This window comes from Anomaloglossus baeobatrachus, chromosome 4, assembly GCF_048569485.1.
Source record: "Anomaloglossus baeobatrachus isolate aAnoBae1 chromosome 4, aAnoBae1.hap1, whole genome shotgun sequence".
NCBI classification, from domain to species: Eukaryota; Metazoa; Chordata; class Amphibia; order Anura; family Aromobatidae; genus Anomaloglossus; species Anomaloglossus baeobatrachus.
The window spans coordinates 447,087,036-447,159,124 of record NC_134356.1 but is presented as its reverse complement, the minus strand read 5'-3'; the positions used below and the strand labels follow the sequence as shown (position 1 = coordinate 447,159,124).

The following is a 72,089-nucleotide window of genomic DNA, read 5'->3' as shown; positions in this document are numbered from 1 at the left end:
GCGCCACTTTTTTCGGACAAACTTCCGATTTTTTTTTAACCCCTTATATAAAAGTAAACCTATACATGTTTGGTGTCTACGAACTCGCACTGACCTGAGGCATCACACTCACACATCACTTTTACCATACAGTGAACACAGTGAATAAAATATATCTCAAAAACCATAGTGCTATCGCACTTTTTTTGCAATTTTTCTGCATTTGGAATTTTTTTGCCGTTTTCCTGTACATTATATGGTAAAACTGATGGTTTCATTTAAAAGTACAGCTAGTTCCGCAAAAAATGAGCCCTCACATTACCATATTGACTGAAAAATAAAAAAGTTACGTCTCTCAGAAAAAGAATGGCAAAAAAAAAATGGAAAGCGAAAAATCGGCCGGTCGTGAAGGGGTTAAGAAGACTGGACGTGGGACTGCAGAAAAGAAACGTGACTGTCATTCTGTGTACTATTACACTGGACTGGGTGGAACTGGGGCTCGCTGGCCCAGTTAGATCAAACGCAACCCAGAGGGAAGTTGAACTGTGTCTTTTAATGCAGAGTAAAACTGTAATGTGCTGGAAGATATGTGACCGCTATCTGGAACTTAGAATTGTGAACGAGAATGAACCGTACAGTAAAGAGTTGTGGTTTAAAGGGAACTGTTGGTCTCCTTGTGAGCGTGAGTCGTGATCTGGTCCTGGTCAACCAACACCAGCAGCAGTATGTGGCCCACATGGGTTCCCAGCCCACGAGGACCAGATATTTCATGTAGCGTGCCGGGGCATCCGGAGTCAATCCTCTGGCCATGACTACCGCCCTGCGCACCTCTACACACTGACACAATGGAGAAGATGGAGAAATTTTGTCCTCCATATTCCCCTCACAGTGTGCTCCGATCTCTCATCCGAGAGAATGGGATCACCATAAGATCATACTCTGATTAGCATAATCAACCCAATTCTCTCAGATGAAAGAATCTATGGTTGTTTGACCCCGGGCCTTAGTTTTTAGGTCCTGAATCCCTGCCCAGTTAGTAAGGGAGTTTTCCAAGATACATGTAGAGTTTTGGAAAATCCCTTCACTGTTCAGGATGTCTGATAAATACAAATTGTTTACATATACTTCAGTCTTACAAGAGTTTTGATTCCTGTTAGATGCCCGGACAGTGACACCACGTAACTACAGCAGCCAGCCATGGTCCGGCCCTGTGCATGCAATATTAATGGGCCTGTATATGATTGGAGCCATCATGTAACTACCTGTTACGTCACCGCTGGAGTCTGCTCCAGCGACTTCTGCTCCGATCACCAGGCGACGCCGTGTTCCTGCCGTGGATGGTGCTGGTGATGGGAGAGGAGTCGATGCCAGCGGTGAGTGCAGGCTCCGATCATCCACTGGGCTGGGTTAGCTTGGGATCTGCAGTACCGCTGGCTGACTGTGGTTGGCATGTGTCTTCCAGCTGAAGTTGCCAGCGTTCAGCTACAGCCAATGGGAAGACACCATACCCTTCTTATTCCCCCTCCTGTCACATGACCACTGCCAGAGATAGTTTTGATTTTTCCTGGCTCCTGTTACGTCCTATTCTGTTGGTGATTCCTGTGTGTTGACTTCTGCGTGTTTTCTGACTACTCTCCTGCCTACTGTTTCTGTACCTCACTGCCCGATCCGGATTTGACCTCTGCTACGTTTGCTGACTACGTCATTGCCTGCCGATTCTGTCCCTGTTCCGCAATTCCTGGTTTGACCCTGCCTGACTACTACTCTCATCGGACTGCAGCCTTCCACAGGTAGTGATTTCCAGTTCCCTGTGTAATTCCAAATCCCTGTAGAGGGGTTAAAGGGTTTCAGGGTTCTGGGGGTGCTGCTTGGTGAGTGGCTTCCCTCTAGCCTCCCCATTACAGCCCATCTGAGTCTGTGGATCCAGGCAGGCGTTACACTACCCTATGGCTGGCCACGTTTACTGTAACGGATAAAAATATGGCCAAATCTATATTCATAAATTAAGATCTTCTATGTATTTTTAATGTATGGCTGCTAAAACAGATTTTTGCAGAATATGAAACCGCTGACACTACATTTTTACAAAAAAATGAAGTTACAGATTCAGATATAAAGTCGATTTGGTTGTACAAAATGAGAACAATATTTCTATTGTTTTCACAAATCAAAAAAGTCCGTGGAACCTCTGTTAGGAGTCTCAACAGAGAAACCAGCCAGATATCCCTCCAGGAAGGACCCAGCCAAGGGATGGCTCTTTTTAGGAGACCACCATAACCACCATATTAAGTGGCCCTTTTAGTCAATATCCAACGTTTTGACAAGTTTAAAGATATGACAAGGGAAATACCAAGGCCAGGTATCCATCCACAGACAGCTGTTTTGGGGGTATTGCCCCTCATCAGTGTGGAGTAGGATTCTGGCCAGGTGGGAGCAATGCCTAGTAGACCAACAAGACAAAACAATCACTGATCTCGGGGAGACCAGCCAGAGAAAACACTGCCGGCAGCCAGCGAGGGCGATCAAGACCGTGAAATCCTAGGTACATTGCCCCCTGGGAAATATGCAAATCAAAAAAGTCCGTGGAGCCTCTGTTAGGAGTTAGCCTACTCCACACTGATGAGGGGCAATACCCCGAAACAGCTGTCTGTGGATGGATACCTGGCCTTGGTATTTCCCTTGTCATATCTTTAAACTTGTCAAAAAGTTGGATATTGACTAAAAGGGCCACTTAATATGGTGGTTATGGTGGTCTCCTAAAAAGAGCCACCCCTTGGCTGGGTCCTCCCCGGAGGGATATCTGGCTGGTTTCGGTGTTGAGACTCCTAACAGAGGCTCCACGGACTTTTTTGATTTGCATATTTCCCAGGGGGCAATGTACCTAGGATTTCACTGTCTTGAGTGCCCTCGCTGGCTGCCGGCAGTGTTTTCTCTGGCTGGTCTCCCCGAGATCAGTGATTTGTTTTGTCTTATTGTTTTCACAAAACATATCCATATCCATGGACAGGTTGTGTGTGGGAGCACAGCTCAGACCCTTTCACTACAAAGGAGCTGAGCTGTAATACCACATACAGCCTGCGGACAGGTGTGGCGCTGTTCCTGGAGGAAAGAAGCCTTCTTAGGTTATTTATCCTCATTTGTTCCACAGGTTCTTTGTTGCCATAGAGAAATAATCTAAATTACCATCCACATATCATTTGATGCTGTTTGAAAATGTATTTTGTTAAACATATTCTCAAAGTCAGTTTCTACAATTGTGCAAGTCTCCTGGGAAATGTTTGGCTTCTCTTTTCTTCACGCAGCTGGTTTTCAGAACTCGTGATCATAAATAAAGATCTGATCTTCTTTTCATGCCCACAGAAGACTTCCTGCACAATTCTAGCACTGATTGCAGCCTGAACAGACTGATAATACCGCACAATACTTTGTCCTACTTGCACAGTCCCCCATATTGTATAATGTGATCTAAGCCCATGACTGCTGTCTGCGCATGGGAACATTTATCTGTTGGTGTAGTTATATAGATCGTCCTCCAGCAGACTGTTCAGCTCGGGGAATTGTCTAGACTGGATAAAACTCTCGGTGTATGATATGTTAGGTCATTTCAGAGTTTCAGCATCTGCTCGTAAACCGGAACGTTCCCATTCATTGACGGTAAACGGTAAAAAGTCCTATGGAGTCAATACTAACATTGCTGCTTTTAAAGGGAACCTGTCATCAGAAATTTGGCTTTCAACCTAAATGTTTCCCCCTCTGCAGCTCGTGGGCTGCATTCTAGTAAGGTTTCTATACTTTTTGTGCCCCCTTTTAAACCAACATAAATACTTTAGAAAACTGTACCTTTCGGTTTGAAAATCTTGTTAATTATCCATGGGGGCGGGCCATGTGGCGTCCGTTGCTGTATCTTACGCCGTCCCCCATGCTCCAAATCATCCCTCAGGACGCCGCCCACTGCGCCCGAGGTCCCGCGCACGCCGGGACACCTAGTGACGTGGTCGCAGGCACAAGAGTATGGGCGGCGCTGTGATTGCATCGCAAGTGCCCGCCCATACTCTCATGCCCGCCCTTTCCCCACTGCCTCCAGCGTTCTGCGCCGGCCCAACGTCACCTCCTTCCCATCGTACCCTGCAGCAGGAAATAGATGGGAGGAGCGGAGCAGGCCACTACAGGAGAAGCGGAGGATCTGAGCGACATACAGAGGGGAGAGCGCGCCCACGAGAGTATGGGCGGGCACTTGCGATGCAATCACAGCGCCGCCCATACTCTCGTGCCTGCGACCACGTCACTAGGTGTCCTGGAGTGCACGGGACCTCGGGCGCAGTGGGCGGCGTCCTGAGGGATGATTTGGAGCATGGGGGACGGCTGGCTGCTTGCACTCTGGACAGCATAGGAGTTAACTCTATCACCGGCAAGAAACCAAGGGGAAATGCAGGTATATATACACACAGGCAGTGGGGATGAGGATTTCCAGCTGAACTGCCAAGATATCCACTGGGTCCAAAAGGGAAAGAGTTAACCTTAACAGGGAAGATACATAGAATTCCATTCATACTAAGGAAGGAATAATGGAATATCAAGCAGCAGTTTGTGCAGCCAAATGCATCGACCTTCTCCAGCTGGACACCACAGGGCTGTCTGTTAACTGTGCCACACCTGTAACACATATGGATGCTAGGCAAGAAAAAAAAATTCTGCACAAGCATAGCACTCTCATGACATATGGAATAGCAAACAAATTTCATCCATCCCACTTTTCTGGATGAGAATGGGACCGTATTTTTTTTTTTTGCTATCTCTCTGATGGATTTTTTTTTTATTTAGCCCAATGATGGTCTGTTTCTCCTTCATTGAGAGCTCCTTTGACTGCATGTTGTGGATTCACAACAACGTCCAAATGCAAATGTCACACCTGGAATCGGTTCCAGACCTTTTGACTGTTTAATTGATGATGAAATAATGAGGGAATAGCACATGCAGCCCATTAAGGAACTTTTGAGATAATTGTCCTGTTACTTTTGGTCCCTTGAAAAAGAGGAAGCTAAATGTGAAATAGCTGTAATTCTTAAACCCTTTCTCGGGATGTAAATGCCCTCAAATTAAAGCTGAGAATATGCAATTAAAAATGCATATTGATTATATAACTGTATAATGAATATGTTTTGTTAAACAGGTAAAATGCCAAAATGTGCGTGACTGTCCAAATATTTCTGGACCTAAAGGCCACTTTACACACAGAGATAAAGCTTTGGCAGATCTGTGGTTGCAGTGAAATCATGGACATATTGTTCCATTTGTACAGCCACAAACCTGGCACTGATTGTCCACAATTTCACTGCAACCACAGATCTGCCGCAGATTTATCTGTGTGTAAAGTGGCCTTAACTGTATATCAGAAAGTCACTACTAATGTGGGTTATCTGCAAAGAAAAATAATCTCCCTAATTGCCTTTGGTTCACTGATCATCATCAATAGAAACCCTTAATTATAGATGTGAACACAAGGTCTCAGAGGGGCTCAGCCATTATGTGTATGCTGTATACATTTGGTGGCTGCTGCTGAAAACGCATATTACCCCGAATATTAGTTCTGGTGACTCTGTGATTCTTAAAAAGTCAGAGATTTTTCTCCATTGTGCAGTGTCTTTAGAAAATGAGTGGACTTGAGATACGTGAAATATCAATAGATCGGTCTGTAGCGATTGGACTGAACTCTTTGGTTTTGATATTTGGAGAGCTTTTTTCCTCAGTAATTTTTTATCTGTGGAAGAGAAAAGAGCACATAGGGTCTTACCCGGTATGGGATTAGAAATAAAGTGCCAAGAAACACAGGATATTTTTCCTTTTGTTTTTTTGCCCTGATGAAGAAGACGGATATGTCTTTGAAACGTGTTGACCTGCAGAAATAATGAAAAAGGAATTTATTATACCTCCTTGGATTCCTGTGGCTTCTAGTGCAGTATTAAACCCGTATTTCTCTTTTTTACGCTTATTGTTGCATTTCCGCAGTAATTGTAAGCCACAACCAGGAGAGGAACAATTACAGGAATAGTCGAAGGCCAAGGCCACACAGGGTTATGTGCGATCCTCATGTGACACTCGGCTCACGCTGACAGCACAGCTGCAGAGGGGAGGACCGGCGCTGAGGAGGGGAGGACCGGCGCTGAGGAGGGGAGGACCGGCGCTGGGGAGGGAGGGATTTATCTCCCTATCGCCTCCGTTGCCGGCTATTGCGATTCTCGCACTGCTCTTGCATTACACCGGTGTAATGTGAAAGCAATACAATGTTTTTCTCACCCCATAGACTTGCATGGGTGCTAGTGGAACAGGATTGCATTCAACCTGCAGTATGCTGCGACTGTTTTCTCTGTCCGATTAGGGCTGAGAAAATAATTGCTCATGGGAGCGGGCACATAGGGTAATATTGGTCCGAGTGGAATGCAATTTTTTTTTTTTTTTAAATCGCATTCGGCTCGCACATTTTTTCTCGCTGTGTGTCCTAGGCCTAATAGAAACACAGGCACCACTTCTGTATTTATCACTCACTCTTGGTTTTGGCTACAAATTTTGAGGTAAAAAAAACCTCACCAAGTACTCAACGTGTGAACATGGCCTCAATTAGATTTGTTATATGGCGATTGGATTGGATCTCAATCTATCTGTGAAGAACTACTGCATAGGCCATAGAAGTATAAGTCTATGGCTATACTACAACCTTGCCCACCACAGCTGTCATGCAAACAAGGTTGGCTTGGTTCAGCTGCTACATCGGAGCACTATAGAAGTGAATGGCGTCTGATCGCGACACCTACACTGCCACGACTGTGGCAACCAAGTCGCAAAAGAATCAGATTCTGTTGTTTATTTTTGCAAATTGCTTTTCGCGTTACTGTAGGAGTCGCAATGTGACCCTATTCACCTCTATGGCTCTGTGATATAGAAGTGGCACCGAGCACATTTTGGTCAGATTCCTCTCGTGGCCAAAGTCGTTGTGTAGCCCTGGCCTACATTCCAGGAAGATGCATTAGTACTTCCCAGGTAGACTGAGGTAAGGATCACCAAACGTCACTTCTCACTTAGGTCCCCATGTCGAATTCCATCACGCTCCTCATCTTTTTTTCTGACACCTGAGCTGCATTCAATGACGTTAGATCATTGGCCAATTGGTTTGCGATCACTTGTTTTGGCTTTCCATGAATGCGGACAGCTTATATGCAGACAACACAGCCTCCATAGTGAGGTAATGGATTACGGCATCCTTGTGTACAGTAATTTACATACACGTCTTGGTTTTTTTGCTTCTCCCCTTCCAGTTTCTCTATGACTTGTACTATGTCCCTTACCAGTAATATGTAACAGCGGAAAATCAAGTGACATTGGGGATTATCTAAGCTGGCATACAATGAGGAGTAGTGAAAGTCTCCAGATCTGTCTTCAGCTTTAAGAAGACTGGTGTTGGAATTCAGCTATATTAACAGAAAATGGAACTCCTTCAAGAAATGTGTATGCCTTATGAGGAACAGAAACTGCACCAGATGGAGCTTGTTAAAGAGGGTGTGCTATGAAAACAAGATATCATCTGTCCACAGAATAGATGATCATGGGATCCGAATGCTGGCACCTTCGCTGATGAGCAGAATGGGCAATTTTTACCCCTGATTAGCACTTCATCCCTTTTAGAATGGAGCAGCAGTGCGCATGACCGACCACCGCTTAGTTCATTGCCTGTGGGGCTGCAGCGCCATAGAGCATGAATAGAGGAGCAGTAACGCATGTGCCATGTGCCTTCAATTTCTCTAGTTTTACCAATTGGTTAATTAAGTTCCTAATTTGTTTTCACCAGACAAGATTATAATGGAGACAGTTTGGCTGAATGAATAGCATAGTATTCTGCACTATAATTTTTTTTTTTGTTACTAAAATTGACGAAACTTGCAACGGGTCTTCGAAAAGGAAGGTCAGACACACATTTGAACCTACATTAACTGAGCACACACAGGTTTTACTTTAATTTTCATTGGGTATCCAAAACTCGAGCAGCCTTTTGATTTTAATTTACAAAGATATACGGTAATCTAATATATAAAGCTGAGTGTATATGTGTGTGTGTATGTATGTATGTCCGCTAAAGGAATCCGCAACGTTGCATTTACAATCACGAAATTTTGCACAGACGCCTCATGTGACCCAGGGAGCGTCGTAGACTATGTTTTGACAGAAAAATTTAACCCTGTGCTTTACAGTTAGTCTCTAAAATCCTGCCGCCATTAAACTGAATGGAGGTGGGAGCTATAGGTTATTAATAGCTACTGTCAGTGGTTTCAATAGAAACAAAATAAACTGTTAGTTGAAGCTTATGCGTGAGGTTATATGATGTCAGTGGAGAGATGGATAGAGAGACAGAAAAAGACAGACAGACGGAGATACAGACGGAGATACAGACGGAGATACAGACGGAGATACAGACGGAGATACAGACGGAGATACAGACGGAGATACAGACGGAGATACAGACGGAGATACAGACGGAGATACAGACGGAGATACAGACGGAGATACAGACAGAGACAGATGGGGAAACAGACAGACAGATAGACAGACGGGGAAAGAGACAGCCCTGGAAAGAGACAGACCTGGAAAGAGACAGACCAAGACAGACGGAAAAGAGACAGACGGGGAAAGAGACAGACAGACACAGAGATGGAGACCGATAGACTGATACAAATACAGACAGAGATAGAAATAGTCAGACATAGACATAGACAGACAAGGAAAGAGAGAGACAGACAGACAGCGACACACAGACAGAGACTGGGAGAGAGACAGTTACTATCCCAGGCAACGCATGGGTACTACAGCTAGTTATATAATATAGGGGGCTACAAAGTGCTTAAAACACTGCTCTGAAGTCTGCATCTTCTCCATTGTGTCAGTGCGCAGAAATCGGAGTACACTCGGATGTTATCCAAGTGCAGCCCAGTGATTTCCAAGTAGTCCTCCAAGGCACTTCTGAAGCCAGCAAAGTCTATTAGATTTTATATTTGCTGTACCCATGGTACGTTTTTTTTTTCCATGCGGTTTTATTGCAGATTTTGATGCAAAAAAAAAAATCTGTATGTTAGTTATTGATCAGGTTTAGCAACGTTTTTTCATCCACTGACTTCAATTCATTGACTTTCTTGTTGGCCCAAAAAAACTGCACCAAAACCGCATCCCATTTTGACGTGTTTTTTTTGTCACAGCGTGCAGATCTGGTGCAGAAAACGTCTGCACCACATCTGCAGCGTGTGCACATAGCCTAATGGTAATCTCCTGCTAGTTAAACAGTGATTTTATAAAAACTACACAAAGCAGCCCTGTAAGTGACACATCACTGGAATCAGGATCTTTGCCCCTACGTTATGCTGCTCTCCGATTACTTGGCAAAAACCTGGTGACAGAGTCCCTTTAAAGGGATTTTCCTGCCAACAAAATTAATTTTAAAGCTAATTTTAATCAATAGATCTTGGCATATTAAACCACAATTGAATGTGTTATAAAAATCTTTTTGTGCTGAGATACGTATATGGGCCCCTGTTACAGTAAGTACTATGTGATGACTGTGTCTGACCATACCAGGACATAGTCTGATCATACCACCTTTCCTGGGCCGGGTGGACGCAAAAGAGTATACAGACATTACTGCATGGGATCATAGCTATTTTTTTTTTTGTGAGGTAAAACATTTCCCTGCCTGTTTTTAAAAAAATGTTTTACCTCCAAGAAAGTATTATTTATGATCCCATTCTGTAATGTCTTTATACTTTTTTGCATCCTCCCCTGCCTAGGAGATGTGGTATGATGAAACCATGTTCCTGTACGGTCAGACACGGCCATTACACAGTACACAGCAGGGGCACATATATAAGATTATCTCCGCACAGGAACGTTTTGTTTTAAACACATCCGATTTTGGAAATTATTATTATTTCAAGATCTATTGATTTTAAATAAACTTTGTGGGGAAAACCCCTTTGAGTTTTCACTGTCTGGGAGACCACATATTTAATTTAGTCACTCCGACAATCCCGCAGGACCAGCACGTTTAATAACAGTCTGTGATCATCTGTATTTGCCAGTGCAAACTTGGTACAGCCACTCATTTAGGCTCCAGATGGGACAATCCCTTTAATTAATGACACAAAGAGAAAGGGCATTTAACGACAGGGTAGATTAGTGCCATTATCAATCACTGTAAGGCCCAGTTAACATCCCGTTTGTCATGTAGACTTGGCTAGTACCAAAGGGAAAGCTGTAGGCATAGGTACTAGATGTATCCGTGCTGCTAGTCTCCATCGGGCTGATAGACCTTGGTATAGTGCCTAAGAGGGTAAAGAATGTGTGGTGCAGTAAACCATCTTCTGGTTTGTTTTTATTCTTCATTATCCCCCATGAGAGTTATATTCTGTATAGTGGGATACTTATAGGGGCTTTTACCTGCATATGTGTCAAATGACGGAGCAATACTTTGATGTGGTATATTTGAAGGTGACCTAAGAGGACATAGCTTAATAATTCACAACACTAGAATTTATTTGTGGTATATACAAAAATTGTTTTTGATAGTGATAAGACTTGTCACTGGGGACGTTTCTACCCATCCGGGTCTTTTTCAAAAAGTCGCTTTGGGAAAGGTTCCAGGATCAAGGAGGTGTTGGTCTGCTGACGCCTTCTATGGCACCTACTTAAAAAAGACCAGGATGGGTCGAACCGTCCCCAGTGACAAGTCGCTTATCACTATCAAAAAATTTTTTTGTATATACCACAAATAAATTCTACTATTGCATGAACTTTTAGAGAGTGCAGTGAATTATTAACCTGTGATTTTTGGGCTACCCCATTTCACGTGCACCTCGACTTTTTCGAGTGCAGAACCATACATAAGAGGACATGGCAGACCTGTCCATAACTTGTGAATCTCCGAACCAGTCTACGTCTATGCCTTTAAGTTTATAGACTGAAAATATACTACGTGTCAGTGTAATTGCTGTTGTGACTGTTGCAGATGGCTGACTATACTGCCGGGGCCATGCATACTGTGTGATTACCATTTCCTATGAATTTAGATGGGAGCTGTCACTTTGCTGATCTGTGAATGGTAGGGATAACATTGCCACTTTCCTTCAGCGCCCCTTGCTACAAACTAATATTTTTCTGATTCAGCGGTGCGTAGACATTTTTCATTTCTTCCAGCTTATGCGACTCTTTCATATTCTTATGTTCTCCTGGCTGCAAAGGTGAACTACATTGCACTAATGGATTCTTCCCTTGTGCTGGGAAGTATGGTCATTATTGATATTACAATTCCATGGTCTGGCAGAAGAAGAAGAAAAGAATATTCTGTGGATTAGACATAATAAATCTGCATGTTATGAGTGGTGTTTTTTTTTCCGGCAGATGCCTCCGATGATATGTGGTGTTTCTGGATTTTCGGGTTTGATTCACACCCCTAATTTATTTTTACTGGATACATTTTGTTGTTCCTGAGATTGCAGAAGCTTCCAGGACTTGGGTATGATGTTGTTTTTGTATATTTTAACTATTCCTCCTAAATTTAAGATGGCACTTGTTTCCCATGGGCCCTTAAATCATAAGCCCTTGTCAGTAGGTTCCTTATTCTTGAATTCTTAATTAGTTTGTTACTATGTAATGTCTGATTTTGTCTGCAAATGTGCCCTCTGCAAAGTAAAGCACTGTGGAACATGCTGACGCTATATACAGTATATCACAAAAGTAAGTACGCCCCTCACATTTCTGTAAATATTTTATTATATCTTTTCATGGGACAATGAAGATATGCTACTTTGATACAATGTAAAGCAGTCAGTGTACGGCTTGTATAACAGTGTAAATTTCATGTGCCCTCTAAATAACGCAACACAGCCAATAATGTCAAAACCAGTGGCAACAAAAGAGAGTACACCCCTAATTGAAAATTGGCCAAATTGTGCCCAATTAGCTATTTTTCCTCTTCGGTGTCATGTGACTCAGTGTTACAAGATGTGAATGGGGAGCATGGGTGTTAAATTTAGTGTTATCGCTTATACTGGTCACTGGAAGTTCAACATAGCACTTAATGACAAAGAATTCTCTGAAGATCTGAAAAAAAGAATTGTTGCTCTACATAAAGATGGCCTAGGCTATAAGAAGATTGTCAACATCCTGAAACTGAGCTGCAGCACAATGGCCAAGACCATATACCGGTTTAACAAGACAGGTTCCACTCAGAACAGGCCTTACCATGGTCAACCGAAGTAGCTGAGTGCACTTTATGCATCATATCCAGAAGTTATCTTTTCAAAACAGATGTGTGAGTGCTCTCAGCATTGCTGCAGAGGCTACGGAGGTGAGGGCCAGCCTGTCAGTGCTTAGACCATACGCCTCACACTGCATTAAATGGTCTGCTTAGCTGTCGTCTCAGAAGGAAACCTCTTCTAATGCACAAGAAAGCCCACAAACATTTTGCTAAAGACAAGCAGATTAAGGACATGGATTACTGGACCCATGTCCTATGGTCTGGTGAGACCAAGATACACTTCTTTGGTTCAGATGGTGTCAAGTGTGTGTGGCATCAACCAGGTGAGAAGTACACTTGTGTAGGTAAGATTCAAGTGTGTCTTACCTACAGTCAAGCATGATAGTAGGAATGTCATGGTTTGGTGCTGCACGAGCGCTGCCAGTTGTGGAAAGCTACAGTTCATTGAGGGAACCTTGAATGCCAACATGTACTCTGACATACTGAAGCAGAGGATGGTCACCTCTCTTTGGAAACTAGACCACATGGCAGTATTCCATCATGATAACGACCCCCAAATGCACCTCCAAGATGACTACTGTGTTTCTGAAGGTCTGAGGATAAAGGTGATCGAATGGTTGAGCATGTCTCCAGATGTAAAACCCTATTGAGCATCTGTGGGGCATCCTCAAACAGAAGGTGGAGGAGCAAAAGGTCTCTTACATCCATCAACTCCGTCATGGAGGAGGGAAGAGGATTTCAGTAGCAATCTGTGAAGCTCTAATGAACTCCATATCCAAGGAAGTTAAGGTAGTGCTTGAAAATAATGGTGGCCACACAAAATATTGACACTTTGTGACAAATTGGTACTCACTTTTCTTGCCAGTTTGTTGAATTATTTAGATGGCACACCAAATTTACATTGTTATACAAGCTGTACACGGACTACATTACATTGTATCAAAGTGTCATATCTTCACTGTTGTCCTATGAAAAGATGTAATCAAATATTTACAAAAATGTGAGGGGTGTACTCACTTGTGATTTTTCTGTACATAAAGATTAACTGACCTACAATATTTTACTTTTTTGTGTTAAATGCATGAAATAGGCAGTTTCTTGTGGTGGTTTGTCCACTGATTGCAAACCTGCTCTCAGAAAGTTTCTATCGAACAGGGATTTTGGGTAAAGCGTTAAAATTTTTGGAACATTTTATTTCTAATAGAAATTACTTAATATAAAGTTACATTTTTTAAATTATTTTAAAAAAGGGTTGTTTGATTTTCTTGAATAGCTGCAGATGTATCACTTTTTGTCCCCAGCAATAGTCTGTGAGCATTTTACTGCTCCTGTCACGCTGTACAAAGGGCTAGTAAGACGTAGTACAGCGTATTCCCCACTAGGTGGCAGCAGTGAAGTACAGTGAAGGAAAGTCAAAGTAACACTGTAACAGAAAGGTAGCTGGAGTACAGCAGAGTAACTTCAGCAAGCAGTTCACAGGCGAACCACCAGGGGGCAATAGAGTAGTCAAGAAGTCAGGGTCAAGCCAGGAAAGTCAAGTCACTGCAAAGGGAGGATCAAGATCAGGTCAGAAAACAGAACCGAGTCGGAAGTCGGGAGATCAGGTATGGAGAGGGAAACACAAAGGGCGCAATGAACAGAAGACAAGACCACAGGGTGAGGAGACACAAACATGAGAACGCGGATGAACCAGGATGGGTAAACAACTGACAGGAGAGGGAAGTCCGGGACTGGGACAGACTGATGAATGGAGAGGGTACAGGTCAGGGCACTATAACAAGGAGTCAGACCAAACTCAAATCTCACCAGAGCCAGTCACAGGTTGCACAGCAAAACTATAAACAGCACTGGAATGCTGGTGCAGTGACCAAGTATAGTGTCTCCTAAAACCAGTACGAGGCTGATGGGAGTTAACCCCTGACATGACCAGGACGGGTCTGGGAAACTCTGGAGTGGAGAACACCGGTCCTGGATCATGACAGCTCCATTTCCCTTTATAACAGCATCCAAGTAGTGCAATGACCTGATGAAACCACTCCCTATGTTGGTCACTGACATCTGGGAGGTAAACGGGGGTGGGGGGAATCTCATTGGGAGTCCAGGAAATGTATATTGAGAGACATATTGTATCCCAATTCTTTGTAGCATTGTAATAACTCGGTTACAAGATGTGTATAGTTTGGTGCTTTATGGCTGCCAAGAAAGTTCACCACTACATTTTTGAACGACTCCCAAGCCGCTGCCTCAGTCTCGCTTAGTTTTGTGTCAAATCAATGTCTTTAATAATTTCCCTTATTTGTAGCCCCACAAAAATTCTTCCTTGATTTTGCCCTCACTGATTTGTGTAAACGTTTTTCTTAGGTGCAAAGCCTTCGCCATCACGATCCATCGCTTTGACAAAGTTTTCCAGTTTTATGTGGAGTGGTAGAAGAAAAACATGTTTTGGAGCTACCAGAGGCTGATGCAGGACATTTGTTTTCTTCCAGGAGTGAAACTGTTTCTTTGTTACCTTCAGATCACCACAAATATTCCACTCGTAGTTTTCGTAACAGATTTTTTTGACAGCAGAAGGCGGATATTTTCATGTTTCTTTCAGACTTGCTGCATAAGCAAGAGAAACATTGCCATTCATTGCCATTAAGCAGAAGTACCACTTTTAAACTGTTTTTTGAAAAGCCTCCAATTTTTAGTTCTGTGCTCTTCTCCCATTGGATCTAGCAGAGTTTGCATCTTTACAGTAAACCAGCTCCCCTTCCATTGAAAATAAGTGTTCAAGTTCCTGCTGCCTATGGCAAAAAAAGGCATGTTCTGGTCCTTGCTCCAGCAAGTGCCAGCCTTAGAGCCTCAAAGCCAAAAGCTCCACCTGACGTTTTGATAGTTCGTGATCTGAACCTAAATTCTTTAGATAAATCTGGTTTAGGTTGAGGCTCCCCGACTCATGGCCTAGAAAATCAGGATCTTCTCGATCACCTTCTTCAACCAAATCAGTATCTGAATCTTCTTCCAGATCCAAGGACCAGGGTGTTGGTGGAGTGGGGAATGGCAGCTCTGAGCTAGGTGAGACTGGCCTAATAGCTGAAGGACTGTTTGGATGTTTCACTGAATTTCTTGTTTTACTTGTAATTCCAGCAATTATTGTCATACAGAAATAGCAATGTGTAGAATGGTCTCTTGTCTCCCTCCATACCATTAGAACAGCCAATACCATGTGCCGTGGTTTGCCAATGAGCCAAATTGTGAAAAGTGTAACACAAGTTGTGGAACAAATATGGGGCCCAAAGTTTTGTCTTGATCTCCAATTTTGCACTGAAAATACAGGATATACATTTTCTTCACAAATGGCGTTATGCTTCTTCTCTGTGATTTTTAGTCACTTCGCCACAAATATAGCAAAATTTGTTGAGTTATTATTATTATTATTATTTATTATTATAGCGCCATTTATTCCATGGCGCTTTACAAGTGAAAGAGGGTATACGTACAACAATCATTAACAGTACAAGACAGACTGGTATAGGAGGAGAGAGGACCCTGCCCGCGAGGGCTCACAGTCTACAGGGAATGGGTGATGGTACAATAGGTGAGGACAGAGCTGGTTGCGCAGTGGTCTACTGGGCTGAGGGCTATTGTAGGTTGTAGGCTTGTTGGAAGAGGTGGGTCTTGAGGTTCCTCTTGAAGCTTTCCACGGTAGTGGAGAGTCTGATGTGCTGAGGTAGAGCGTTCCAGAGTATGGGGGATGCACGGGAGAAATCTTGTACACGATTGTGGGAAGAGGAAATAAGAGAGGAGCAGAGAAGGAGATCTTGTGAGGATCTAAGGTTGCGTGCAGGTAGGTACTGGGAGACTAGGTCACAGATGTAGGGAGGAGACAGGTTGTGCATGGCTTTGTATGTCATGGTTAATGTTTTGAACTGGAGTCGTTGGGCGATGGGAAGCCAGTGAAGGGATTGGCAGAGTGGCGAGGCTGGGGAGTAGCGAGGGGAGAGGTGGATTAAGCGGGCTGCAGAGTTTAGGATAGATTGGAGGGGTGCAAGAGTGTTGGAAGGGAGGCCAGAGAGCAGGAGGTTGCAGTAGTCGAGGCGGGAGATGATGAGGGCATGTACTAATGTTTTTGAGGATTCTTGGTTAAGAAATGCACGGATCCGGGAGATATTTTTGAGTTGTAATCGGCATGAGTTGAAGAGGGCTTGGATGTGTGGCTTGAAGGATAGAGCAGAGTCGAGGGTTACTCCAAGGCAACGAGCTTGTGAGACTGGGGTGAGTGAGCAACCATCAAGTTTGATGGAAAGGCTTGTTGGAGGAGGTGAGTGAGGAGGAGGAAAGACAATAAACTCTGTTTTGTCCATGTTAAGTTTTAGGAATCGTGCAGAGAAGAAGGATGAAATAGCAGACAAACATTGTGGTATTTTGGTTAGTAGAGAGGTAATGTCAGGTCCAGAGAGGTAGATCTGTGTGTCATCGGCATAGAGATGATACTGGAAGCCGTGGGACTCTATGAGCTGTCCCAAGCCGAGTTGGTTACACAACTGCTCGACATGTTTAACAGAATGTCCTACAGCACAAGAACAAGAGAATTAAAACTACATTCATTATAATAACAGTTTAAAGTAAAAGAAAACTTGGCGATAAAAGACAACTGATATTCACAAGGACAAAGGACCAAAAAGCGCACAAATCCCTAAGATTATTCAGCCTTGGAAAAAAAACAGAGCTCTGTTTGTTACGAAAGTATGAAAACAAACCGACTACATAAGAACAGTGCAAAGTCATAACATCCCAGCACCTAAAAAGCCAAAGTAATTTATAAAGAGGCAATGTAGGCTAAATTTATTGGGAAAATTGGTCCAGATACTAAAATTCTGATTGCAGATTTGGCATCGGCAGACAAAAATGCTTTAAGAACAATCAACAGTACTCATTTAACAAAATCTTTGTTGATCAGTGTTATCATTAATATTACTACTGTTATATTAATGTCGATTTCACACATTCTCCTTTATGGGCCCAATACGAACCCAAACGCAAAAGCCTCATATATGGCATTGTGATATACAGTGGAACCTTGGATTAAGAGTAACTTGGTTTGAGAGCGTTTTGCAAGACAAGCAAAGCTTTTTACAAATGTGTAACTTGGTTTAAGAGCAATGATTTGCAATAAGAGCAAATCCTCACCGTGCACAATTCCAGTTCTGTCTTTTCACCGCGCTCTGACCCGCTCTGGAGGTAACTTTCTGTACATATGTACTGTATACAGTATACCATTGTACAGTATATACTATATAGCATGTCTATCAATTTGCATTTATGGATACAGTATTGTACTTTCTGCTAACCAGTACAGCCCATTGCTTGTACTGTATCTGCCGCACACCAGCAATTCTATTGTAAGCTAAAGTGCAGTTTAATTTGCTTTTCTACTGTACGGTATTTGTATCATTGTACTTTAATATAATATGAATACAGGACATTATTTTGTATTACTATAATAAGTTTGTATAAATACAGTAAATATTTTTGGGTTGTGGAACGATTTGTCTGCTTTTCGATTATTTCCTATGTGAAAATTCGCTTTGATATCTGAGTAACTTGGTTTAAGAGCAGACTCCCGGAACCAATTTTGCTTGTAATCCAAGGTTCCACTGTATAGTAGACCTGTTAACAGTCCACACACCACCGTCTGTATTTGGACCATAGTTGTCAGACAAGTAAAACCGATCGTTTACACAGGATGATGACCTGTTGAAAATTATTTTATTATGCCGATTAAACTATGATTTCACCCGACGAACAAGCATATTGCTCATCCGTTGGGTGGTCGATAACCTGTTTAGACTTGAGGACAATGTACACTGCACATTAAGTATTCTGTACTGAGAAAATATACAGTCTAGTATTTTAACTAAATTCTGAAAATGATGCAATTTCTATTGCACCCAATATCATTGTATAAGGTGGGAAGGAAAACCTGATATGAGGTGTTGAATTGTGATCTAGGCAGTGTTCAGTCAAACAAGATTGAGATTTGGCCATCAAAACTGCCAAAAATGGGAGTGATTGCAATAACTGACTGAATCTGCCACTAAAGACAAAGTAAAACTGCTCGTCAGCGTTAGTAACCAAAAACAAACAGCCCCACATACAGTCATGTCTGAAAGTATTGGCACCCTTCAAATTAATCCAGAAAGTGAAGTATTTCTCCCAGAAAATTATTTCAGTTACATATTTTTGTTATAGATTATTTTTTCTTTTGTGTGTATTGGAAGAACACAACAAAAACAGAGAAAAAAATGCAAATTAGACATAATTTCAGAAATAAAGGGTGGTACAAAATTGTTGGCATCCTCAACTTAATATTTGGTTGCACACCATTTGGAAAAAAATAACTGCAATCAATCGCTTCCTATAACCATCAACATGCTTCTTACACCTCTCACCTGGAACTTTGGAGCACTCTTCTTTTTCAAACTGTCCCAGGCCTCTCATGTTTTAAGATCTCTCCACAGATCTTCAATGGGATTTAGATCCAGACCCATTACTGACCACTTCAGAACTCTCCAGCTCATTATTTCCATCCATTTCTGGAGACTTCTAGAAGTATGTTTGTTGTTAATATCCAGCTGGAAGACCATGACCTAGGACGCAGACCAAGCTTTCTGACACTGGGCACTACATTTCAACCCAAAATTCTTTGGTAATCTTCGGATATCATGAATGATGCCTTGTACACAGTCAAGGCACCCAATGCCAGAGACTGCAAAACAACCCAAAAACATCTTTGAACCTCCACCATATTTGACTATAGGTCAAGTGTTCTATTCTTTGTAGGCATCATTTCATTTTTGGTACACAGTAGAATTATGTTCTTTACCAAAAAGCTCTATATTGGTCTCATTTGTCCACAAGACGCTTCCCCAGAGAGATTTTGGCTTACATACATTTTGGCAAACTGCAGTCTAGCTTTTTTATGTCTGTGTCAGCAGTGTGGTCTTACTGAGCCCCCTGCCATGGTGTTTCATTCCAATCAAATGTTGACGGATAGTTCACGCTAAAACTGATGCACCCTCAGCCTGCAGAACAGCTTGAATTTCTTTGGAACTTGATTGGGGCTGCTTATCCACCATCCGGACTGTCCTGCATTTTAACCTTTCCTCAATTCTTCTCCACCGTCCATATCCAGTTGATTAGCTACAGTGCCATGGGTTGTAAACTTCTTAATTATGTTGTGCACCATGGACAAAGGAACATCAAGATCTCTGGAGCTAGACTTGTAACCTTGAGATTGTTGATATTTTTCAACTATTTGGGTTCTTAAGTCCTCAGACAACTCTCTTATCCTCTTACTGCTCTCCATGCTTAGTGTGGCACACAGACACACAATGCAAAGATTGAATAAACTTCTCCCTTTGTTATCTGGTTTTAGGTATGATTTTCTTTTTGTCGGGAAGTGTTACTTTCGACAGGTGAGCTTGAATGAGCATTATATGCTTGAAACAATGTTGCTTACCCTCAATTTGGAAAGGTGTCAAATTTTGTTCAACCCATTTTGGGGGGTTTGTTTGATATTATCAAATTTGCATTTTTTTCCTCCTTGTTTTTTTTTTTTTGTTTGTTTTTTTTATTTATTATTTTTCCAATACAGAAAAAGAAAGTAAACGCGTGCATAACAAAACATGTGTAATTGTAACATTTTCTGGCAGGAATACTTAAAAAAAAAAATGTCAAGGGTGCCAACACTTTCAGCCATGTCGGTATCTCAGCTTCCTGGAGCACTATGGCTGATATTCGGGGCGAGTTTAAACAATATTGGAGGGAATTATTCTACCACTTGACTATTTCTTATAAATACCCTCATAACAGTATCTCATGTGTGAGAACGTTGTGTCTGGATGATATCGTTCCATCTCCCTGGGCTCTTGACGGCACTACTGCGGTAGGGATGAGGGTTGATGTCACACATCTGTAGTCTGGCTTGATAATTGACAATTTAGTACAAAACGTTTATAAATTCAGCATGTCCTGCGGTATTTTATAGATTAGTCTCGCCATCATCTGTGTGATAGCTCTGTAGTGCTCTTTACCACTTCATGCATTGGAGCAGCCCCACATTTCTATTGATTGATACATGAGCTCCTTTTTCGTCCCCATTGCTTTTACAGCTTAGTCTACATTCACATTTCCATCAAGTTATTTTATTTGTCTGTTCCGTTTTTAGGAATAAGAAGCGGATTTGTTTCCAACATTGCTTCTGCCCGTCTTAGGCCATTTGCGCACTAGAAAATCGAATTTTCTTAAGAAAATTCCGGATCTCTGCAAGAATCCCGCACCTGCGGCAATAATCCGCACGCAAATTCCGCGTGCAGTTTTACCACGGAATTTCTGCATTTTTTTCCGCAAGTTGGTCCCTGCAGGTTTTTACCAATAATTAATGGTAAAACCGCAGGGACCTGCAGAAAAGAAGTGACATGCTCTTTAATTCCGCAGCGGAGATTCCGCGGGTAAATCCGTAGGTATAAAAAAACGCAGTGTGCGCACAGCATTTTTTTTATACCCAAAGGTTTTGCTGGAGAATGACTGCAGAAATGTTAGACACAGCACAGCACAGCAAATCCACGGTAAATCTGCAGTGTGCGCACATAGCCTTAGAGATGCAAATGGAAGCATAGGAATCCCATTGATTATTATAGGGGCCATCTGGGCTCTTTTATGTGTCCGTTTTTAAAGAAGAAACGAGGGCATCCTGCAGAACATTTTCTTTGGTTATTAAAGCTGAGACATAACAAAACCCAGACGGTCCCCATAATAATCAATGAGGCCCCTCCGCCTCCATCTGCATCAGCTAGGCAGCGCATCCATTTTTGACATTAATTCAGTTCTGTTTTTGGGAACAGTGAAGCGTCTGAGCAGAAATGTGAGCGTAGCCTAAGAGATGATCATGAATGTTCAGCATAGAAACTATCTGTTCCCACTCCAACATTATTTTTAGGGATCTCGTATCTCCCATTAATTAATGTCCTGCTATTTTGTATGTGACATTGTAATGTTTCACCAGGTTCTTCAATAAAGCCTTTGTCGCCAGATCCGGGGTATGCGCTCGCAGGTGTCTTCATCAGCCATGCTGCTGCCCCACTTTTGGAATGTGACTGTAGGAACCAGATGGTCACAGAGAGGCACTGATTCTGTGTAGAGGGACCCTGTCTGTGCATGTAGGCTTCTAAATGAAATGCAAGTGGTGACAGGGACGGAGAAAAGTGCAGCAATGTGTATTCCCCTCTGTATCCACGCTGCTTCTTTACCTGTGGTCACCCTGTCATTTTCTCTGTAGACCCATGATTAAGTGAAGAATGAAAGCTTGTGAGATAATGAGTGCGGTGTGACATTTGTGGGTTGTGTCGCCCCCCATTTGGATCAGTGCCAACAATTATTGAACATGTGTCTGAGCCCAGCTTTTATTTTACAGAAACTTTCCCAGGCATAATAATATCTGTATGTGAAGCTGGCCATAACCTTCGGTCATCTGTTAATGAAAAACCCAGCACTCGCTCAGTGATCTTTTGGGTTTTTCATTAACATATACACTTGGATGATTTTGTGTGCTTGTTTCAACGGGGAGTGGAGGTGATTCTAGTGCCAGTCAAAAGGCTGACTCCTGCTGACCCTTCCCACCCATTTATTATATGACAAGCAGCTCACTTGTTGTATGGCCAATTCTCCCAGTGTCACAGATGTGTCACCAATGCCCGGGGTCTTTGTCCCCATCTGGACATGAGGCTTAAGAGTGCTTTACACGCTGCAACATCGCTAACGATATATCGTCAGGGTCACGGTGTTTGTGACGCACATCCGGCGTCGTTAGCGACATTGCAGCATGTAACACCTCTGAGTGACCTAAAACGATCGCAAAAGAGGTAAAAATCGTTGGTATTGGAGAGGCCGCTCCAACACCAAAAATCGTTGACAGGTGAGTAGCTATGTTGTTCGACGTTCCTGCGGCAGCACACATCAATATGTGTGACACCGCAGGAACGAGGAACCTCACTTTACCTGCGTCCCACCGGCATTGATGAAGGAAGGAAGGAGGTGGGCGGGATGTTTCGTCCCGCTCATCTCCACCCCTCCGCTTCTATTGGGCGGCCACTTAGTGGCGTCGCTATGACGCCGAACGAACCGCCCCCCTAGAAAGGAGGTGGTTTGCCGGTCACAGCGACGTCGCTAGGCAGGTAAGTATGTGTGACGGGTCCGGGCGATGTTGTGCGCCACGGGTACCGATTTGCCCGTGACGCACAACCGACAGGGGCGGGTATGCACGCTAGCGATATCGCAGCGTGTAAAGTACCCTTTAGTGTCACAGGTGACAGACAATCATGTGGTGTCTGGCAATAGAAGGTCACAGCATTTGGCTGCGCAAAATGCTCCCTGACTTTCTATTGTTCCTGCTGTTAGTATTTATTGGTATAGGTAGCTTCCCTGCTGGATTCATCTCTCCCCTTTTGTACCCAGCAGGAGCTCGCCTTTCACCCAGCCGCTGATCATCAGTACTCTCTTGGTGCTTAAATACTCCCGTCTTCCTTGGACTGTGGCTGGTGATATTATTCAGTTCATTCTAGGTCTAGTTGCAAGCAGGTGGCTTGCTCTCATCTGTAGTATCGTTGCTGAAGCTTTGCTGAACTTCTGCCTATGTCATCTGTGGATAAGTAGTTCATGCTTGTTCCCCCTTATGTCCTCCTTGTGTCTTCCTTTAGTGTTTAGTGGGATTGACGAAGAGCTCATCCCACTTGTTCCCTATTTAGGGTCCAGCACTAGGGATACCTAGGATCAGGTATCCAGCTCGGCGTATTATGTGCAGAACCTATTTAGGGTGGTGAGGGACCCCAGGGACCAGTGGTAGGTTTGGTCAGGGGGTCACAATCTCCCCCTTCCCTAGACACAGGGTTTCCCTTCCCTTTTGCTGTTTGCTTGGTACGTCCCCATAATTAACGTTACACCCAGCCATATTAACGCACTGCCAGAGGTTTCTGAAGCTAGTTGGTGGCGGTGTACTGAATGCTCGGAGTTGTATCATCAAGATTATTACATTGTCCAAATCCAGTCTTGGGTCATATGAATGTGATAGTGATTGGCCTTTTGCTTAAGATGCACACCAAATTTGAACTCTCTTACAGATGAGAGCCGTCATGTATTTTACCTGAATGGCAGCTATATAGTACTACATTTCCCATTATGTCCCAGTTTCTGTTGAAGCAGAAATGTCTGGCATCCACCAGTAAAACCAGGTGTCAGGAGCCAGACCTGTGATGATCCGCTATGTCTAATCAGAGACAACACTTTTAATGGTTAAAGGGAATCTGTCAGCATTTTTTTGCTATGTAAGCCGAGGACAGCATGCTGCAAGAGTTAAAAATACAGAAAGCAACCGTGCATCTCTGATCAGTATGAGTGCTATTGTTTACATAAACGAAAGGGTTTATTACCCTGTGATTATCATTACAGGACTAGACAGGCAGGTGCAGATATGTCCGACACGCCCCCTGCTGTGATTGACACCTCACTGTCAATGCACAATCTCTATTGAGAGCCTGGTGTGGGTGGGGTCAGCTATCTCAGCTCTTCTCTGTTCCTGACTCTAAATTCTGATTGTTTCAGAAGGCTTCAGCCAGTAATCTATGTGATACACCTTTTGGATTCAGAATCTCCTTGCCTATGTTAAGTTGCTGTCAGATGAGGTGGCAAAAACCTGCTGCCAGATTCCTTTTAAATACCTATTGTAGGCCTCACTCTATTTCTAGTCTGATTTGAGGCCTTTACCTGGAACTTGTCATACTTGCTCTGCGCACCAGTAATTTGTTGCATAGTGTATACATCGATCAGCCATAACATTGAGCGTAGTGTCACACAAGATGGTGCGTGCACTTGCAGCGTGCTACCAAGTTGCATTCGGGATGCAGCTGCATCATGATGGTCACCGTAGCTATCAATTGTATTATAAGGCAATTATGACTTCACTATACTTATTGTTTACACTGATAACCAATCTGAGAGGTACTGTGACTGTAATTATCCAGCCGCAGGAAAAAATGTGCAAGAATATGAAGAGCTGAGTAACTGACAATGGCCAAACTGTGTTGGTTAAACTGAGTCAGTGTCACAAAAATGGTGGCGTTCTAGGATGTTCCTGGTATGGTCAGTATATCCCACAAGTAGTCCAAGTAGGGACATCAGGATCCTCAAGGCTATGTCCATTTAAAGGGGCTGTCTATGACTTATACATTGACAAACCTGTCCTTGGGGCACCCCAACAGAGCAGCTGTTTGCAATTCCTGCTGCACCAACTGTACAGAACTGGAGCAGCACAGCTACATATACAGTTTAGTGTTCAGTAGTGCCTAGGCTGAGACTAGATCCTATTCACTGTACAAAGCAGAAGTAGCACAATTTTGTAATTTGTGTACTCCCTGCCAAAGCAGGAGCGGCACTCGGCTGATTAATGAGGCTGTCGTATCTGACCCCCACTGATCTGATGTTGATAACCTAAGTCATGGATGACCCCATTGATACACATAGGCTAGATTGGTCCATCAGAAAAAGTACTAAACTTTATGGCTTGATAGGAATATGGTAGAATATTCAGATTCATCTATTTGGCTATAATTCTGGCATAAAACTGTTGTAAATGTTGCAATTTTTTTCGCTACTTAGTTGTGCGCAAATTTTGTGACGTTTGGCATTTTTACTCCAGTAACTGCAAACTCCGACAATTTTTTTTTAAAAGGAGGCAGAGCTTATCCATGAACGGGCATGGCCGAGGGTGGCTGACAAATTCATCTTAATTTTCACCATAAAAATAGAAGTCTTGATGATCAGAGCCACAGTGCATTGTTGGGTGCTCTGGAGAGGTGTGCGTGGCTTCATACTGGTGAGAGGGCTCATACTGACCCCATCTTAAAGTGCAAATAAGAAGACAGCGTCATGTGCTAGGTGCTGCCGGAAAACATGGGCTCCTGGCATTCACGTTACGGTATCTCCTAATGGCACAATAATGCACTCTGCCACACTGCACACATTCTTCAGGAATGTTTAGAGGAACATGATATAGTTCAAGGTACTCCATTGGCCTCCAAATTCTCCAAATCTCAGTCCTATTGGGCATCCAAGAGACGTGGTAGAAAAACAGGTCCAAAATATGAAAGCCCCAACTTACAGGTACTATAGGGTATCCACCAGATTTTTTTTTATCTAATCAGAGAGCAGAATAAATGAGGGGCAGGGACCCGCATTACAGGGATGTCTCACTTATTGGGCTGCTTGGTGTAGTTTTGATAAAATCACTGTCTTCTTAGCAGGAGATTATCACTAGAGGAGTAGAAAACCCGCTGCCAAGTAGTCCAATAAGGCCACACCATTGATTGGCTTTTTTCTTCTTACACACAGTGTATACTGGTAGCTGTCAATCCGTTGTGTCGGTAGGGTTACGCAGAACACACACACACATACATACATACATACATACATACATACATACATACATACATACACATATATATACATGCGCGTTTGTCTCTTTGACTATTTTATTGACAGCTATCAGTGTTATGGCTGCCACTGAGGTTGTCACTCAGCTTTCCCAGACTCCTGACTGGTCAGTGTAATGGAGAAATGAATAGCGGGGACATTTCAGTACTTTCCATTTTACGATCACATTTGCTCATCTCCTTCCAGTTTATATATAATAATTGTCCCTAGTAAATACAGACGGACCTGTAAATCTAGATTTCTTTGTTTTTCTTTATGTAGCCAAGGAAGTAGTAATTTCCTGGACCATTTTCCTATTTCGCCCCTTTATGGGTGTTTAGTTTCTTAATTTGGCTGCTAGATCACAATTAACTAAGATGAGGGTTTGCAATTTTGCCTTCAAGCTCTGGTATTATTTATAAGTTACTTGTTCCTTCAAATGGCACCATGTAATGGTATAATGTATCCTTCAATGAGCCATCCATTAGCTGGGGAAGAAAATCCGCCTGTAATGGGATGGGGATTCCTCCGGGATGCCTTGATCTCTTGGAATATTATCCACCCCTGGGAATCCATCTTTATGGAGTACACACAAATACATTTAGGGTACTGGCCGGTGGAATTACATCGCTTTGTATTCTTGTTCTATTGTAATGTGGAGATTTCCTTTATCTGATTTTATAGTATTGTAGAAATGTCAATGCTGTACATAGACTGTGATCATAAATAGGCAGCAGTAACTTGCCCCATGGACGGCCACATGAAGTCTTACAGAATAGTAATCGCATGATGGGATTGTTCAGTTGTGAGATTTTGTAGGACCTGATTGTGCTCTTGGATGACAATGGTTCTGACACCAATTTGTACATGACCCCTGCTATAAGCAATGGATTGTCCTAATGATATTTTGTTGTAAACCAGTGATATCAAGCCATGGTGTGTGTTTTAAATTGGTCAGAATATGTTTTAAATGGTGCTATGTGCATCACTAACAGGATTTTAAAGGGAACCTGTCACCAGATTTGGGGCCTATAAGCTGCGGCCACCACCAGTGGGCTCTTATATAGAGCATTCTAACATGCTGTATATAAGAGCCCAGGCCGCTGTGTAGAACATAAAAAACACTTTATAATACTCACCTAAACGGTCAGTGTAAAGCAGATTGGTCAGATGGGCGTCTCCATTCTCCGGGTGCGGCACCTCCTCTTTCGGCCATTTTTGTCCTTCTTCTTCTGAAGCTAGTGTGGATGACGTGTCCTACGTCATCCACAATAACCGGCACTGAGGTTCCGCTCATGCGCACTACAATACTTTGATCTGCCCTGCTTAGAGCAGGTCAAAGTGCCCCTGCACAGGACCCCAGTGTTGGCTTGTGTGGATGATGTAGGATACATCATGCACCCCGGCTTCAGAAGAAGAAGGGCAAAGATGGCCAAAAGAGGAGACGGCGGTACCGGAGAACGGAGACGCCCATCCGACCCATCTGCTTCACACCGACCGTTTAGGTAAGTGTTATAAAGTGTTGTTTATGTTCTACACAGCGGCCTGTGCTCTTATATCCAGCATGTTAGAATGCTGTATATAAGAGCCCACTGGAGGTGGCCGCAGCTTATAGGCCAAAAAACTGGTGACAGGTTCCCTTTAAAATACCAAAAATAAAAAACAACCATGTAGTCATCTTAAAAAAAAGACTTTATATGGTTAAGTGAATATATTTCATACCTTAGCTTTCAGTCATAGGGGTTGTGCTATTGATGTCTTCCGTCACTGGCAATCAACATCAGTCATGCTATTTTTTTAATTAACTCATGCCCACCACATTAGAAATGTTTGCCATGACAGCTCCAACGCCACGGCAATCTCCCCTGTAATCCCACTCTGGTGCACTAAATGTCTGCTGCCTGGGCATGCGCACTCAATCCGAGTGTACATCCCCAGATTCATTATGTGATGTGCGCATGCTCCGAGCTGCTGACATCACTTTGGGAGTACGCACTTAGCGCGTCCCTATTACCGACATCCCTAGGTATGCGCAGAGTGACAACTGCAAGTACAAAAACGCGCACTGTCGCGCAGAGCGAGGAGAGAAGACAGAGATGCCTGTAATAGGGACGCGGTAAGTGTGCACACTCCCAAAGTGACGTCAGCAGCCTGGTGCATGCACACATTACATAATGAATGTGGGGACGTACACCCAGATTTAGTGGGCATTGGATGGGATTATAGGGGAGATTGTCGGGGCACTCACGGCAATCATTTCTAATGTGGGGGGCGTGAGTTAATTAATTAAAAAAAATAGCATGACTGATGTTGATTGACAATGACTGAAGACATCAATACCACAACCCCTATGACTGAAAGCTAAGGTATGAAATGCATTCACCTAACAATTTTTTTTTTTTTTTTTTTTTTAAGATGACTACATGGTTGTTGTTTTTGTTTTGTTTTTTTTTTTTTTTTTAAAACCTTGTTAATGATGTACATTGCACCATTTATAACACTTTCTGGCCCGTTTAATATCGAAAAATGACATGACAGGTTCCCTTTAAGGATTTATATTGCTGATTTAAATAAAATCTTTGTCTAATTGACAACACCATGAATCATGTCTGGTCTTTGATACATCAGACCCTGTTCACACTATGGCCCTCCAGCTGACATATATGCCAGCAAAAGTTGTGAAGAGTGCAACGTATCTCAGTGCAAAGTTATATATTACCTATGGGCCCCATAGTATAGATTTTTATTGTGTAACATTTTAGTACTCTTTTTAATTGTGTTCGGGGTTGATGGAGGATAAAAGGACTCACTATTGTTGTTGGCCTGGTTAATAGAGCCCTGAGGATATGCTTAGAGTATACAGTGTGAGGTTTTGCATTTTTTTTATTTCATTCTTTGTTATATACGCCAAGGTCACATCAAATAATGGGCCAGAGAACTAATGTGATGAATAGAAAAAAAATCCCGAATTCAGTATTTTGGTTATGGTTTTGGTTATATATCGTGAGGAAAATAAATATTTAATACACTACCAATTTTCCCACCTACAAAGAATGGAGAGTTCTGTAATTTTTATCGTAGGTACACTTCAACTGTGACAGGAAGAATCCCCAACAAAAAAATCCAGAAAATCACATTGTATCATTTGTAAATAATTAATTTGCATGAAATAAGTATTTTATATAATACAAAAACAGAACTTAATATTTGGTACAGAAACCTTTGTTTCTATTACAGAGGTCAGACGTTTCCTGTAGTTATTGACCAGGTTTGCACACACTGCAGCAGGGATTTTGGCCCACTCCTCCATATAGATCATCTCCAGATCTTTCAGCTTTCAGGACTGTCACTGGGCAACATTGAGTTTCGTCTCCCACCAAAGATTTTCTATTGGGTTCAGGTCTGGAGACTGGCTAGGCCACTCCAGGACCTTGAAATGCTTCTTATGGAGCCACTCCTTAGTTGACCTGGTTGTGTGTCTCGGGTCATTGTCATGCTGGAAGACCCAGCCACTACCTATCTTCAATGCTCTTACTGAGGGAAGGATATTGTTGGCCAATATCTCATGTCACGTGACCTCATCTATCCTCCCTTCAATATGGCGCAATCATCCTGTCCCCTTTGCAGAAATGCACCACCACAAGAATGAGGTTTCCAACCCCATGCTTCACAGTTGGGACACTGTTCTTGGTGTTATACTCATCCTTCTTCTTCCTCCAAACACGGCGAGTGGTGTTGATACCAAAATGTTCTATTTTGGTCTCATCTGACCACATGCCTCCTCTGGATTATCCAGATGGTCATTGTCGAACTTAAGATGGGCCTGGACATGTGCAGGCATTAGCAGGGGGACCTTGTGTGCCCTGCAGGATTTTAATCCATGAAGGCATAGTGTGTTACGGCCATCTTTGAGACTGTGGTCCTACCTTTCTTCATGTCATTGACCAGGTACTCCCCTGTAGTTCTGGGCGGATTCTTGACCTTTCTCAGAATCATACTTACCCCATGAGGCGATATATTGCATGGAGCCCCAGACCGAGTAAGCTTGAGAGTCATCTTGTGTTTCCTCCTTTTTTAATAATTGCACCATTATTTATTGCCTTATCACCAAGTTGCTTGCCTATTGTCCTGTAGCTAGAGTTGATCAAATCCACCAAAATCTGGGACTGCCGGATCCCTTTCGGATTGAAAATGAAATCCGGATCCGCTCCGGATTCCGGTGCCCATATAAGTCAATGAGGACCAGAATCCGGAGATTAAAAACGTTTGTGAAGGGGATGGGGGGGGAGCAGTGCGCACGGTGTACTCACCCGAGGCTGTATCATGGCGGCACACTCCTTCCGGGTCACGCTTTTCCCTTCCGTAGCCGACAATTCAATATTCATTGTTTTGCCCGCCCACCGGCGTGTGTAATTGGTTGCAGCTAGACGCGCCCCCACCCTGAGTGGCAGCATGTCAGCTGAGTGGCAGCATGTCAGCTGAGTGGCAGCATGTCAGCTGAGTGCAACCAATCACAGGCGGCAGGACGGCCGGTGGGCGGGGAAAACACGGAAAGCTGTGTATATAGATGCACAGTACAGGAAGTGAATACGTGACCCGGAAGCAGTGTTCCGCCATGACACCGAGTCTCGGTAAGTATGAAACGCTATTTTATTTCTGTTTTTCTTTTATTTTTCAATTTTTTTCCACAGTGCCGGATCCGGTCCCGGCACTCGGAAATCTTTGAAACTGTGCGGATCCGAACTTTTACAGTTCAGATCCCCTCAGCCCTACCTGTAGCCCATCCCAGCTTGTGCAGGTCTACAATTTTGTCCCTGGTGTCCTTAAACAGCTTTTTGGTCTTGACACTGGTGTAGAGGTTGGAGTGTGATTTTTGTGGACAGGTGTCTGTTATACAGGTAACGAGTTCAAACAGGTGTAATTAATACAGGTAATGAGTGCGGAGTTGGAGGGCTCCTTAACCCCTTAACGACCGCGGGCCGTAAAATTACGTCCTAAATGACATAATCTTACTGCCCGCGGTCCTCCGGCGGCAGCATGCCGCGATCGGCACACATCTCAGCTGATTTTCACAGCTGAGATGTGTGCCTGCTAGGCACGAGCAGAATCGTTATCTGCTCGTGCCGATTAACCCCTTATATGGCGCTGTCAATACATGACAGCGCCATTATAAGCGCAATCGCGGTAAAGTTTTTACTTACCGCCGAAACCGGAAGTCACGTGACGCGATCACGTGACTCCCGATAGTTGTCATGGTAGTACAGGGTCATGTGATGACTCCTGTACTACACATGAATTGGTTTCACTTTCGCTGTGCCCGGGGCACAGCAAAAGAGAAAGACAGCGTATCTGCTGTTTACAGCCTTCCAGCTGTGATCAGCAGATACTGCAGAGCGATCGGATTGCTGATCGCAATAGCCCCCTAGGGGGACTAGTAAAATAAAAAAAAAAAGTAAAAAAATAAGTTTTAAAAAATTAAAAAAAAACAAAAAAACCTAAAAGTTCAAATCACCCCCCATTCGCCCCATTGAAAATTAAAGGGTTAAAAAAATAAAAAATATACACACATTTGGTATCGCCGCGTTCAGAAACGCCCGATCTATCAAAATATAAAATCAATTAATCTGATCAGTAAACGGCGTAGCGGCAAAAAAATTCCAAACGCCAAAACGACGTTTTTTTGTCGCCACAACTTTTGCGCAAAATGCAATAAGAGGCGATCAAAACGTAGCATCTGCGCAAAAATGGTACCGTTAAAAACGTCAGCTCGAGACGCAAAAAATAAGCCGTCATTGAGCCTAAGATCCCGAAAAATGAGAACGCTACGGGTCACGGAATATGGCGTAAAACGTGCGCCACTTTTTTCGGACAAACTTCCGATTTTTTTTTAACCCCTTATATAAAAGTAAACCTATACATGTTTGGTGTCTACGAACTCGCACTGACCTGAGGCATCACACCCACACATCAGTTTTACCATATAGTGAACACAGTGAATAAAATATCTCAAAAACCATAGTGCTATCGCACTTTTTTTGCAATTTTTCAGCATTTGGAATTTTTTTGCCATTTTCTAGTACACAATATGGTAAAACTGATGGTTTCATTTAAAAGTACAGCTCGTTCCGCAAAAAATGAGCCCTCACATGACCATATTGACTGAAAAATAAAAAAGTTACGTCTCTCAGAAAAAGAATGGCGAAAAAAAAAAACGGAAAGCGAAAAATCGGCCGGTCGTGAAAGGGTTAAGGAAAACGAACAGGTCTGTGAGCAAGAATTCTTGCTGGTTTGTAGGTGATAAAATACTTATTTCATGCAATAGAATGCAAATTAATTATTGAAGAATTATACAATTTGTTTTTTTCTGAAATTTTTTTTTAAAATTCTGTCTAACAGTTGAAGTGTATCTACGATAAAAATTACAGTCCCCCCCCCATTCTTTGTAGGAAAACCTGCAAAATCAGTAATATATAAATACTTGCTTTCCCTACTGTATTTATGTGTATATGCAGTGTGTTTGTGTGTATGTATGTATATGTGTATGTATGTGTGTGTGTGTATATGTGTATATGTATATATATATATATATATATATATATATATATATATAAAATGTATGTATGTGGTTATCTCATATATCCATGTTATTTATTTATTTTTTTTTTTTTTTATTTTTTTTTTGTTCTAGAATATTGCATGTGCCGTTGTTACACTTCCAGATGTGGTATTTGGCTTTGTGCTTCGTTTTTCCATTGCCTGCCTCCTTTGCGGCCTGTACGTTTCGGCCCATTGCATAATACGTGGCTACTGTGTGTCAGTGTGTGCGGTGCATGTGAGCATCAGATGAGAACCGTGTGTATTTGTACATGCGGGGGAAGCGTATTTATGAGAGGGTGAAAAAAAAAAAGCGATGTGTGCCTTCCTCCTTCAGGAAATGATTTGCTTGCTGCTCTTAACATTCCCTGCAGGGGGAGAAGCAGATAGACAGAGGAGAAGGAGGCAGACACACTGGCTGGGAGACAGGCCAGCAGCAAGCATACACAGATCAGGCATTTCTACACAGCGGATAGCCTTCACACACATCACAGCCTGTGACACACAGGACGCTGGCACTGTTCTTCTACATGTCATGTCCATGGGCATGGCGCCCCAGGCTGTCACACTGCACGGCTATCCTCTGGTACACTGAGCTCCATTGCCGTCAGCAGCCACAGATTGCTGTGACACAAAGACACACATAGCTTTCTGTCATACAAAGGCTGTCCTGTCACAGACATATTCAGATGATCAGCGCAGTGTGACCGTCTTTCTCTGCAGGGACAGATCAGCTAAACGCCTGTTCTGGTGAGTGCTGGCATTGCTTTGGCTTGATATGAATCTGTGGGATTGACATGTAGGGACAGAGCATGTAATATGGGCGAGCTATATGTAATCGTCTGCGTTTTTACTGTATGTGATCTTTTATTGTACTCCGCGTGCTTGTGGCATGGAACCAGTCTCTCCAGAATGGTAACCTGCTCTCCTGCATCGGTGGACAGTGGGGGCAGAAGCTGGAGGTCCGCAGCAGGATCAGTGCCATTCACATATGTAATTTTCATCTCTTCTGTATTCTCGAAGCATGACCATGACTGGCAATCGCACGGTTAAAGAAGAGCTGCCCTCTTTGTGTGGTTAGGGTAGATTTTTCCATTGATGCTCTTTGGGGCTTTTGACTGGGTGGCGAGCCTCCTCCCCCATATTGTCCTGTAAATAGCACATACTTTCCCTGCTCCCAGACTGACCCCCCCAGACATACCGAGCATTCCTGTAACTCTTCCCAGGCCCGGGAGGCAGGGAAGCTGGACCTATAGGCACATATATACATAGTCTGTGCTGTCACATTTCTATACCGCCTACGTACTGTCACATGCACATGCTGGGCTCTGTCAATCTCCGAGCCACTTGCTGTAGGAAAAGGCCGACAATGGAGGAAGAGTAGAACTTTCTGGCATACGCAGGGTATATGTGTATTATCAATGTGCCAGGTGGCTATGGGCTTGATACATGTTGGATGGTAGCGACACACACACATCTATGTGTATACATATGTACCTCCATTTCCAAGTCCTGTCAAGGAAGGGTTAACAGAGTGATGGTCTGCAGAGCTCTGACAGGGAGTTATCCCCTCACACCCATGTGTGATTCAGAGGCAGGAGGTTGAGGTGGTGTTGGAGAAGGAGAGGGGGGGGTCATTCCCAGTATCCGACTCTTAATGTCTTCCTTCCTTACCAAACGGAAACCAGTATTGGAGAACAGCTGATGCGGCAAAGCCTGGAAATGTAGAGGGGTCAGTGGAATATTGGAAACTTCTGCCAGGATGGAAACAAACTCCGAGTATCCTAGCTGAAAGCTTCTGGAGATGGTCCTGGAATGTGAAGAGCAGAATAGCTGGTGGTAGGGTCAGGACGAAAATAGTTGTATGTCCAGAAGGTCAGAGAAGAAAATGTTTTTAATAACTTTTGAAAAAATTAAGTTTTGAAAACTACTTAAGATCATCATTCCAACCATGAGAAGAAAGCTTGTAGGCAGACGGGAGATCTTTATGGGTCACATATCGTGCTTGGACAAATAAAGCAGCAGAGCAGTCGTGGTTTCTGAGAGGTGGGAGCAAGGACTACCGGGGCACAGCAGTTAGAAGATGAGTTGGCAAAGGAGGACCGTTTTCGTGTTGTATATTTTGGATCTCCATTTACTTGACAGCTACTGAGGGGGAGACTGGTGATGCGCTGTTCTATATATTTAGACATTTTCTGTGAAACAATTCGGTTGGCAGAGCTTTTTTTGAGTGGGAGTTTGGCACAGCCAATGTACAGGGTACAGTCACTACGGCGTATGGTGGAGGCAGTGTCTTTATTGCATTGCTTTAGTATATTACTGTTAATGCAGCTTTGTATTAATAAGCTTGTATTTGTCATTGTGTTATGAGCGTTACTTATAGCCGATGATTGGTACTGTGGAGCATTTGTTCTGATTGTGTACGATACCTACTGAGCTTTTCAGAAACTCAGGAGCGCTGTAAAAGAAATATACTAGTGTCGTGGAGAAAAAATCCTTACCACATCATTGATTTATCCAGATGTATTGATGTACGGTAGTAAAAAGGCCGGCAGCACAAAGAAAGCTAGGGCTATGTTCACATTGCATTAGTGGTTGCTGTTTAACATACCAGCCAGGAACAGCTCCCGATACATACATTAAATGCAGGTTACAATGGATGTTCAACAGTGGCATCCATCAGCAATAGACTAATATGGGATCTGAATAACAGACACACTGTGAGCCTCTCATGATGTATCCGTTAACTGGAGCCATTGCAGTCTATGGGTAACGGATACTATTGTTAGACATCCATCACCCTTAGGCCATAATAACACCCTTTTAATGGATTTGTCTTGAAAGCTAATGATGTGTCCATTAAACAGATGCCTGTGATTGATGCCATACAGTGGTATCTATCACCCATAGGCTCATAGATGTTTTTGGGGTTTTTTTTGCAAAATCCTATTTCCCATAGTTTGCTATGTTACTCCATACTTTTTTTCTTCTTTTTTTGTGGTTTTTCAAAATACTGAGCTATATCGTATATTCAGTACTCAGCAGAAATCAGTACACTCTGCAAAGTAAGATTTAAATCAATATCTCACTGGACATAAGAACAATTTCCAAAATTTTGTCAACTTTTTTTTTGTCATCATGAAAGTAAGCTGAAAAAGGTTATCAAATAGTTGGACAACCCCTTCTCATTTTCCATGTTTGGCCCCGTTAAGATAAACTTCTACTCTCCTCCTGTGTCATCGTTGTTTCAGCGGTGTTGGTACTCGCGTTCCCGGGGCTTTTGTGAAGACGTGACGCAAGCCCTGTACCCAATCAGCGTGACTTCTCTCCCCCCACCTCCAGACAAATGATTATTCAACAGGAAGTGAGTGAATGCGGGGATAGAGAGGTCGCGCTGATTGGGCACGGTCTCGTGTCTGGTCATAACCTCACAAGAGCTCCTGTAACGCGAACCCGAGCACCGCTGTAACGGCAATGGCACGGGAGGCAAGTATAAGATTTTTATTTTTTTTTTTTATTTTAATGGGGCTAAATATCGAAAATGAGGAGTTATCCAACTAATAGACAAGCCCTTTAGCCTTACTTTCATGATATGACAAAAAAGTTCTATGAAGCTCTGTCTTGTCAAAATTTTGGAGTATAAGCTTTTTTTTATTTTAATGGGGCCAAACATGGGAATGAGAAAGGGTTGTGCAAGTAGTGAGCAACCCCTTTAATAATTAGGACACTTTCTTTACCGTCTTCAGTTTTACTCAGATTAGTTGATTAAATAATGAATACACCTATATCAAAATCTACTACATCTAGTATTTTGTATGACCTCTATGACTTGTCTTATGGGCATGGATTGAACAAGTTGGCAGCATATTGCAACATTTATCTTTTTCCATTCTTCTAAAAATAACTTCTTTTAGGGCCTGGATGCTGGATGGAGAACGGTGCTTAACTAGTGTCTTTAGAATTCCCCATAGCCTCCGTCTGAGGACTGAAACGTTCTCATTGTGCAGGCTATATATAGTGGGGATATGCAGTGTGAACCCTGCCTAATTCATCTTCAGCAATGCTGGCAGCACTTATATGTCTGTTTTGAAAAAAACAACCTCTGGACATGACGCTGAGCACATGCACTCAACTTTTTTGCTGGGTCATGGTGAAGCCATCTTTCAATGGAACCGGTCTTGTTAAACCACTGTATAGTCTTGGCCACCGTGCTGCAGCTCAGTTTCAGGGAGTTGTTAGTTTTCTTATAGCCTAGTCCAGCTTTATCTAGAGCAACAATTCTTTTTTTCAGATCCTCAGAGAATTCTTTGCCATGTTGAACTTCCAGTGACCAGTATAAGGCCCCCTTCACACATCCGAGATAAAAACGCACATTTTTCAAGGTCCGTGTTAAAGGTGCATATGGCCATCCGTGTCCTGTGATTTTGGCACACGTGTGTTCTTCATGTGCTAGGAGGACTGGAGATCAGGAACTGTTGAATGACCTGGCGCTGCTTTCTCCGGCTTTAATAGTGATGTACATAGAAGTATAATGTAAATTGCTTCTTATAACCTGCTTATTTTGCATACGTTATGCTCATTTTTATTTTTTATTTTTTTTAGGTACATGAATTAGTGATGCTGCCTGTTACATTAACGAATCCCATGAAATTCTAAGTGAAGTTCCACTTTTTGCCCTGGTGCCATGCTCTGCAGTACCTGCAATCATGTCGGCTTGTGGCTCATTTACAGAGCATGTTTGGAAACCGGGGGAGTGCAAGAACTGCTTTCAACCAAAAGGGCAGCATCAATTATCAGCTCTTGGCAGAGGCAACCCTTGTCAACCACCACCTCCTCCACCACCACCACCTCCTTACCGAGCAAATCATGCCAAAGTAATTTCCAATCAACGACCACGTGTGACCACTGGGTTCAGACCACCTGTAGCCAAAAAACCTACCATTGCTGTGAAACCTACCATGATGGCTATAGATGGTGCAGTATGTCATCCTATTCAGAGTCATTCTAGGTCACCACTGCCCACACAAAACACACGAACACAAGCCCAGAATGTTGTATCTAATGATGATCGAGCAAATAACAACACAGGGGCAGAACAAATGGTCACAAATAACAACCATGTGAGTAGCAGTGGACTCACCGAAGTGCTGAAAGAGATAGCAGGCTTAAGTCCAGTAGAACCTACACTTCACTCAGAAGGAACACCACGAGAAAACTTTTTATGTAGAATTAATCAGTGTTATCGCCGCTCTTTAGAGAGGAAGCCACCCGCTAGCTGTTTATCCGGAAGTCGTCCTGATGGAGGAGTGCCAAAAAAAGGTGTTAGAAGAGTAGCATTAAGTGGAGAACAGGGTGCAGTTATTGGTATGGATGGTGGTCGCTTCTGCTATCCTGAGTTTTCAAGTGGTGATGATAGCTGGGATGAAGAAGATGATGAAGATCAAGGGGAAAGGGAGAGCTGGGAAGAAAGTGATGAAGAACTTCTGGCAATGGAGATTCGTATGAGGGGACAACCAAGGTTTGCAAATCTTCAAAGTGGCAGTCTGTCTCCTGTTCATGGAAGACTTGGGAAACGAGAGAAGTGGAATACTGTGCCATTACGTCAAAAGTCGTTACAAAGGGTGTGTGCTGTAGACTATGATGATAGCTATGATGAGATCCTTAATGGTTGTGAGGTGGTTGGACCGGGTGAATGCAATATAGTGTCACCTTCCCCTGATACGTCAATGGTTGATTCTTTATCTTGTCCACCGTCGTCCTCTTCATCTTCCACTTCTTCTTCATCGTCATCATCATCCTCTGGAGGACTCTTTTGTAATGGAAATTTAGTTACAGAGAGAGAATCAGCAGTTATGCCAGAGAGTACAACACAAGATACAAATCAAGATACTTCTATGGTACAGGCTCAACCATATCGTGTGGTCAACATGGAGCAACCAGTCTGTAAGCCATATACAGTAGTTGATGTTTCTGCTGCTATGGCTGGTGAATGCCGATCTCGTTTGAATGCAAAGCTTAAAAAATCAAGTGCTACACGTTATCAGGAAGTTTGGACATCAAGTACAAGCCCTCGACAGAAGCTTGCGAAAGCAGAAAATGTGGAAGCTCCTAAAAGAAGTTGTTATAAGTCTGCCCCAACTTCACCTACTGCTGGCTTGACTGCTCATACTGTCCCTGTCCGTTCTCCCAACTTGTCAGAGATCAAATTTAACAGCTATAATAATGCAGGGATGCCACCTTTTCCTATTATTATTCATGATGAACCGGACTATGCTCACAATTGTAAAAGTGCTGATAAAGTTCCCATCCTCATCAATCCTAGTGCTTATGATAATTTAGCCATTTACAGAAGTTTTGTTGGTTCTGGAGGTGCCTTTCCTCCACCTCCGGACAAGGAGAAACGTCAGACTGGAAGTGTAGCAAGTCACACATATGAAGAAATAGAAACTCCTGCGAAAGCACAAAAAAGAGAGGAGTCTGTTGCTCCAGTACCCCAGGAAACAGCTGTCTGTGCACGTGAAAGTGCAAATCGTGTCCTGTCTCAGATTGTGGCATCTATTCAGCCTCCTCGTTCTCCACCAGAAGCTTTGACTCCTGAATCAGGCAGTAGTGATGATCATCGTCCACCAGAGACCCACTCTGATCCAGAGCAATTTACTGGTTCATTAGGAAGACCGAAAACACTATTTTCCTCACAAAGTGAAACTTTTGGAACTGTGAGTTTAAACAAGCATTCTCCTGCACTTTCTAGCGACGATAGCCCAACTGTATCTGCTACCACGGAACCTCTTCCTCCTTTCCCACCTCCACGTTCTACTTCTTCACCCTATCATGCCACTATGTTACACAAACACTTTGCAACTCGTGGAAAACCAGTTGGAGCTAACCGACCCTCACCAACTGATACTGCAACACAGCCACGCCGGCCAGCAGATGGCAAGCCACGTCGTTGGATATCGTTCAAAAGTTTTTTCAGGAGGAAGAAGGATGGAAGTGGACAAGGAGGGTGTGAGGATAGAGAAGAAGGGAAGCTAGTAGGGCTCGATGGTACAGTTATTCATATGCTTCCACCTCCACCTGTCCAAAGACACCATTGGTTTAGTGAAAGTCGAACAGAGCCTGGAGAGAAACCATCTCTTGTATTCATGTATCGGTCAGAAGAAGAGAAAGCTGCAGGAAGTCCTCAAGATAGCACAGGCACTGAGACCAGATCTAGCAGGTAAGTGCCACTTACAAAGCTTATGTTACATTGATTTTTAAGAGTGTATAATCTGCAGAATTTAAAGCTGAAAAAATATTTAAATATAGATATCTACAGCTGTGCACAGATTTATTTTTTTTAGTTCCTTTCCTTCCTAAGTGTAAAATTGAGCAACTTTCTGAACAGTCTTTGTTAATATTTTCTGCCATTTTACTGCTGCTAATGACTTTGCAAAACTGATACATGTGCATCAGAACTCCTTTTTCTGGTTCTGACCTCTGTCGGTTCTCTTCCTCCCTTCTCTCAGTGTTAGAGATAGCATCAAGAAAGGGGCTGTACATAGAGCTCCATTGTGTAGAGAGGGAGAGAAATATCTACAGTCTTAGGCTTTGTGCCCACGGGGGAAAGTGTCCTGCGGTTATATCCGCAGGAGCTCCCAGAAAACCGCACCACAACTTTGTCTGTTCCCATGCTGCGGTTTATTTGCAGAATGTCCTGCGGATATGGTGCGGGCATTCTGCATTGAGGATACAGTACCATGGCTTCAGCACTGCATCCTCAATGCAGAACAAGTGCTGAGTGATCGGGGCGTTCATACCTCCATCACGCAGCACTTCTCTCCCGTCTCTGGCCGTGTTTACACTGTGAAGGAGAAGGTGGGCGGGCCTGAACTAGCTCCGGCTGTCACATGACCGGAGCTCGTGCAGGCCCCGCCCACCTCCTCCTTCCTGCTCCTGTGCACCGAGGGAAAATGACCGGGTGTCTGCTACCAAGGCAGGTAAGTATGGGCCAAAGCAGGGGATTTCCACAGGTAATGCCGCAGGAATAATTGACATGCAGTTATGTGCGGCTGTGGGACATCCGCAGTATATTCCGCAACCGCACGTTCTGCAACGTGGACACAGCACTCCCCATGTCCCATAGGATAACATGGGGAGTGTCTGTACATGCTGAAACCTGCGGATTTATCTGGAAAATCCAGATAAATTTGCAGGTTTTCCCGCAGCAAAATCCGCAGAAGCAAACTCCCGTGGGCACAGGGCCTTAGGCAGAGAAAATTGGATACAGACAAGGGAGAAAACGCACATAGGAAATGATTGCCGTATTGGAGCTATGCTGATACATGAAAGTGAAGACCGCACCACCTTGGAAACACACAGACCTCACATGCAACCTATAATATTATCGGGAGGAGCACTCAATAAATTAATCTGAAATTGGATCAGGTTGCAAACTGCACATCAGGGGGTCCGAAAATAAATGGATTGAAAATTGCTGACTGAAACAAAATACAATTTTATTAATTGAAAATGGTAACCAATAACATACCTAATATTTTTTTCTATTTGAAAGGTGTCCATAGCCTCTATAGGCTCTATTATTCTCTCTCTAACTTGTACACTTTACATATAACTACATTAATTGTCACCCTTATGTTTAGAGTAATCCTCTAAAAGTGATTCTAATCCTTTCTGATATATTATGAACTTTTACGTCAGATAAGGCTGCTTTCACACTACGTTTTTTTAGCATGCGTCATGAACATTTTTTTGCTGCAAAAGCGGATCCTGTTTTTGCAGAGAAAATCGCATGTGTTATTTTGCAGGATCCGGTCACTTGAAGTTTATGGGCGGGCATTGGAGTCATGTGATCAGGAGTGAGGGGAACTGAACGTGAGACTGGGAGCTGGCATCTGACAGCTGCGGTAAGCTGTAACCAAGGTAAATATCGGGTAACTAAGTGAAGTGCTTTGCTTGAATACACGATACTTACCTTGGTTACGAGCGTCCGCAGCTGCTAGGAGCCGGCTCCCTGCACACGTAACCAAGATAAACATCGGTTAACTAAGAAGCACTTTGCTTGGTTACCCAATATTTACCTTGGTTACGAGCATCCGCCGCTCTCAGGCGAAGGAGAGAGGGAGGGGGAGAGAGGGGGGAGAGAGAGACTGATCACGCCAGGCTGGTTTCTGGGCATGCTCAGTAGAGCAAGCAGGATCCTGTCTATCAGCATGCCAGCGTTCACATGCGTTTGCATGCTGTTTAGTCAGGATCCAGCGATTTTCAGTATTTGGACGCAGCTCAAAAACGCTACAAGTAGCGTTTTTGAAAAAAGTTAAAAAATTGCAAGTCGCTGGATCCTCACTATAACGCACGCAAACGCAGGTGAACGCATGTTGACGCGAGTCCATTGCAAATGCATTGAAATGAAAGCGCATTTGCACTGGATCCGTTTTTGCGTTAAAAAAAACGTTCATGATGCATGTTAAAAAAACGTAGTGTGAAAGCAGCCTAACGGGGCCCTGTCTTTGATCTCCGCTCAGGAACTGAGCTTCTATGTTTCCTGACAGATATTGGCTGTTTTATACAGCCATCATCTGCATCCAAGGCCAAGTGCACACATTGAGTATTTGGTAGATTTTTGACCTCCGTATTTCTTACCCAAAACTAGGAGTGGGTGATAAATTCAGAAGTTGGGACGTGTATACTTCTCCTCTGATTATTCAGCTTCAGGTTTTGGCTAACAAATACTGAGGAAAAAAACTCACCAAATACTCAACGTGTGCACATGGCCTAACCCTATCAGGTAGAGCTGAGCACAACAGTACTCCTATGAAGACAAGCCTTTTGGCTGATGATCATAGGAGACTGTGATTTTTCCCTATGTAGTACAATACTTTTGTATTGCTGATTATTGTATAAGCGATCCATAAGATTGCAGGTTCATATCCACTGAAGTAACTATTAAATAATAAAAAATATTATTATAGATAGATAGAATCTCACCCCCCCCATTCCTCACCTAATAATTTTGATATTTTCTGGATCTATAACAGTCTGATCTATCCATATATAACATCTAATTAACCCAATCAGACAGCGATTAAACTATGGTAATGTGATGAAATGTGGTATTTCGGTTGCTTCAAAATGCAATAAGAAGCGTTTAAAATGTATGCACCCCAAAGTGGTAACTATAAGATGTCAGCTCTCCACACAAAAAACAAGCCCTCACACAGCTGCATTAGAAAAATGAAAACATTATGGGTCTCTGAAAATGGCAACACAAAATAATGTTTTTAATTCTTTAAAAGGAACCTGTCATCAGGTTTTTCCCCTTTTAGCTGCGGCCACCACCACTGAGCCCTTATATACATTATTCTGGAACGCCATATATAAGAATCCAGGCCGCTTTGTAAAAAACACCTTTATAATACTCACCTAGGCAGCGGTCCAGTCCGATGAGTGTCGCTGTTCTCCGGTCTGGCGCTTTCTCCATCTTGTGGGATCGCCATCCTCTTGCCCAGGCTTGTGTGTGTGATGGGTTTTGTGTCACTCACAGAGAGGGCTCCATTGCGCTCCTGCGCAGGTACACCTTGATTTGCCCTGCTGAGGACAGATCAAAATACTGTAATGTGCAGGCACGGGCAGTCTGTCACCTTTTTTCGCGCCTGTGCATTACAGTACTTTGCTCACAGCAGGGCAGAGAGAAGTGTGTATGCGCAGGAGCGCAATGGAGGCCTTTTTGTGAATAACGCAGGATGAGTCATGCACACAGGCCTGGGCAAGAGGACAGCAATTCCAGAAGATTGAGGAAAGGCTGGACCGAGAGCAGCAACACCCATCAGACCGGACCGCGTGTTAGGTAATGATGCATCTGAATGACTTTATTGTGAGTGTTGTGTACACTTTTTGAATGCAAAATATATTCTGTATGGTGTAAGGTTCTATTGCCTCCCGAGTTCCTAAGATACCTTTAAACACTAAAGGCCCCAATACACGCAACGACGTATCTAACAATATATTGCCGGGGTCACGGATTCCGTGACGCACATCCGGCATCGTTAGCAACGTCGTTGCATGTGACACCAACAAATGGCTGTTAACAAGCAAAAAATACTCACCTTATCGTTGATCGTTGACACGTCGTTCATTTTCAAAATTTCGTTGATTTTTGCAGGAAGGAGATTGTTCGTCATTCCCTGTGGCAGCACACATTGCTACGTGTGACACCTCGGGAACGACGAACTACAGCTTACCTGCGGCCGCCGGCAATGAGGAAGGAAGGAGGTGGGCGGGATGTTACGGCCGCTCATCTCCTCCCCTCCGCTTCTATTGTGCGGCCGCTTAGTGACGCTGCTGTGACACCGCACAAACCGCCCCCTTAGAAAGGAGGCGGTTCGCCGGCCACAGCGATGTCGCTAGGAAGGTAAGTCCATGTGACGGCTACTAACGATTTTGTGCGCCACGGGCAGCGATTTGCCCATGACGTACATAGGACGGGGGCGGGTACGCTCGCAAACGATATCGCTACCGATATGGCTGCTGTGATGGGGCCTTTAGACTCGATTCATTCTTTGTGGGGGTTTTTTAAGTAATTTTTTTTCTTTTTTGTCTTCTGAAATCCTTGTCATCATTTGTCAAACCCCAATAGGTTAGCAACTCATTTACTGCTCACTCCTCTTTTTCTAAATTTTTCAAATGGCTCACTTGGTTCATGACTTTTTTGTGCACAGTAAAAAAAAAATGGCAGTTATTTTTTTTCTCTATACTTTTTTTTAGCAAAAAGTGGCATGTTTCATAAAGTGATGCAAAATTACATAAACTTTTTCTGGCTTACATAAAAATCGCTCCAGGGAAGAACTGAAGTAGATTTACACAAAATTTTCCAGACGTTGTATTTGAATCAATTGAAAACATCTGAAAACTGTTTACTTTGCCAACACTGGCAAAAAAACAAAAAATAGGTGAACACATAAAATATATTTAAAAAGCGCAAATTAAAAGAACAATTAAGGGCAAATAAAAAAAAAACAGGTGTAAACACCAAGAGTGAAAGAAAAAAGTGCAGTTGCGATATTGAATCGGGCCCATAGTTTAGATTTTTTTTGTGCAATAGGGGCACTGGTAAAATCCTGGGGGGAGATGTGTTTCAGCAAAGGTTAATAGCCTCTGTGATGCTGAGAGGGTTAATAGAGCGTGATAGGGCTTTTTGTGAACAGTCCTACAGATGGGTGGGATGGCTGTTCACATATCTCCACCCTAGGCAATGCTCCAAGTGTAAGACCTGTAGCTTCAGTCTGTTGTCTGTGTGTATGGAGGTTTGCAGCCCTCCATCAGAGTGCCTGTGCTAAAAGAGCCAGATATTATATGGACCCCGCAGTAGTATATGGACTGTGAAGTTCTGTTTGTTCCTTTACATCGGACAAAGGCAATTTTGAGGTTATTAATTTTGACTGGTTTATGAGGCATAAGTAAACCAGCTGAAGTTTAAATAAAAACCATTCCTGTGATTTACCTCAATCCACAGACGAGGAAGCTGGACATCCACAATATCTACTGTGGTACAAAAGACCCATATCATATAATAACTTATCCGAGTCAAATTATTGTGCAAATCTTAGCTTTGTAGAATAAACGACCATCATAATCCATGGCTGTCCTGGCATGTCTACTTTAGAAAATACCTATATTCCCTATGATTAACAATTCCTATTTTCTCCTAATTCGGCATTGTACCATTACTCCTTTATTTTGCCAGAAAATCTATGCATAAATTGACTAGTAGGCATTACAATTCCCTTTGTGAAAGAGGTGGGTTCATACTCGGCGTAGGACTGGCAGCATTGATTGTACAATGACTGCTATCTTCCTGCTTCAAATAGTAACACCCAGTTGTAAATTTATCCATAAACCGAAGAAATTTCTTAGAAAAATTATTAAAATAGACATTGTCATATAAACCTAAACCTTCCTCCTATCAGCCATAGACTTGGATGTAAGAGACTCCACCAAGGCCTGTTTCACACATCCGGCATTTCCCCGGACCCGGCACGCATGCAGTGCAGTACATTCATTTACAGTGGAAGTGCGACACCATGCGGACAAATGCGTTTGTGCATGAAGCACACAACCGCATGGTGTCGCGCTTGCACTGTAAATGTACGGTATGTACTGCACTGCATGCGTGCCGGATCCGGCGAAATGCCGGATGTGGGAAACGGGCCTAACTCCACTTTGAGGAGATCTCTCAAAATTCTAACCAACTTTATCTATCTTGATGTCTTTGGGTCTCTTCTCCCTCGTTTGTTTCAGTCAGCCTCAAACTTGATAGATATAAGAAGACCCTAATAATTGCTAAGTTGTGCAGCATATTTCGGCAGAGTTACACAGTTAATATGGTTGAAAAAAGACAATTGTCCATCAAATTCAACTCAAGGATGGGAAAGGAGAAAGGGGTCACAAGCATAACCACAATGTATGATCCATTTCACCCCAAAGGAGCTAATATTCCCATTTTGATCTCAATTGTTGATCCAGTGGACCAAACATTAAGAAAATAACCTTTTGCATTTACATTATTAATTGATATTTTCTTCTAAAAATGCATCCAAGCCTTTTTTTAAACCATCTATGGTGGTTCAAGCTGTGACCAGCTCTAGAGGTAGACTATTCCACAGATTCATAGTTCTTATGATAAAAACACCTTGACCACTTTGGAAATTTAACATTTCTTTCTCCGGGTAGAGACGATACTTTCTTGTCTTTTGTTGACATTTTACATGAAACAGCTTTTGATCATAATTTTTGTAGCCTCCATTTACTGTGCCATATAGGATTCTGCCAGGCAATAACACCAAGATAAAGGAGCACAAAAAAGATCTACTACTGTTTGACATTTAACGCTATACAGACCTTTGACATGAAAAACTGATTTCAACATAAGTAGTGGATCACTTGGTTACAAATAAAAGAAAAAAGTATTTTTCGTGCATTCCCAAACATAATGTTTTTTGGCCCACGTAGGGGTCTTGGTAAAGCCTATCCCTGTCATGGTTTGAAATATCGTACTGGAGGAATATAGGTTTGAATTTTGGAAGCTACCACATGGTTACTGTTACATATCATTTTATGTTGATTATTGGTCCATGTGGATTCTGGGAACTTGTACTTTTTTGCATGCCAACCAGATAGGTTGGATAGCTTGAGTGTTTATTTGATTTTGTGTGTTCTCTCATGTGTTCACCCCCCCCCTTTCAGTAAAACATTTTGGATGTTAGGTCTGTGTGCCCAGGATGCTCCTGCCTTCACTGGCTCTCACATATCAGCATTGCTTAATTCCTGAATTAATTTCTCATTTTACAGGTCTTGAGGGAGTTCTTATCCACTTTCCTTTTCCCTGAAATCTCTGCCTTGGGTGTTTCCCTTTTACTTTCTCTCCATTTGTCAACACAGACTTTTTTGATCTTTCCCTCAGTCTTCATCCTAGTGTGAGCTTTCCTTCCTATCTACAGCATGTGTACTCTGCCCTCCCTGAACACTTGGATGCTTTCCTCCCTCTAAACGCTCTGGTTTGACCTGTGCATCATCCTTTCTATTTCTGCTGCTGCTCCTGAGCAGTGGTAGCTGACACAGCCAGAAACAGTCTTAAAAGTAGAGGTACAACCAGATAAGCAAAGAAGGTACAAAGACTCTACAACAGCAAAATAATCTTTAATTAAATCTAGGAATATTGTTTTTATTTCCAAAACATATTAATACATTTCTTTAATACAAAAGTGTCTATAGCCATTCCAGTTGGGGAGCCAACAGAATGGTGGAGATCTCTAGAAAATAAGATTTAATCTTTTATGTGGTCCTTTCCTTAGGAACACGTTCTTGTTCTGTACTTTTATTAAATTCTGAGTGCTATAAGAAAAGTAAGTGCAATGCAATGTGACTTCCTGTCCCAGCATCAATAGCTAAACTAGTGCTGTCTTTTAGTATCCAGATTCTGGGGTGGAGGGGAATGGGAGCATTTCATTTTACCACCAAGAAAAAAATGGCCTCTTTTACTGGCCCTATCTTGTTAGAGTGGTGGCTACACCTTGTAACTGTCACTTTTAGATGATAGGCTTTTAAGTCTCAGGGTTTCTACTTGCCTGTTCACACACTTGCATTCTGGTTCTCCATTTTAAAACATATACCGTATTTTTCGGACTATAAGACGCACCTGACCGTAAGACGCACCCTGGTTTTAGAGGAGGAAAATAGGAAAATAAAATTTTAACTAAAAAATGTGGTTATGACACAATGTCCCTAAATTCTCTACTAAGGTACCCCATTCTGGTAACGATCCTCCTGCCTTGTATATGATCCTGCTCATATACCCCCATCCATCCTGCTCATATACCCCCATCCATCCTGCTCATATACCCCCATCCATCCTGCTCATATACCCCCATCCATCCTGCTCATATACCCCCATCCATCCTGCTCATATACCCCCATCCATTCTGCTCATATACCCCCATCCATCCTGCTCATATACCCCCATCCATCCTGCTCATATACCCCCATCCATCCTGCTCATATACCCCCATTCTTTTATATACCCCCCATCCTGCTCATATACCCCCATCCTGCTCATAAAATACCCCCATCCTGCTCATAAAATACCCCATCCTGGTATATGGCCTGTATCCTATGGCACAGAAAAAAAAATGTTTATACTTCCCTTTCCTCACTCCCTGCAGCACCGATCAGCTTCCTCTCTGTCTCAGCTGCAGCGCCGCTGAGTGGAGCCGTCACCGTTGTCTGCAGCATTGCAATGTCTTCCTGTCTCTGCCGGTCAGCTGATCTGTGTGGACACTAGCGGCGCGCACCACGATGACGTCATCGCTGTGCTCACCGCTCTCTACACAGATCAGCTGACCAGCACGGACAGGAAGACATCGCGATGCTGCAGAGAACGGTGATGGCTCCACTCAGTGGCGCTGCAGCTGAGACAGAGAGGAAGATGATCGGTGCTTCAGGGGGACGGCTCCACACACGGTGAAGGGTGAGTGTACTGATTCACTGCACCCTGCGCTGATAATGATGCACGGGGAGCAGTGAATACAGCCGCACATGATCACTCCAGGCTGTAGTTGCCGGGGGTGATCATGCAGGCCGGCTGTTAATTATGCGTGCACCCCCCCGCCCATCATCCCACCCACCTGTCAGCGCCGGCTTCACCGCTGAGACATGGGCGGGAGCATGGGCGTGCATATGTAATGAGCGGGCCCACGTGGTCACGGCAGGCTGCTACAGCCTGCTCATGCCCCTGATGACCCGCTCCACCACAGCACCCTCATTCCCCGCAGCCACATTCAGACCATAAGACGCACCCCACACTTTCCCCCAACATTTGGGGGGGAAAAAGTGCGTCTTATGGTTCGAAAAATACAGTACTTTTTTTGTAGTTTAAGGTGGACTTTGGATCCTAGAACAGGATCTTATCCACCAAAAGTTGGATACAACACCATAGAGTTAGTGTGAATTGATTGTCACTTCCCAATATATTGCCCAAGACAGTGGTCTCTGATAGGGATGAGCGGACCCATGGAAGTTCGGTGGGTTCAGCCGGACTTTAGATAAAGTTCGGTTGACTTGAACTTAATGGAAGTCACTAATTGGGCAGTTCGGGTCTCCACCAATATACAGCCAGCCATAAACAGATCACTTCCGGGGGCTGAGTAGGCGGAGTTTTCCATTTTTGGGGGGATGTACATACTACATTTGATGACGCTATTGTTACCCCAGTGCAAGCCGATCAAACACTGCAAGCTGCTCACGCTGGGTCAAGCACCGAGCGTACCTGAGCACAGCGATGCTGGTGCAAGTGATTTGCATACATAAATAACCCAAACTCTGCTTTTTTTGTAAAGTTTGTGTTTGGTATCAACACCGAGCCTCGGATTCGCTCATCTTGAGTCTCTGGACAATGTATTGGAGCAGGAGTACCACCTATTCACCTCTTATGTGCCAAACATCAGCAACTCTTCTTTTGATCATCCAGCTTGGCACGACATAAGTGCATCATGCTGCATCAATGACGTAGAGCCAGTCTGTCTAATCAAAAGAAGAGCGGTGGATGTCGGCAGGTAAGAGTCAGTAGTCCCACTCCCATGCCGCGGTCACAGACAGCTGTCATGGCTGGTGAAATGGCATGTGCTAATCGAGTTGCGCCAACTCTACAAAGAGATAGGGGTGCTTCACACATATCGACAGCGACAACGACGTCGCTGTTACGTCACCATTTTCTGTGACGTAACAGTGACCTGGTAAGTCGCTGTTATGATCGCTGCTTAGCTGTCAAACACAGCGACGCAGCAGCGATCATAACATCGCTACATGTGCAGAGAGCAGGGAGCCGCGCACACTGCTTAGCGCTGGCTCCTTGCTCTCCTAGCTACAGTACACATCGGGTTAATTAACCCGATGTGTACTGCAGCTACATGTGCAGAGAGCAGGGAGCCGCGCACACTGCTTAGCGCTGGCTCCTTGCTCTCCTAGCTACAGTACACATCGGGTTAATTAACCCGATGTGTACTGCAGCTACATGTGCAGAGAGCAGGGAGCCGTTCACACTGCTTAGCGCTGGCTCCTTGCTCTCCTAGCTACAGTACACATCGGGTTAATTAACCCGATGTGTACAGCAGCTACATGTGCAGAGAGCCGGAGCCGGCAGCACAGGCAGCGTGAGAGCTGCGGAGGCTGGTAACTAAGGTAAATATCGGGTAACCACCTTGGTTACCCGATGTTTACCCTGGTTACAGCTTACCGCAGCTGCCAGATGCCGGCTCCTGCTCCCTGCTCGCTTCATTTTGTCGCTCTCTCGCTGTCACACACAGCGATCTGTGTGTCACAGCGGGAGAGCGCCTTTGAAGAAAACGAACCAGGGCTGTGTGTAACGAGCAGCGATCTCGCAGCAGGGACCAGATCGCTGCTCAGTGTCACACACAGCGAGATCGCTAATGAGGTCACTGCTGCGTCACAAAAACCGTGCCGTAGCAGAGATTTCGGTAGCGAGCTCGCTATGTGTGAAGCACCCCATAGACAGGTATTTGCTTAGTGTTGTTCTTTCTTTTAAGTTCAATTCCTAAAAATGCAGTCACACCTACACCAGATTGTCCCATGGGAATAAAGTCTTACCAGAACTATCTTTCACTTAAAATGAAATGAAAGAGATCTCATACAGTCACCAAATAAAAAGTGGAATTAATATATAGACCTAAGAAATGAAAGAAAAGTGGATGTCTACATTTTACCAGCAGTTGATGGTGTATATTTCCACTATGTATAGTTTTGGTCTTTGTATATAGGTATACATTGTGTCCCATGCTAAGCACTACACACCACAATGGCTGCCGTTAGCAGTGAGTGCTGACATCTGAGCGTTTTCACAGCATACTTATCGCACTTCCTATTACTTACCATCTCCTTCCTCTTCCCTGTCATCTGCTCCGTGTGGTTTCACAGTCTCTATGTGCTGCTTTCACTGCTGGGATCTCCACTCATATCTTCACTCTACTCGCATTAGTCCTTCTAAAAAACAGTTTTGGGATCATTTTTTAACCAGTGTTTTGCTGGTCATTTGCTTCCATGTGCAGGTATGATTGCAAGGGTGTTTTAATTTCTTTTTATTCCAGTTTTTGTAACGGAGCAAGACTACTAGTCTGTTATCTGAGTTGAGAAGGGGGTGGGGAGGTGTGTGTCAGGGCTGAGCTGTCGTAGGGGAGGGTTTTTGGTGACACTCCCTTACAGGTAAACACACAGGTTAGGTCAGATCACAGGACAGTCTGGTCACGACTTTCCACTCAATGAAAACCACTTTTCTGTTAGAGAATGGGGAACTGTGTCAGTAGCAGAACATGGTGAGCCTATACCTGTTTTTCACCTGTGTGGTCGTATTTCTAGTTCATATCTTGTTTTTACTGCCATATTTGTTGAAGCCTGCAGATAGCAATAGTTATATATGTAATATTTATTTTCTAAGATCTGAACAGTGATTCTACTGCTAACTACATTGTTGTATTTCTCAATGCAGCACTCCCGACAATATGCCCATACAGGACTCTACTTCACCTGGTCCTGTGGTGCTCTCCAGTCCCGATGAGCAGAATCGGGCAGAGGGCTCACCGCCACCCGCCATTGCCGAGGTTCAGACTCGTGAAGAACATGCTCCCATCTCTGGTGCTGCTTCCGACTGCTCATCTGACTGTGGTCCGGAAGGAGCCACCTACAGCAACTTAGGTGAGATCCACAGTTCGTATGCAGTATTAAAGCTAACATTTGTTTTGAAAAGCCCAAACAAAAAGCTATTGTCCCTCACTGGTGAACGTCCTCTGCCAGGAATGCTACCTAGACTGCTGAGATTTCTCATCAAAGTCCTATGTCTGCGTTGTCCCGTTACTATAGGTGGCCTTGACTTCTGTAATGTTGCGTGACTACATTTCATATGGTCACACGTCGTCACTATGCAAACATCATTAATGTAGCCCAGTTGACACACTGAATGTCAGAACACAGAAAACTGGGAACAGAAGAATTCACATCGAAATGCAAAAAGGGTTAATTTCAGGAACTTTGGCTTAGTACAATACCTTCCAGAGGGAAAACTGATCACAGAACTGATCTATAGTTCTTTGGAGACATTTTTGCTTATAGAGTATATTAATAATAATGCTGGACAGACCATGGCAGACAGTTCAGACTATCTTTTTTTTTTTTTTTTTTTTTAAGATCAGTTTATTAAAACAACCTCTGGTCATAATGCAACTGATATGTGTGAACACATTTTTCCAAACATTATTTTTCTAATTCTGCCCTAATATTAGCTTCATGTTTAAAGGGGTTTTCCAGTTTCATAAAATCCCAGTCCCCAGCTGCAGTTTGTTTAAGGGACCCTGTCATAGCTTTTTCTCTTATAAGCTGTGGACAGCACCAGTGAGCCCTTAAATACAGTATTCTAGAATAGTGTATATAAGTGCAGAATGTAAAAAAGACTTTTTATTATACTCACCTTGGGAGTGGTCAGGTCCAATGGGCATCGCTCTCGGTCCGGTTGCCTACTACATCTTGTGTGATCGCCATTCTCCTGCCTAGCCCCATGTGGATGATGCGTCCTACATCACCCACACACAGGCCGTGCAGGTGTGTGCGGTGATGATGCGTGCGGCAGTGTCGGGGTGTGCAGTGATGATGCGTGCGGGAGTGCAGGTGTGTGCGGTGATGATGCATGCGGTAGTGCCGGTGTGTGCAGTCATGATGGGGGAGATCGTGCCGGCGTTTGTGTGGGGATGATGGGGTCTCTCTCAGCATAAAAAAAAAAACAAAAACAAAACAAAAAAAAAGGATCCGCTTTTTTTACCAGATCCGTCGCATCAGTTTTTACACAATCGGAGACAGATCCATTGCATCAGGCACAAACTGGATTGTGCCTGATTGCAAAAAACTGATGTGTGAAAGCAGCCTATTAGACAATGGAAACAGCAGTGGAGTCCTGGCGCTGGACCCGGGGATGGCAAGTAAAGCAGTTCATTTATTTTTTTAACAAACTGCTGCCTGGAGGACAATAGAAAACCCCTTTAAACCATTTACATGTCATTACTGTAAACAATATTGCATTACTAAAGCTCCCCATATTAATTAATTTGTATTTGTTATTATCTCTATTATCTGGTCCATTGCAGCATGTACAGAGATTTTCATCACATCTGTCCCTGTAATGTAGGTGTTCCCCCTTCTAATATATATATATATGAGACTAAGTTTTCATAGAGAGCCAGATAACCTATCTAAGGTTTTTTTTACGTGTGTGAGAACACTTCAGTACTAAAAGGATGATTAAGTAAGATGAAGAGAAGCTGCAGACTTACTACAAACTGGTGTTACTGGGTTAGGAGCCAGGAGATGAATTCACTATTCACTACATTAGTGATGAGCGAACTGCTCGGTGCTTGTTAAGCGTAATGAACATTCTGATGTTCGGCTGCTCAGTACTCGTAGAGTATAATGAAAGTCATGGGTAACTCAAGTATTTTTCCAGAAAATGCTCATTACTAGAGATGAGCGGATCCCTGGAAGTTCGGGTTCAGCTGAACTTTAGATAAAGCTTATTTCAAGACCTGGACTTGATCCTGGAGCCCAAAATCCATAGGAAGTCACTGATTGGGCAGTTCGGCTCTCTGCCCACATACAGCCAGCCATAAACAGAGCAATCTCACGGTAGGGCAGGGTTTTTTTGTGTTGTGTTTTTTTGGGTTTTTTTTAGAGACACATCCAAAAATGTTGTTTTTACCCCCCCCCCCTCCCCCCCGTAAGAGCCATTCAGAGGCTGCAAACGGCTCGCACTGGGCCGAGCTCTGAGCGTACTTGCGCACCCTGATGCTCGATCGAGTGGTTGCCACACGTACAGTACCTGAACTCCGAACACAGGCGCTAAGGTTTTTTAAAAGGCCTGTGTTCAGTACGAACCCCAAACTTTACAGTTCGGGTTCGCTCATCTCTACTCATTACGCTTACTGAGCTTCCAAGCACTGAGCTGTTCACTCATCATTACTATTAAACTCTTTCCGGGGCAAATAGTATCTGACAACTCCCTGATACTCCCTGATACGCGCATTGTACAACATATGACACTTTTTCATATTATGAACACATGTGGCTCGAGGGCTACTAGCAAGAGGAATTTGCTGATTATCTATAACTCCAGGCATCAGATTTTGACACTGCATTACTTACAATGTTAATATACAGTGTGTGTGTATGTGTGTGTAATTATATATATATATATATATATATATATATATATATATATATATATATATATATATATATATATATATATATATATATGTATATACAGTAGACAAACATTAATATGTATTTCCATGCCAATCATTATAGGGAAGAACTCCAAATTGTAGAAATGTAGTATAGTTTTCCTGATAAATTGTTACTTACCTCATGTGCAGGTATGTCAGTAGCTTAGGCTTCAATGGTTACGACCACTAGTAACTAACTAACTTACGTTAGTTGCCTTGGGTACCTTAGCTGTTGTAATGCCCTGCACATGAAGTACGTGACATAGGTGTTCAGGAGAACTATACTACATTTCTAATCGGAGGTATTTGCTAATATTATTATTTTTACACCTACTACATATTGGGATAGGATTTTGGAGCTGGAAATGCCCTTTAAGCTTTAATATGGAGGACAATTGCGTTTATAATTGTCCAATTGCCTCTTCTCTTTTCCCAAAAATTAGTTCTTTCAACTTTTGATTATTCCTGTACATTTTAAGAGCATTACTTACTGTATGTGCCTGGGTAATGTGATCCCATGTATAGATTTCCAAAGAACTGCAATTTAAAAAAAATAGTATCTGGATAACGAGCTCAGGGCAGAAAATTAGTTAGAGATATAGTCTCAATAAATAGTTTTTTTGAGATTCAAATTTGGTTGTCTATATCCACAGGTCAGTCTCGGGCAAATATGATCCCATATAAACAGCCTCGCCAGACCCATGGTGGAAGCCCACCTAATGAACCAGAGCCACATCCCACCCCTCCGCCTCTTCCAAAGAAGAATCTGGCACCTCGACAGTCCACACCAGATAAAGCACTTGGGACATCGCTGAGCCTAGCTAACCCCACTTATGACACAGATCGCAGCTGGGAGACTGGTGGAAATGAGTCAGGAGACTCCATGGAACGACCCAAAATTAGTGGAGGGAAGATTGCTGAATTACAGGTAGAAGCCCTGCGCCGCTTCTATGCTCGGTGTGAGGACCTTTTCATGGCTGGACAAAGAGAGCCAATAAGCTTTGGACTGGAAAGTTGGCCAGACTTCAGGTTAACAAGCCCTACACCATGTTGCCAAGCTGGAGATGCGGTATATTACCGGGCATCATACGCACGGGACCCTAGAAATCTCTATGCTGTGAAGGTAATTATGTACTGTTTTTGCAGATGCTAACTAATATTTTTATATATACAGTGGAACCTTGGATTACGAGCATAATTGGTTCCGGGAGTGTGCTCTTAAACCAAGTTACTCTTATATCAAAGCGAGTTTTCCCATAGGAAATAATTGAAACGCAGAAAATTCGTTCCACAACCCAAAAATATTTACTGTATTTATACAAACTTATTACAGTAACACAAAATAATGTACTGTAATCATATAAATTATTACAGTGCACTAATACAAAATACTGTACAGTAAAAAGCATAGAAAACAAATTAAGCTGCACTTTAGCTTACAATAGAATTATTGGTGTGCGGGAGGTACAATATAGCGAGAAAATATGTATAAATATGACAACCTTTATTCTAGTACAGTGCACAAAAAACAGACCCTCAAATCTATTCTCCCCAAAATAAGGGCAAAACTAAACCAAATGTGAGGTAGGAATGCTGCCCAGGCAGATGACAGTACAAGCAATGTGCTGTACTGGTTAGCAAAAAGAAAGTACAACATTGTATCCACAAAATTGATATGCTATATAGTATATACTGTACTGTACAACAATATATTGTATACAGTAAATATGTACAGAAAGTTACCTCCAGAGCGGGTCAGAGCATGGTGAAAGGCTGGAACCAGAAGTGTGCACGGTATTTGCTCTTATTGCAAATCATTGCTCTTAAACCAAGTTACAAATTTGGAAAAAGCTTTTCTTGTCTTGCAAAACGCTCTCAAACCAAGTTACTCTTAATCCAAAGTTCCACTGTGTGTGTGTATGTGTATGTGTGTGCGTGTGTGTGTATATGTGTATATATATATATATAATATATATAATATATATATATATATATATATATATATATATATATATATATATATATAGTGATAAATTAAGGGAATGGTTAGTTAATGAAATGGCCATTTTTTGTGTCACACACTTGGAGAGAAAGAGTTTCAGACTTTCGGATGAATGTATAATCATTTTGTGTGCTGTCCGTTTGCAAAAGTGATAGCACCCGTACTGCACACAGACCAATGCAATGTGGTAGTCCACCTGAACGTTTTTACACTGACTGATTTTGTTGGTACAATAAATTGCAGCATACACTGCTTTGCTTAATATTTCGGATAAGACTCACCACTTATAAGTCAATGATTGTACAAAAAACCAAGCACATACAATTTACCAGCCATATTTCATGCATTTTTCACAAATCCATTACAATTATTAACATAGTAACCTCTATTTGACCTTTTACTTATTATATTATTCATGTAAAAATTTGGTGCCATATGGATATACAAAATGGACATATGGATGGCATACAGGTGTAAAAACGGACACAGATTCCAAACGGATGATGATTTGAATGAAAAATCATCATTTTTTTCTGGATGATTTTGCATACACTCATCTGAACTCAGTACAAACAACAGTGCAAAAGTAATTTTATGCCAGAGGTTGTATAATCTTCCTTATTCTGCTTCCCGGGGGGGGGGGGGGGGTGTTTCCATTCCAGTCTTACCTGTGCAGTGTGTCATGCCACTGGTCTGAACTGTGTTATCTCCCCATGCCGCAGGCAGATGCAGGTTTGTTTATGCAGTATCAGTGCAGATTCAGTGATCTGGCCAGCTTCAGAGCTGCGCTTACAAGCTGTGCAACCTGCAAGCTTGTGCTCCTTATCTAGGAAACTGGCCACCTCTGTTGGACTACAGAGGTGACACACAAGTAATCTAGCTAAGAAGCAGTAAACTATAGAATTCCTGAGAAGGGAGAGGATTTTTACTAAGAGGTAAATTGAAAAGTTGTTTATCTGTACAAGCACTTTGCAATTTTACCCATTGGAAAAGTTGAGACAACACATTAAATAACCCCAGTAGCTGTTTACTAGATACAAATATGTCATGTCCATCGCCTGCCACCTCATACATTGTCTATACTAGTTCTAATGGTGATGAAGACTCCTACGGGCTTGGCCCAGTCCCATGTTGTTAGTACATCTCACAGTTTTTAAAAAGAATCTGTTGCCAGATCTCTTGGGCCTGAACGTTTCCTTTGGTATTAAAGTTTGCATATAATGAGTCCACCTAGACCTGGAATCATAAAATGCTTAATTAAATGGATTATCCACTACTTGCACAATGTCTTCTCAATTACTATATACCCCTCTGGTTCATGTATTTCTGTCCACATTTATGTACAGCAGATACTATGTGCACAGAAGATTTTTTTCGTGCATTTTAAATGTTTACCAGGTCAGATTGTGTTCATCATTAGGCTCGTTTTATGAAACATTAGTCTTCGTCTGTTAATTTAACATAGTCTTTTTTTGTTGTTTTTTTGCAGATTTGCCGCAGCAAATCCAAGCAAGCCCAGCGGGAATACTATCATTGCCTGGCTATACGACAGGGCCTTACTGAACATTTCAATATCCAGCAGGATTGTGGCCAGTTTCTGGCTGAGGTACCTGCACGTTTACTACCCTGGGAGGACCCTACTGTATCTGAAGAAGAGGAGGAAGAAGAAGAGCAAGGTGAAAGTGTCGAAGTCACAAAAAGAGTTAAAGAGACCTCAAACAAAAATCAAAAGCAAAGTTCTCCTAATAACCAAGGCTCATTGGGCAAACGGAGAAGTAGAGTGGTAGTTATTACTCGAGAACCCCCCAGGCAGACACTGGCAGATTTTGTGCGGGAGGGTGAAATTCGGCATCGGAGAGAGCCTGAGCTCTATGAACGGCAAGTTTGTCTGTTATTGCTTCAACTCTGTGGCGCTCTGGAGCATTTAAAGGCACAAGGTATTACTCACTGTGATCTTCGTCTAGACAACCTTTTGCTTGCCAGTTGCCGTCCTGGTGAATTGGGATGCCTTTGTTGCCATAGGTCTGCCACTGAAGATCCAAAGGAGCATGCCAAGGAAACAGGTCCTTCTGAACAGAGAGTATTCCCAACATGTGCTGGGCGATTGCTTCTCACCAATTTTAGCCAGGCTAAATTGAAGAGCCAAAGTGTTTGGCGTCCACAGGGCTTAGGCGACCCTTCACGTATGGCTCCTGAGATAGTGGGAGCAACACAGTACCGAAGGAGTGATGAGTTTCAGACAGGGATCCTCATCTATGAAATGTTGCACTTACCCAATCCTTTCCTTGATGGAGGTTTGAAGGAAAGAGAATACGGACCCTGTGACTTACCAGCTGTGCCGCGACGCTCTCCATATTCGCGTGGCTTGGGGCGACTGGCAGGGCTTCTCTTGCAGCATAGCCCTTCAGATCGGCTTCAAGTGGGACAAGCCAAGGCTGCCCTACGCTGTTTGATTTGGGGCCCTCGTGAAGAGGTTCTGCAAGGATCAGGAACTCTGCATAATTGGCTGGAGGTGAAGAGGACATTGCTTTTAATAAGGCTAGCAGAGAGAGCTCTGGAGAAAGAGGGTGGAGTGACTCTGGAGGACTGGCTGTGCTGTCAGTACTTGGCATTTGGCACAGTCCAAGGACTAGCACAGACTCTACGGCTACTGGAACAAAACTGAATGCCATAATCGTTCTCTAACTTTTCTCAATATGGTCTGTGTGCAATAGCTGGGAATACCCCAGAAGGCTCCGTTTAAGAAGCTTGATCATCCAGTGTTATACCACTCCTTCCTGCCCAGTCAGGCAGATACCTACGCAGACATCACACTCACCGGTGGGTTCTCACATACACAAACTTGCATGCCTCAAAAACAATGGGCTTAGTATAGACATTGTACAAAGCGTATTTACAGGCAAGTATATTTAATTTTATGAACACTTTGTAAAACTCACCCCCTTTTCATACAACCATTTTTATACTCTCTTTTTTACCATTGACATTTCCTTAATGGTTTGTATGTAAGAGTCTACCACGTATAGGGTAATCACACTTATCGCTGACCTACTTCGAAGGCATAATCAGCAATCATTACAAGCCAAACCGACACACCATGAAAGTATTAATATATCCTCACTCAACACAGGTACAGACAGGTCCACATACCCATAAGAGTACAATACCCAAACTGAAGCCATGGCACATACAACACTGCTGACACCCAATACACACGCACACAATCTGCCAGACTGTGGGGGAGAGATTACCAGAACTAGTATTAATATAAAATGTTTTATTCTTAATGCTTTTAATACCATAAATTCATATTTATATTTATATGCAACTACACATGCAGTATACATAAAGAACCACACCCATAGTGTTAAACTCCTATATAGCCCTATATACAGTATACACGATGTGAAGATAGAAGTGTCCTTGACGCTTCAAGCTCCTAATCTTATGGGGAGTAGGCGGCAGGTATGCCCCTTACGGAGCCCCACTGCTCAGTGATTCCTCTGTTATAGGAGGCGAGGGGAGCAGAGGTGGTCATCTGGTACAGGTGTCCCATGCTCCGATGCCTCCTTTACTTTTTTGTTGTGGTACTTTTTTCCATCTTTACTGCTGATGTTCCTACTGTTGCTGTGTTAATAAATCTGTTTTACGGCAATCTTTTGTATTGTTTTTTTTGTTTTTTGTTTTTTAATGTGTAGCAAAATGAAATGTTGAAGACAAATTAAAGGGGTATTCCCATCTGCAATTAGAAATGTAGTATACCATATTTTTTGTTTTATAACACGCACTGGATTCTAACACGCACCCCAAATTTAGAGGAGGAAAATAGTAAAAAAAAATTTTTAATGTTAACCTTGTAATCCTAGTGCGTCTTATAATATCTCACCAGAAGGGAGAGGCGGTGGTGGAGCAGCTCGGGAGGGTCACAGGAGGCAGGGTCAGCGATGCTGCAGGCTCAGAGGAGGGGATGTCGCAGCTCATGAGAGTCAGTGGATGGAGGGTTGATGAAACTGCAGGCGGTGTCGCGGTGGGAAAAAAGTGCGTCTTATAATCCAGAAAATACCGTAGTTTTTCTGATTCACTATGTCACTTACCTCATGTTAGGGCATTGCAGGACCTTTTAGGTATCCATGGTTACAACCACTCATGTAGTCACAGTTTGTTGCTTGTGGTCATAACCATGGACACCTAAGGTCCTGTAATGTCTTGTACATGAGGTAAGAGACATGGCTATATCAGGAGAACTATCCTACATTACTAATTGGAGGTATTTGCTAATATTATTATTATTATTATTATTACACCTACTACATATTGGGATAGGATCATGGAGATGGGAATACCCCTTTAAGTGGAGATAGTGATAGATTTCCTTTGACCACTGTAAAAATTATATGGACCTCTCTGACCAGTATCACAATGTTAGGTCAGACTACAACATTAGTTGGTGGGTCCCATTACTCAAAAAGCCTGAGGCCACTATTGTACAATTTTCCCTAGCTTATATTATGCTCCATAAAGAAGTACAATCAGGTAAGGAGTCCCGTTCACTTCAATTGGAGATTAACTTTTGTAAGTTTTTGTTAAAGTGACATCAAAATACAGAAATCTGTATCACATATATATGGAGTTGTGTGCATCCTATGGTTGCATCTGTGAGGTGACTTCCAAATCACCCAAGTGAAGAGGTCATTCAGCTCAAGTGTAACATAATTAGCATATTTTACATATATGTTAATTTGATCATTACAGATAGTAATACAGTTACTTTAATTGAATACATGAAAACTTCTACAGATCATTATACATCCAGAAATGTGGACTTTTCGATTAACTTATCAGATTTCTAGTTCCCCCAAATTCTGATCTACAGCATGAACACTGTATGTTAAGGCCACGTCTCACTAAGCAAGCAACATCGGTGCTGAGGCACGACTTTTGTGACGTAACAGCGATGTTGCTAGCGATGTTGCTGTGTGTGACATCCAGCAACAACCTAACCCCTGCTGTGAGGTCGCTGGTTGTTGCTGAATGTCCTGGACCATTTTTTAGTTGTTGCTCTCCCGCTGTGAAGCACACATCGTTGTGTGTGACAGCGACAGAGCAACAACTGAATGTGCAGTGAGCAGGGAGCTGGCTTCTGCGGACGCTGGTAACCAATGTAAATATCGGGTAACCAAGAAGCCCTTTCCTTGGTTACCCGATATTTACCTTCGTTACCAGCATCCGCCGCTCTCACGCTGTCAGTGCCGGCTCCCTGCACACATAGCCAGACTACACATCGGGTAATTAACCCGATGTGTACTCTGGCTGGGAGTGCAGGGAGCCAGCGATAAGCCGTGTGCGCTGGTAACCAAGGTAAATATCGGGTTGGTTACCCGATATTTACCTTAGTTACCAAGCGCAGCATCGCTTCCACGCATCGCTGCTGGCTGGGGGCTGGTCACTGGTGAGATCTGCCTGTTTGACAGCTCACCAGCAACCCGTGTAGCGACGCTCCAGCGATCCCTGCCAGGTCAGGTTGCTGGTGGGATAACTGGAGCGTCGCTTAGTGTGACGGTACCTTAACTCCACATTACAACATTAAGTGGCTAAATAAATGTGACAACCTAATCACTTGCTTGTACAACATGGAAAATAAAGAAGCAAAACAAAGGAGTACCTTTTTTTATGAAGACCCACGTCCACAGTGCCTGGCACAAACGGCAAAACCTACCAAGGAAAGGATCACACCAATCAGCCGGGGCTCTCCGGGCTCATGCATATGCCAAAGCTGTGTGCCTGGGCTCTGAACATAAATACATAAGCGCCTGCAGATTCTTACTGCTTCCATGGAGAAATAACACTATATGAAACAGCTGAAGGATTTCTATAAAGTGTGGACCCACAGCTGTGTATGGGCTTTGTAATTGGCACTATTGTGATTTGGATTCTGAATATGGCCAAGTGTGTGGGAACCGATGGCTGGATTGTAGTCTGCACATGTGGTATTTATTAGGGCATCCATATTGTTTTTGCATAGAGGGCACGTTAAATGAAAAGGACACAATTTAACGCTAGGCACCACATTGCACAGCCATGGCCAGACTCCTATGCAGTCAGCAACAAAATGGTAGCGAAAAGGCCACAAAGGTCATCCCGTTTAACCACTGTGTAATTAAAAGTTGTGAAATTTAGGCTTCAGTTCACACTGCTGTTTTCAGGCCAGTAATGTCTGTAAATTGCATATCAAAAGCAAAGAAAAAGATAATGTATATAGATATGTAACATATGTCTGAGTAGATTACAGGAAAACGTAAAATTACATATAAGTCAATCCAGGGTCGGACACTGAGAGCAAAGGGCCCCTGTGCAAGAATTGTGTATGGGCCCCCCTCGTCCCCGAGGCAAAAATCACCTCTGGGACATGCAGAGCAGCTTGTCCCGGAGAGGCTAGAGCGTGGCGACGTCACTGAGAAGAGGAGGCTGGCGCTGGACACGAGAGAGAGCAGTGGTAGGTGAGTATATTATCACACTCGCACTACATCACACGCATATACACACATTTAATAAATACAACATTTAATGGGAGCCTTCTTTAACAATGGTAAGGTTGTTACCAGAAAACAGTTCTACTTCTTTACCGTATCCATCCACGCTCCCACTTCAACATATAGTTCCCCCACTTCTCCATACAATGCCCCCTATGTTCCCACATATCCATACTGACCCCAATGCTCCCACATATCCATACTGTCTCTCATATGCTACCACTTATCCATATTGTCCCACCCAAGGCTCCCACTTATCCACATTGTCCCCCTATGCTCCCACTTATGCATATTACCCCGCCTATGCTCCACCTTATGCATACTGCCCCACCTATTCTCCCACTTATGCATACTGCCCCCCTATGCTCCCACTTATGCATATTACCCCCCCTATGCTCCCACTTATGCATAGTGCCCCACCTATGCTCCCACTTATGCAAATTGACCCCTATGCTCCCACTTATGCATCCTGTCCCCTTATACTCTCACTTATGCATCATGTCCACCTATACTCCCACTTATGCATCATCTCCCCCTATACTCCCACTTATCCATCCTGCGACCCTGTGCTACCATTCCTCTATGGTCCCACTTATCCATACTGTGCCCGAAGTTCTTACCTCTTTATACTATTCCCCCCTTCTTCATACTGTTACTTAACTTCTAAATACTGTGCCCCACATTTTCCATGTGGTCCACTCACCCCAAGCTGCTCTCTCTCACTCAGTCAGTGTGCACTCACTCTTTGCTGCAGTCTGACACCAAGTCCATTGCCACCTCCGCGGCACAGCAGTAAGCTACAGTGATGATCATTAAATGTCACTACTATGCACCGCGCGCTGATAGCCATTCCAGGCACATTGTAGTGACGTTTAATAGCTGCCGGCCTATCAGAGGCCGTTCGCTAACCTGCGCGATCTTTGATATTAAACGTTACTGCTATGCGCTGCATGCTGATGTCAGTACTCAGAGCTTAGCAGTAATGGTTTATGGCCCATAGGCCCATTCTAACAACCACGGTTACCTGCGGCGAACCCCCTCTATATCAAGCACAGTGGGCCTGCCGAGGACCGAGCCCACGCTGTCCCGCCAGACTAATAAGACCCTGATTTAGAGGGGGGCCCCCTCCCCTCTGGGCCCCTGTGCAGCTGCATCAGCTGCACTGGCTGTATGTGCGCCACTGAGTCAATCCAGATATATAAATCAACCGGACCTAATAAGGCTCAGGCTGATCGGTACAATAACTAGACAACAAAAAGCAGAAAGCATAAAAACGATCATTCGATCTTAAATAAACAAAAGAGGTGATGAAAAATGCACTTTATTAATAACAGGGAAAGGGGTGAATGCACAACAAAGGGATGCATACCCAAAATGCATAAAAATGAATAAAATGTCATTTGTAAATAAAGAGGGAACAGGACTAATAAAACCTTCACACCAGCAGCAACAAACTATGATCTAATACTCTCAGGTAAAGTCATGTACACCGTGTGCAGAATTATTAGGCAAGTTGTATTTTAGAGGATTTTTTTATTATTGATCAACAACTATGTTCTCAATCAACCCCAAAAGACTTATAAATGTCAAAGCTTAATATTTTTGGAAGTTGGAGTGGGGTTCTTTTAGATCTGGCTATCTTAGGAGGATCTGTTTGTGCAGTTAACTATTACTGCGCATAATTATTAGGCAACTTCATAAAAACCAAATATATTCCCATCTCACTTGTTTATTTTCCCCAGGTAAAACAATATAACTGCACAAAATTTAGAAATAAACATTTATGACATGCAAAAACAAAACCCAAAAAATTTAGTGACCAATATAGCCACCTTTCTTTATGATGACACTCAACAGCCTACCATCCATAGATTCTGTCAGTGGCTTGATCTGTTTACGATCAACATTGCATGCAGCGGCCACCACAGCCTCCCAGACACTGTTCCAAAAGGTGTACTGTTTTCTCTCCCTGTAGATCTCACATTTTATGAGGTACCACAGGTTCTCTATGGGGTTCAGATCAGGTGAACAAGGGGGTCATGTCATTATTTTTTCATCTTTTAGACCTTTACTGGCCAGCCACACAGTGGAGTAGTTGGATGCATGTGATGGAGCATTGTCCTGCATGAAAATCATGTTTGTCTTGATTGATACCGACTTCTTCCTGTACCACTGCTTGATGAAGTTGTCTTCCAGAAACTGGCAGTAGGTCTGGGAGTTGAGCTTTCACTCCATCCTCAACCCGAAAAGGTCCCACAAGTTAACCTTTGATGATACCAGCCCATACCAGTACCCCACCTCCACCTTTCTGGCATCTGAGTCGGAGTGGAGCTCTCTGCCCTTTACTGATCCAGCCTCTGGCCCATCCATCTGGCCCATCAAGAGTCACTCTCATTTCATCAGTCCATAAAACCTTTGAAAAATCAGTCTTAAGATATTTCTTGACCCAGTCTTGATGTTTTATCTCATGTTCCTTGTTCAAAGCTGGTCGTTTTTCAGCCTTCCTTACCTTGCCGATGTCCCTGAGTAATGACACACCTTGTGCTTTTTGATACTCCAGTAACGTTACAGCTCTGAAATATGGCCAAACTGGTGGCAAATTGCATCTTGGCAACTTCACGCTTGATTTTCCTCAATTCATGGGCAGTTATTTTGCGACTCTGTTGGCTATTTGCTATGAAACGCTTGATTGTTCGGTGATCACGCTTCAAAAGTTTGGCAATTTCAAGACTGCTGCATCCCTCTGCAAGACATCTCACAATTTTGGACTTTTTAGAGTCTGTAAAATCTCTCTTCTGACCCATTTTGCCAAAGGAAAGGAAGTTGCCTAATAATTAAGCACACCTTCTATAGGGTGTTGATGTCATTACACCACACCCCTACTCATTACAGAGATGCACATCACCAATTTACTTAATTGGTAGTTGGCTCTCAAGCCTATACAGCTTTTTAGTAGGACAACATGTATAAAAATTATCATGTGATCAAAATACTAATTTGCCTAATAATTCTGCACACAGTGTAAGTGTATATGTCATTACAAATAGACATTAAACCCGTGTGTAGATAACCATGGTCGTGTAATTGAGATGTTACATCAAATCAAATATTCGGCTGTAGTAATACAGTGTATAGCAGGAATCACACTTGTGAGACACTCGTACGAGTTTTGCATTTCTTCACCCGACACGGCCACATGCTCTGCTGACAGGAGCAGGTCGGCTGCATGTATTTCTCTGCAGCTGAGACGCTCCTGTCCGGAGAGTGTGTGGCCATGCCGGGTGATTCACTGCAAGACTCATTTGAGTCTCTCGCAAGTGTGACTTCGGCCTACACCTGATTAAAGTAGGAGCTCCCATAGATGAATGATGTAATTGGACCTTGTTTCGCAGATGTCTGAATTCAGCTTTACGAATATACTTTCTATTTAGATTCCACAATTTGCTGTCAGTGGATCAAAGTATACATCTCCCCCTCACTGGGACAACACAACACCACCAGAGAGACGGAGAGGATCTGCCTGTAGGGAGAGGAATCATAGAGAAGAAAAACCTCCTCCTTTCTCATGTCATTTAGTTTTCTGTTCCTGTGGGACAACCTGAAAGGTTCATACTGTACTGGTATTGAGGAATCCCAGTACTTGAACAGACTTTTGTGTACCTGATGATTATTGATCTCTTGTCCCTGTAAGCCCTGTACTTTGAGATTTTTTGATGTATCTCTCAAGATTGAGTTCTTGCGAATTAGGTGAGAACCAGAGTAAGGGTATGATTCCACATGCGCACGACTCGTGTGAATCTCGCATCGGTATTACCCGACACGGCGCACAATCTCCTGACAGCAGCGGGTCGGCTGCATGTATTTTCATGCAGCTGAGGCGCTGCTGTCAGGAGAGTGTTCACTGTGCCGGGTGATACCGATGCGAGGCTCACACAAGTCATGCGCAAGTGGAATCATACGCTAATGGGAACGATCTGCCTACATTTGCAAGTAGAACAAGATACCTTCTACGGCTGACGGAGGATTCATGCAGTGTTTTGAATTCTCTATGGTAAAAATTCTAATGCTAGAGCCAGTGCCGTTTTTACCAGTAGGCACCCGTGGTCCAGTGCCTGGAGCGTTGCGCTGTGGGGGGGGGCGGCACTTTCTGGCTGAAAAAAATATATTTTTTTTACATCCTCTCCCCCTTCATTAGACAGTCTATTAAATATGCTGTGTTTTCGCGGAGGGGGGGGGGGCACCTCCATTTATATGTATCTGTGTCTTTATGACGCCAATTTAAATAAACTGTGAGCGCCGGGTACAGAGGGCTGATTGACCCCGGAAGTGCTGGCGCTTGCACTTCCGGGGTCAGAGTGCTGTGGCGTTCAATGCAGCAGGAGGAGGACAACGGACATCGGAGAAGGAGCAGCAAGAGGAGGAGGGCGGCAGGCAGCACATGAGCAGGTAACCGCTGACAGAGTTCCTAATGTTGTGAAGTGAGAATTGTGGAAGAGAGGCAGGAGAGGCTACAATGTGAGGATTGTGAGAGAGGGGCAGGCGAGGCTACAATGTGAGGATTGTGGGCGAGGGGCAGGCAGAGGCTATAAAGTTAGGATTGTGGGGGAGGTGCAGGTGAGGCTACAATGTGAGGATTGTGGGGGAGAGGCAGGCGAGGCTCCAATGTGAGGATTGTGGGAGAAGGGCAGGCGAGGCTACAATGTGAGGTTTGTGGGGAGGGGCAAGCAGAGGCTATAAAGTTAGGATTGTGGGGAAGGGCAGGCAGAGGCTACAATGTGAGGATTGTGGGGGAGTGGCAGGCAGAGGCTATAAAGTTAGGATTGTGTGGGAGGGTCAGGCGAGGCTACAACATGAGGATTGTGGGGGAGGGGTAGGCGAGGCTACAATGTGAGGATTGTGGGAGAGGGGCAGGCAAGGCTACAATGTGAGGATTGTGGAGGAGAGGCAGGCGAGGCTACAATGTGAGGATTGTGGGGGAGGGGCAGATAGAGGCTATAAAGTGAGGATTGTGGGAGAGGGGCAGGCGAGGCTACAATGAGGATTGTGAGGGAGGGGCAGAGGCTATAAACAGCATTGTGGGGGAGGGGCAGGCAGAGGCTTTAGTATAGGGATTGTGGGGCAGGGGCAGGTAGAGGCTATAGTCTGGGGATTGTGGGGGAGGGGAAGGCAGAGGCTATAGACTGAGGATTAGGAGGTCTATTATTGTAGTCTGGGGATTAGGAGGCCTATGACTAGACAGTAATTAGGGAGGTTGGGGTTATTAATATAGTCTTAGGGCGGCTTTGCATGTTGCAACATCGCACGTGCGATGTCGGTGGGGTCAAATCGAAACTGACGCACATCCGGCGTCACTTTCGACATCGTAGTGTGTAAATCCTAGATGATACGATTTAACGAGCGCAAAAGCGTCGTTATCATACCATCGGTGTAGGCTCTGACTTTTTCATAATTACACTGCCGCGACAGGTACGATGTTGTTCCTCGTTTCTGCGGCAGCACACATCGCTGTGTGTGAAGCCGCAGGAGCGAGGAACATCACCTTACCTGCCGCCGGCGGCTATACGGAAGTAAGAAGGTGGCGGGATGTTTACATACTGCTCATCTCTGCCCCTCCGCTTTGATTGGCCCCCTGCCGTGTGACATCGCTGTGACGTTGTACGACCCGCCCCCTCAGGAAGGAGGCGGGACGCCGGCCACAGCGACGTCGCAGGACGGGTGAGTGCATGTGAAGCTGGCGTAGCGATAATGTTCGCTACGCCAGGAATCACAAGATATCGCTGCTGCGACGGGGGTGGGGACTATCGCGTGCAACATCGCAGCATTGGCTTGCGATGTCGCAACGTGCAAAGCCCGCCTTAGAGTTAGGGGGCCTATTAAAGAAGATGGTGGTCAAGGGGGCCTATTGCTTAAGGAGGGGGGTTAATGGAGCCTGTTGCTGTAGGAGGAGGGTTAATGGAGCTTGTTGCTGGCTGTTGGAGGGAGGATTAATGGAGCTTGTTGCTGGCTGTTGGAGGGGGGGTTAATGGAGCCTATTGCTGGCTGTTGGAGGGGGGGTAAATGGAGCCTGTTGCTGTAAGAGGGGGTTAAGGAAGCCTGTTGCTGTAGGAGGGGGCTTAATGGAGCCTGTTGCTGTAGGAGGGGGGGTAAGGGGGCATATTGTTGTAGGATGGAGGATTTGGGGGCCTATTGCTGTAGGAGGGGGGATTTAGGGTGCCTATTGCTGTAGGAGGGGGGTTTTAGGGGGCCTATTGCTATAGGATGGGGGATTTAGGGGCCTATTGCTATAGGATGGGGGATTTAGGGGCCTATTGCTGTAGGAAGGGGGATTTAGGGGGCCTAATGCTGTAGGAGGGGGAATTTAGGGGGCCTATTGTTGTAGGAGTGGGGATTTAGGGGGCCTATTGCTGTAGGATGGGGGATTTAGGGGCCTATTGCTGTAGGAAGGGGGATTTAGGGGGCCTAATGCTGTAGGAGGGGGAATTTAGGGGGCCTATTGTTGTAGGAGTGGGGATTTATGGGGCCTATTGCTGCAGGATAGGGGATTTAGGGGGCCTATTACTGTTGGAGGGGGATTAAGGGGGCCTATTGCTGTGGGAGGGGTGATTTAGGGGGCCTATTGCTGTAAGAAGGAGGATCTAGGGGGCCTATTGCTGTAGGAGGGGGGATTTAGGGGGCCTATTGCTGTAGGAGAGGGGATTTAGGGGGCCTATTGCTGTAGGAGGGGGGATTTAGGGGGCCTATTGTTGTAGGAGTGGGGTTTTAGGGGGCCTATTGTAGGAGGGGGGTTTATGGAGCCTATTACTGTAGGAGGGGGGGTAAGGGGGCATATTGTTGTAGGATGGAGGATTTAGGGGCCTATTGCTGTAGGAGGGGGGATTTAGGGGCCTATTGCTGTAGGAAGGGGGATTTAGGGGGCCTAATGCTGTAGGAGGGGGAATTTAGGGGCCTATTGTTGTAGGAGTGGGGATTTAGGGGGCCTATTGCTGCAGGATAGGGGATTTAGGGGGCCTATTACTGTAGGAGGGGGATTAAGGGGGCCTATTGCTGTGGGAGGGGTGATTTAGGGGGCCTATTGCTGTAGGAAGGAGAATCTAGGGGGCCTATTGCTGTAGGAGGGGGGATTTAGGGGGCCTATTGCTGAAGGAGGGGGGATTTAGGGGGCCTATTGCTGTGGGAGGGGGGATTTAGGGGGTTTATTGCTGTAGGAGGGGGCATTTAGGGGGCCTATTGCTCTAGGAAAGGGGATTTTGGGGGCCTATTGCTGTAGGAAAGGGGATTTAGGGGTCCTATTGCTGTAGGAGGGGGGAATTAGGGTGCCTATTGCTGAAGGAGTGGGGTTAAGGGCGGCTTACAGAGTGAGGGGGATAGTGCAAGGGACAAAATAGATGGGGAAAAGTGTAAGGACTCAGTAGGTTTGGGGGTTCAGTATGGAGAAGGGTAGATGTAGAAACTTGGCACCCAAGATCAATATGAACAGTGGTTTTTATTGTGAAGAACTTGTAGGACCAGCACAAGCCCAGATGTTTCGGTCAAAATACCTTCATCCGTGTGCGTGCAGAGGGTCCTCAGAAAGTATTGTAACGTGGCGAGTGACATAGCTGGGTATGATGCGGTATCCACCGCTGTCTATGTGGCAATGATTTGCTTGTGCTTGTCCTACAAGTTCTTCACAATAAAAAACACTATTCACATTGATCTTGAGTGCCAAGTTTGTACATCTACTTGAGACGGTTTTGGACCCCACTTGTGCACCACCCCAGAAATGCCGTGTGTATCAATTCACTAAGTATTGAGAGAGGAAAGCATTGGGTGCTCATCATGGAAAAGGGGTAACATGGAGGTTCAATGTGAACAAGGGCCGTGTGATTGCTCAGTATGGAAAGGGGGCAGCATGGGTAGGCTCAGTATGGAGTAGAGCAATGTAGGGGACTCAGTATGAATCGTGATGTAGTGTGGGACTGGTCTCAGCATTAGCCGTGAGGTAGCATGGTGGTCTCTGTATGATGAGTGGGGTAGCATGGAGGTCTCATTATAGAGAAGGGGCAGACAGCATTTGGAGCACATTAAGAAGGAGAAGCATGGGAGGCTCAGTATGGAGAAGGGCAGTGTGAGAGCCCCATATGGAGAGGGGCAGCATGCATGGGACATTGTGAGGAGGGGGCATCATGATGTGAGGACAATGTGCAGAGCATATTTCATAATTGAGGAAGGTGTGGTAATTTATAAGGGAAAGAAGTGTGGCATTTTAGTTAATTAGGGGGCAGTGTGGCGGTCATAGTATATAAGTGGGGACGGTGTGGTGTGAATATTTTATACGAGAGGATAGTGTGGAGGCTATATACGTTAAGAGGGATTGTGAGGAGAAATATTTTTTTTTTGTGGGGAGCACAGTGAGAAGCAGTTTTGTTTTTTTCAGTCCACAGCATAGGGCTTATTTATGGCACAGCATTTGTGGTTATTGTTATTCAGGAACATTATACTGGCATTGTTATTTTTCAGGGCACCATGTCGGGATGTTCTGCAGAAGGACCTGGGAAGAGGCAAGTCTGCAGAGACGAGCTGTGGATGTGAAGTCATTATGCAGTCGGGGACATAGAAAACAGCGATCGGTGAGTGAATTATCACAGACCTTACACTACACTAACATTTACATAGGTTTAGGGGAAAAAATGACCAGAGTGCTTCTTTAAAGGGAACCTGTCACCAGATTTGGCGACTATAAGTTGCGGCCACCACCAGTGGGCTCTTATACACAGCATTCTAGAATACTGTATATAAGAGCCTAGGCCGCTGTGTAGAACGTAAAAATCACTTTATTTTATTCACCTAAGGGGCGGCGCGGTGCAGACTGGTCAGATGGGTGTCTCCGTTCTCCGGTATCGGTGCCTCCTCTTTCGGCCATCTTTGTCCTCCTTCTCCTGCAGCCTGTGTGCATTACGCGTTCTACGTCATCCGCAGTAGCCGGCATTAAGGTCCTGCACAAGCGCACTAAAATACTTTTAATCTGCCCTGCTGTCATGTGCACAGACTCATTGAGTGAGTTGTCAGTAAGGGGCGCAACCACATAAAGTGTCTAGGGCAGCATGCAGGCCAAATACAGCCCTGGCTGGAGCTGTGCTACGGCTTGATCTAGAACTTTCAGGTGTGGACCTCCGTGTGAGCAAACGCTGTCGAATGAACTCCGTTGTCCAACTAGACATGAGGCGTGCAGGATGATCGGAGGTAATGGATGCTTGCAGTCAGCCCTAGATTATGATTTAATTAGCTCTACACTTGTGGGAGTTGAGCTTGGAGTGGCAGGATATTGCCACTTGGATACTTTGCTGGATTCAGGCACTAATCATCTTATAAAGCTC

The 72,089-nt window shown here is 43.8% G+C and overlaps 1 protein-coding gene across 2 annotated transcripts; it reads left to right on the top strand.

The window, feature by feature from the left end:
• The first annotated feature begins 14,634 nt into the window (after positions 1 to 14,634).
• Positions 14,635 to 59,851, top strand: PEAK1 (pseudopodium enriched atypical kinase 1). Of its 2 annotated transcripts, none has more exons than XM_075345570.1 (5): positions 14,635 to 15,328; positions 36,974 to 39,590; positions 51,423 to 51,628; positions 54,855 to 55,324; positions 57,693 to 59,851. In XM_075345570.1, exons 2-5 carry the CDS (start codon positions 37,078 to 37,080, stop codon positions 58,866 to 58,868), a joined length of 4,365 nt encoding a protein of 1,454 aa, XP_075201685.1. In that variant the 5' UTR covers positions 14,635 to 15,328; positions 36,974 to 37,077; the 3' UTR covers positions 58,869 to 59,851. The 2 variants fall into 2 exon arrangements, with proteins under 2 accessions (XP_075201685.1, XP_075201684.1); XM_075345569.1 differs by lacking the exon at positions 14,635 to 15,328 and adding an exon at positions 32,746 to 33,121.
• Positions 59,852 to 72,089: the final 12,238 nt, after the last annotated feature.

What these genes read in the sequence shown, in the direction of transcription:
- PEAK1 (XM_075345570.1), top strand. Translation starts at nt 37,078, where the DNA reads ATGTCGGCTTGTGGCTCATTTACAGAGCATGTTTGGAAACCGGGGGAG. An exon ending in AGCCACCTACAGCAACTTAG is followed by an intron (nt 51,629 to 54,854) that starts GTGAGATCCACA and finishes CTATATCCACAG; the next exon opens with GTCAGTCTCGGGCAAATATG. An exon ending in GAAATCTCTATGCTGTGAAG is followed by an intron (nt 55,325 to 57,692) that starts GTAATTATGTAC and finishes GTTTTTTTGCAG; the next exon opens with ATTTGCCGCAGCAAATCCAA.